General features: G+C 38.5%; 1 protein-coding gene across 1 annotated transcript; it reads left to right on the top strand.

The window, feature by feature from the left end:
• The first annotated feature begins 8,728 nt into the window (after positions 1–8,728).
• On the top strand, positions 8,729–45,064 carry LOC139738739 (probable ATP-dependent RNA helicase DDX41). Its single transcript, XM_071649378.1, has 15 exons — positions 8,729–8,779; positions 11,538–11,621; positions 12,519–12,675; positions 14,088–14,223; positions 16,281–16,398; positions 18,147–18,238; positions 18,869–19,022; positions 20,438–20,574; positions 22,097–22,259; positions 22,950–23,153; positions 24,174–24,270; positions 26,158–26,307; positions 37,815–37,886; positions 41,447–41,557; positions 44,877–45,064. The coding sequence occupies exons 1-15, from the start codon at positions 8,735–8,737 to the stop codon at positions 45,011–45,013; spliced, it is 1,857 nt and encodes a 618-aa protein (XP_071505479.1). The 5' UTR covers positions 8,729–8,734; the 3' UTR covers positions 45,014–45,064.
• The last annotated feature ends 22,261 nt before the right edge of the window (positions 45,065–67,325 follow it).

Below are 67,325 nucleotides of genomic sequence, written 5' to 3'. Positions count from 1 at the left end.
TTTTTTTGATAGGAAAATGGGTAAATGTGTTCAAAAGTTTTGAATTTTGAAAGTCCTAATTAATCCATGTGAATCATCGTTGGACATACATAAGAAGGCTATGATGTAACGTGAGAAAAATTGTGGTCCTAATAGATGAAGACAATTCCTCAAAGATTTTTTAGTTTTTTGTTTGTTCTTTTCTTTTACTGAGAAGTAAATATTCCCTCAACTTACAGGGGCGGATACAGGAATTCCGTAAAGAGGGGGCGCGTTTACAAAATTAAAGGGGGGGGCGGCGCACGCACCCCTCCCCCATATTTTTTTATTTCTTTTGTTTCAACAAAAAATAAAAGGGGGGCGTGCGCCGGTTGCGGTCCTCCCTGGATCCGCCCCTGACTTATATACCTAACAAAATAATTTCGTTCCGGGAATACTACTCCTGCATTCTGAAGGAAGTAAATCTATATGACAGTGATCCGTCATTATCCTAGAGAAATGAAAATGATGTGGAAGTCTCTTTATGAATGTCTTTATATGGTATCGCTCCACCACAAGCTCGTCGCATACTATGTTCTACCTTCCGTCGGATTGTAGGTCTATAAACGGATTGTGCAAAGTCTTCCCACACTGAAAGACATGTAAGACCTTTGTGTCATTCTATATAAAGCATTCACTGAATCTACGGGGTAAATCCCCTTTTGATGGGATATTCAGATATTTCTTTTGAACAATGCATTTGTTATACTTTGTAAAATACTAATGTACACATCTAATTATTGTCACCCAAACATATTTAAAAAAAATAATCGCATACCCGAAATTGAACTGTCCGTACATCATGAGCTGAATTCATTTTAAGTCAAAATTTCACTGTAGTTTCAATTAATTCATAGGCTTCAATTCCACTCGGTTCAATTAAGATAATGTACCATAAGTTACCCTGTTTTTGACCGATACTATGACCTAAAATGATAGTCATGACTTATTTTTTTTTTAAATACAGTTGGGTTTCAGTTTGAAGTGAATAAAAAAACCCAAGACTGGGATTGTAGTGCCCTTCTGTTTCAATCAAATCTGCCGTATCAAGAAGAAAAACAAACAAATCCGAAACACAAACTAAGATTTTGTATTGGTAACCGGCCGCAACCAACAATCAACATCACATAGAATCATCTTAAGTTGTTTAAAAATGACATTCTCTACATGTGTGACTGTAAACACGGTAAAGCCTGCATTAGAGCCTACGCTTCCTCTGATTAATAATAAGGCTTTTCTTTGCCTGTATTACTCCTCTTCTCATTATTTTGATCTTGAAGGAATCTCCGAGAGTTCAGAAAATGAATGCTTTGTAACCCAATTATGTTTGGTCTTAACCTTTTCTTGTGAACACAAGGTGGAAATGAATCTAATTCAAATCAAATCAAATCAAATCAAATCAAATCAAATCAAATCAAATCAAATCAAATCAAATCAAATCAAATCTTTCTCCCGCTCTCGTAATACACCGGTTCACATGCTATATTGACTGAATATTGATACGATAATCATTTATTGTATAGCGATCATCCAAAAATATTAGTAGACCCTTTTTCTTCTGTTACATTCTGTGAATGATCATCACTATTCCTTGTCACCCATGTTCCTCTTTTTGTAGTATGTTTTAATGTCTAAGGATACTGTTCTAAAGCACAATAATGAAAAAAAAATCCCAGTGCGCGATTACATCGTATATAGAAAAACATGGCTTTGTAATATAGACCTAATCCATACAGCACTTCTGTCTCATATCATTTATACATGATAAATGGAAATATAATGAGCTGCCTAATAAGTCTTATAAGTATTGATAAAAGAGATAATCTGAATATGATTCAAAAAGAAGTTGAATCGGCCTACTTTTAAAAAGGGGGAAAGAAGGAGAATAAGCACTAGTAGAGATAGTATTCAATCCTACCTTTGTCAGTCTCGGGTAACGGCATAATCTGTGTGGATAAAGTCTTAGTTGATAGACCCTGCAGAACACTTTTACTTGCATTATGAATTTTCCTGAAGAGATGCCAAATAGGGCTTATGTAAGCCAGCTTATATGTACGTATGCTAGCTATATCAACAAAACGACATCTGCGTAGGCGTATAGTCTCAATATCACATGCATGTGATGAGCTTCACGTTGTGTATCATATTCATTTCCCCATGTTCCGTCTTAAAACTGCAATGATAATAAACATGATAGACTCCAGATATTATGTCAAAATAGCACTCCAAAGAAGGAGGGTGATATATATACGCCAATCAGTACAATCATTAGATTATAAACAAAGATCGTAATAAACCTGCCCCAGTACGATTTAAGAAGCAAAGGAAGGGAGGAAGGAAGCAAATGTCATGTGATATTTCTCCTTGATGAGATCCTTAAGTATGAGATCATGCTACACTATCAAAATAATTGCAAAACTAATGAAAATAAGATATAACGGATGAATAAAATGATTGTATATTTTCCATCTATATTGGTCTCTTAATTGCGGAACATTTTGTCTTGAATTTTATTTTATTCAGTTTAATTCAATTCAATTCAATTCATTTCAATCGTCCAATGGAAAAAAATACAGTAAATTCAGTGCGGGAGTTTTACTCATAATAATATAAAAGATGGTGCTTAAATTAAAAACCGTCGAAAACACGTAATAGAACATCATAAACAAATAACTGTACATACTTACAAAATCAAACTGGAAGAAACAATCGTATAAAAGCATGACATAAAACCGACTCAATCGGCATATTTAAAAAAAAAAAAAAAACTTCAGTAATCTTTCTCTATTGCCTATACCAGTCCCAGTCCCAGTCCCCCTCCCCCCCCCCCCCCCCCCCCAAAAAAAAAAAAAACCGCGATATAACTAAAATAAACTAGCCCTGAACAGGGAGGTGTCCACCTCCCTGCCCTGAAACAGGGACGTGCGCGCAAAGAAACTTTAGCATACACCTGCGTGAAAATAATAACAGTAAATAAATTGCATCATCGATAGTTTACGGTCAGACGGCGATCCCAAACCCCAAGTACAAGTCCGCAGCTATGGGGCGCCAACCGTCACATGGTCACCCCGCCACGAAATCAGTCACCCCGCTGCAAAACGACAATCATTCCGCGACGAAACTACTCCCCAGCTGAAGACCGACGACGTCAACTCCGTCAACGAAATGACAACTTCGTGACGAAACCGACGCTGCCACTTGTCAACGAAAAAAGCAACAACAACAACCCCGTCACGAAACTGCCACCCCGTGACGACAATGACCGACCCCGTGACGACAATGACCGACCCCGTGACGGAAGAGACCATGCGACACCCCCCTCCCCCCCCCCCCCACACACAGACACCCAACCACAAGCCCATCCCCGAAGCCAGCCCATGCCCGAAGCTAAGGGATCATTGCCTGAACTCAACTACAGATTTACTCCTGAATTGGGTTAGAAATTATCTTGGCTAAATGATAATGAATGTAATCATTATGTATGTCAGCTTGCCAGATTTAAAAAAAAAAAATGATTTGAAAACTCAGGGAAGATTGACAGAAGAGAAGAGGGAGGAAAAGATGAGAAGGAAGAGGAAGCATAATAACAGCTCATAAATAACATTATATTGAACATCAACAACTATTATACGTGTCATGAGTCATGAAACTGTAAGATCCCTTATAGATGAAGTGATGATGGTGGTGACCGTGATAATGACAGTGAAGATGACTATGATCATATTGGTGAAACCGTGAAAGTGATAATAATGATGTTGAAGTTGATGACAATGGTGCATGATATGAGGCATATAGGGATCTTCGAAGCAATTTTACTCCGGTCCTCTACATCAGTTCCAATTAACGGGTACTATATTGAAACTATGATTGCAAATGTATAATGCAGGAATTCAGATATTAGTCCATGGGCCAAGACCCGAAAAATGGGTTGTTGGTACCATCTGAGGTGGCACAACCTTTTTGGTGTCAGTTTGTTTGTCGGGCATAGATATGCTTATCAAGCTATGATAGCATTTCCAAATGAGTAGCTTAGTCATAATAAATGAATTTTTAACCAATTTGGTCTCGTTTTTATATCCCTATACTTCTGAATCGAAACTAAACCGCTATACAAAGAAGAGCACTGCCTTCTGTATGTCCACAGGTGTTCTGTTGTAAACGCGGTGCGCTTAGTCTTTACTCAAGGCAGCGAAGGGAATATCCAAAGGGTTATGATGTCCACAGCTGTCACGCGGTGCGCTTAGTCTTTATCTAGACCAATGTACCGTTATCATATCTAAAGTTCCTCTTAAAAGGGATTATCTATACTGTTTTTATACTACCCTATCAACAAATACATCAGTTTTAAACAAAAATCACTCTGTTCATTTACAATATCATTCATTATAATGTATCGTGTGTACCGGTACATTGTTTTTGCATTATCTTATATTGTTGGAGGAAAATAAAGCGACATTGGCGTGGTATCAGCGTTTTCACCGTAGCGTTTTCGCCGGAAAATGATAAATAATTGAAAGATATAGTAAAATTCACGAGGAATTGCTTTTGTTGTTGTTGTTGTTTTTAGATAAAAGGATATACACTGTATCATACGCTTTGGATATTCCCTTCGCCGTCTAGGATAAACACTAAGCGCTGTGGACATCATAACCTTTGGATATTCCCTTCGATGCCTTGAATAAAGACTAAGCGCACCGCGTTTACAACAGAACACCTGTGAACATACCACAGAGCTGCATTTTACAGCTCTATGGAACATACAGAAGACAGTGCTCTTCTTTGTATAGCGGTTAGTTTCGATTCAGAAGTATAGGGATATAACAACGAGACCAAATTGATTAAAAATTAATTTACTATGACTAAGCTACTCATTTGGAAATGCTATCATAGCTTGATAAGCATATCTATGCCCGGCAAACAAAATGACACCAAAAAGGTATTGCCACCTCAGATGGTACCAATATCTGGCCTGGCCCATGGACTATATCGGTTTGTCCTGCATTTTCCAGACTGCAGTCGTTCGCCTGAGCTTAACCAACAGAAGCATTGATGAAGGGGGTGTGGAGGGTTCCTTCATGATATTCTCAACTTTCTAAGATTGCGGACAGTGCATTGTCATAATCATCTATAGGTTCATTTTTTTTTCTCGAACTATTTTGCCTGCCTGATCTGGCAACCTTTGAATTTTCATTCGGCCATTCTTCCCTAGACTAAAACACCAAGAGAGTCAACCATGTAGAATGCAACAGCAATAGCTGTGTAGAAGAGTTTGAGAATGGGGTTTTCAACATGGAAGGGTTTTAGTTTCCTCAAGAAATGACGCCTCCCATGGCCGTTTGCCAGTACTTTTTACCTCTGTTCTTCCCAGTTTAACGACTGATCGATCATGGCACTGAGATATTCATATTTTGGCACAATGATTTCAATAACTGATTTGTGAATGACAAGTGGTCTTAAAACAACACTCTCTGATCAAACATGATTTTCTTTGTTTTCTTTTCATTGAGTTTGAGATACTTACAATCACACCACTGTATAAATGAGTCCAGTGTTCTTCGATATATTATTTCGTCATTCTTTGTAATCAGTCCAATTATGACTGTGTCGTCAGGGCATTTCAGAACGTTCGTGTTCTCGGAATCAGCTTGACAGTCATTAGTGTAAAGAGTAAAAAGGATGGGGGACTGGACACAGCCATGAGAAGAACCGTTGCTATCTCTAAATGACATCGGGCGCAAAAGAACATCGGGCGCAAAAGAACATCGGGCGCAAAAGAACATCGTAACTGATACTTGTCGCTTATTGGATTCTGTTAACGACAATCCAGAGGGTGGAGTCAACTCGCAGATTCCGAAGTTTTCCCATCCGCTTTCCTGCTACCATGGTAATGAATGCTGATGAGAAATCCACAAATGTTATAGCACGAGCGATGTGTCACGGTTGTCCGTATGAATGGAGTGAACAAGTGACAGTGGTGGATCCAGAAATAAAATAATATAAAATAAAAGGGGCGCTTGCGCCCCCTTTAATTTTTTTTTTTTAATTGTATAGTTGCACCATAAAATTCTTTTTTTTGCGCCCCTCCTTTACGGAATTCCTGGATCCGCCCCTGAGTGTTAACACCTGAGTGGTTAACACATCTTTACGGATTTATTCTTTTGATATTCAAACTGAAATTTATCCACCTGCTGCACAAACGGATCAGTAAGGCACTTGGACACAATTCACTAAAAACACTCCATGACTCTTATCATCTTATTGTAATGTTTGATTGAAAGGAGATGGGGAGAATAATTGTTGAGAGTAACAAAAACATTGCTTGCATTGAGTTTGTTTCGAATCCGCTTCATAAATCACAAGTGGATGTCTTCTTTATAAGAGCAGGGATAACTCTTTCTGAAAAAAATGTAGTTGCTATACCGGACTGTTATACCAGTTGCTCATCTTATTGTAGACTAAATGCATTCGCTTCACATCATATCGGGAGAATTAAAGTGGTGATACATAGTGTGACCTCATCTTAGTTTTAGTACGTAATCTAACAGTGTTTGAAATAACTCATTCATGAACGATTACTTGAATAAAGAACGGTAACTTCACTCTCCTATATAGTTCCTCGCATTCACTTCAAGCTGCCATCAGGAACTATTTCATAGTAGGACCCAACTAGATTTCGTCATCCATCCACTGCTCATACCCTTCGAGTTCCCCGCACCCATCATTCATGGGGCAACTGACAGAGCTTTCATCAAATCTGACTTTTCTCTCTTGAACTCACTGCCTTTGAAATTGAGAATGGAGACCTCATTCCCTCTGTTCAAGAAAGAACTCAAAACTTGTTTATTCCAGTAACAGTGTGCTTTCTCTCAATCGTTGCTCTTTTCCTGAATGAAGCAATGTGGGGAGGTCTTATACCTTTCTGCCACCGTGTGTGACAGACATGGCGCATTAAAAGACTCCATTATCATTGATAATTAAATCGGCAACCTGTCAGTGCATCATTAATACAAGCCATAATAATTATGATTAAATTACGGCATCCTTCCATCTGCCACCCCCCCCCCCGCACACACACGTGACGCACTTTAAATCATAATGTAATCACACAGCAAGATTCACACAGAGTAATTTGTTGGACTTTATGAATATAGTCCATAATATATAGTATATTTTAGATACAAATCCCTAAATGCTTGAAAAAACTACTAGTATAGGCCTACGACATTTTTTCTTGAAAGGCAGGAGGAAGACAACAACAACAACAATAATAACCATAACAACAATAAGAACAAGAACAACAACCAAAACATCATCAACAACAACAAACCAGCACATATGTTTTGTAGTCAAGAACAGGAAACTACTTTTCATTTATTTGTACAATGTTCTAAAACACTACATTTATGGCAAAAATTATCTGATTTTATAGCGGAAAAAAACAAAAAAGTATACACCTTTTCGCTATTTGAAATGATGTTTGGTGTAAGTAATGACATAGAATTTTGTACATGTATAAATCTTTTTATTTCGTTGTTTTAAGTTTTATATTCATATGTAGATTTCAAAGTTCAACTCTGAATTTTGACGCATTCATGGCTTAAGTAAAGTATACGATAAACAGAAAACTGAATATGTTATAGCACAAAAGAAAGGTAAATTGCAATGTCATTTGAGGAAGTGGTCCATGTTTTTGTAATGGTTGATCCTCTACTTTTATATATCTCAAAGACATCCATCTTCTTTTTGTTATTTCATTATGGCAGATAGTTTAAGGTGACTTGTTTTAACTGAACCCTTTTTATTGCTATAGGCTGGTCATTTTGTACATTGTTTATATTGTTTGTTTCGTTTGTTTTTTGGTTGCATTAAAAAATAAAAAGAAAAAAAAGAACTGCAGAAAACAAACAAACAAACAAACAAACAAACAAACAAACAAACCAGCACACACACGCATGAAGTAAACCACGCACCTTTATTTATTCTTTTTTCCCTCACTGGGATATTTATTATTCTCTTTCATCTGTACACGTATTACAACATATTTCAAATAACATCATACTTTTTTTCGAATTCAATACAATATACATCACGAAAAAAAGGTGTTTAAAGAGACACCATTTTTTCTGAAACACTTGCAACTTATGATTATTTCTTGCAATAAATTTCTCCTTATCATAATATTCCCTTATACTATATTTACATAAATCAAAACGAGGTATTATTTTTCTTATTTTACAAACATAAATTTCATATCTCACAAGCATGGTAATACAATTAAATGCCGAATTGTTGATACCCCAAAAACCAAATAATTCATTTTCCGTCGTAAATGTTATTTCTAACCCCGTGTTAACATAAATTAATCCATTCTCTTACTTCAACCCACAATCTATCAACATATTGACACTCACTCAAAAAATGTATTAAAGTCTCAACATACACATTACAAAATGAACATTCTTTTCTTTCAACAATCCAATTCTATTCAACATGTTATTTGTATATAAATACAAATACCTTTATAACTTTAACTTTAGTTATAAAGGTAAATAAAGTCATAAATACCTGCTTACTGGACTACGCATCCTCTTGAATTCATAGCATCGTTGTAAATACGTACAAGCTTGTGTATTTACGTACACTGACGATCACGGCATTCTCTGGAAAGCCTATAGCCCATAAACAGCGCACATACATTGGCACACTTGGTGCAATCATGGCCTCTACCAGTGGTGATTCCTCGTCGTCGGCGGTACATAAGGTTTGTTATTTCGTGTTGACTAAGTCATTCCATGCGTCTTAATTTGTGATATTCGCTCAACAATAGATTGGCTATACAGCGGTGGATTTTCTCCAGATATTTAGTTATTCGTGAATGATTAATTACAAACAAACCATCGAGTTTCGTACATGTTGGTCCCATGTATTGCATTTCCTGTGAATGTGAACCGATCTGAATCTGGAACGCGAACGTACACTGTCACTGTATGGTTGGACCTACTACGAGTACGGGTACTCATCGACCGCCTAATCTTTATTTGCTTGATAAGAATATTTAACACTGAAATTTACGTAAAAACTTGACCTACGTGATTGAGAAAACCAGCACTATCAAATGCTGTTGTTCCCTTTTCAATTTGAAGTTTCAGTGCAAAAATATCGCCGTCGAACTTGAGTGGCCTCTCTTCAGCTCCCCGCGGTCGCGGTAGGGGTGCCGCTCCTTTTTGAGATCGACCGCTGTTTTTGCATTGACAATGCACACAAATCGAGTTGTATTGAACACCGTGTTGTACGAAGCTTTTTAGAAAATGCATTGACATTACATTACGATTCTGTTAAAATATTCATTCGAAATTTTGTCCTTGATTAAAACCATTATTAATGAACAGTGAATTTCGCGTTTTCCCACCCATCCTCACCAAACAACGGCAACGGTCAGAGCCAATACTCACATTGACATAGGCAATACATTTATTTTCTATGTGCTCTGTGCTCCAAAACTACGCGGTTGGTTTAAAAAAGGGTGGTCGATGTGTAGTAAAGCTACCATACGCACCACTGTCAATTCTGTAGATTTCTAAAGGGTGTTGTTACTCAGGCTCAGATCAGTCATGAATGTACACCAACAGCCAACACATTGACAAAAATTCAAGGAATATTGTTATGACCAGTGGTGACAGAGCATCGTAAGGTGTTGCAGAATCACAGAAAATATAGAATCTAGCACAATTAGAATGCAATGCAATGCCCATGGGCGCGAGCGGCTTGCTTTAAAATTTACATTATGCACAGGTCTAGCTAAGTCATGAAGTCTACTCACTGCGACCAGCCCGAATGTGAAGTGTTTGGGCTGCGCATTGTAGGATTTGGGATCTGGGAAGGCATAGTATCACGGCTAAATTTCAACTTAAATAACTAAAAAATGCGTCAATTTGAATAAATTTACATAGGGGGTCTACCGATGGCGATGTAGTCCAATTATTGACAACAGGATACGGGGAACGTTTGGTTCCGCTAAATAGTCCATTTCTGTCCAAATCGATAACTTTAAATGATTCAGTCATGGGCCGGTCAGGAGGAATCTGCGAGAATGACAACTGCTCTGTAGGACAGATTTGAAACCTCTGCACTTGCGCTAGTCGGTAGCAGTGTAGCCTTTGTTTGACCAGGAACTCTTGCTGCGCGACATCGTGTGGCGCCCGATGGCTCTCTGCTGGTTTGGGTGCGTTCACTCGAACCCTTTTGCTCGCCACTACACAGCACGCAGCAAAAGGGCCTTGTTCAAAGGCTAAAATCATTGTGACTCTTACAGTATTCATATCGCCAATGCGCAAAGTGCCACGTAAAGGTTGCATCGAAAGCCAAAGAATGAACGGGAGGTACAACGTATGGAGATGAACTCGTAGAAAAACATCTTTTCAAGACCACATGGGATCAGTGTGGAAATGAACAAGTGAACGTATTGTATGAATTAGGTAAGAAACGTATACATGTACATTATAAAAGTAAGGCTTTTGCTGGTTAAAATACGAAACTTATAGAGGCGCAAAAATTTGTGTTTCTTTTTCACCGTACGGAGATAGCACTCTTTTGACTCTGGGCGCTCCCACAGTCTATAACTGTGTGAAGGAGTGCCCCAGGGTTAGAAGTCTACTAGGTTCTAAAAGGTACTATAGCAGGCCTTTTAACCTGGCTGTAATGTAAGTGAACTGTGACTCGTGTGAGTGTGACCAGCCCAAGCCAAACACGAAGCGTCCCACAGTACACCTGTTCAATGGAGTGCCCTGGGGTTGTAAGCTACATTACACAGCCCTGTCACTGTACTGCAAGTCGCGACATGGCTGTACCACTCACGGTCAAAACACTTGCCTACACAATACAATAGCACAGATTTTTAATTGATTATATTTTGTTTGGAACCTCAGACCTACAATATGCAATGTACATATAAATCTAATCTTGATCATTCTAGCAACCCATTGGTACATATTAGCGATATGGACATACACAATTTACAAATTACTGAAAACAAAAATTTGTATTACTTTGTCTGCAGACTGTAGATCACTTTTCAAATTTCCTCTATGTGGTAACCACTGAGTAAAGGCTGATGACGAAGTGACACGGTTATCACTACACTATAAACGCAATCGACCATGCAGCGGTACAAGGTTTGTGTGACACTTGCAACACACTTGCTGCGATTGTTATGGATCACCTCCATTCACGGCAGAGCTGATATATTTTGAATTAGTGCAGCGATGGTCAAGCTTTGCAAGCGGTTAGAAATTTAAATGTTGCTCCATGGACATAGTGCGAGAGCTCATTATCAGATTATTGTAGGTATGTTTCAGATAAATTGACTGTACGTATGTGAGGTAAAGAGTGGGATGTTCATGTTTGTGTTGAGATAGTTGTCTTTGTTTTTTTCAGGTTATGTTTGTAAATTACATTATTTTATTATAGTATTGCTCCAGACAGTAAATTTCGTTTGCACCCCTTTTTTTAACCCCATTCAGAAAAGAAAGTTTCAAGCCCAAGAAGACTCTGATGATGAAAGCTATGTGCCATATATTCCTTTGAAAGAAAGGAGGAAACAGAAGGTATGTTGTATGTTGGCTTTACACATTACAGTTGTCAGTTTTTGCATATCTTGGTGGTGATGGATATTTTCAAAAGGTGTTGTGTTTTCCCTTCACAGCAAGATTATTTCAGTGACATGGTGCAGACACTCAGAGATTATATTAAACTCTCAGGTGAAGGCACTGTAACCAAACGATTTCTGCCACACTATGAGTCACATCTGTTAGTACACTCAAGGTTACACTCAGGACTCAACATTGGTGGTAGCTTGGTGGCCTGGGGCCACCAGAAATGGATGTCGGGCCACCACTTTTTTAAGAAAAGATATGTTTTGTTGTCCCAATCAGGCCAACAAATTTCATTGCTACACCACCAAAAGAAAAAAGTTACTGTCAAGCCTTGCTTTGTATGTCGCGTCGTCGATTCTGTACAGAACATCACTTTGTTAAGTTATGGCATGAAGCAGAGAATTTGGCAGAATGTTGTATGTTATTATCGATGTACTGCTTATTTCATGCTATGCTCTGCAGGTTTTGCTATATGGGCAGCATAGCACCTTCCATCAGAAGATTATGTTTGTGTTTCAATGCCATTTGAGTCCATTTCTACTGTGGAAGACATCTTTTTTCTTAGATGTGATAGTGATCATAAAGCAAAATCCACGCTAGAGTAAAACTTTTTGTAATTTTGATATTTATGTCATGTTGTGTGTCAAAGTGTGTTTATAAAAAGCACTATCATGTTGTATTACAATGTAAGTGATGAGGTCTGCTGTAGCTCAAATATACAAACTTGTATGGCCAAATTAGTGTTAAGAACTGAGTTACTAGAAGATTAATCCATTCATGTGTGGCCTACAATGTGTAATTTCGTAAAAACTTGTTTTATGCCATGATTTCTTGCAAAACATTCTCTAGGTGGAGAGAATCCAAAAGTTAGCCAATCGACGAGTCATTGACCCAAATGAGGAGGATGGACTGTACGACAGACAAGAGGAGGAGGAACCTGACATTGGACCCCTGGCAAATGTCAGTCTCTTGGACCAGCACTCCGAACTCAAGAAGAAGGCTGAAAGTGAGTAGACTTCAAATAATCCTTGTTAAAACAAATGTGCTACAATATATGCCTTCTACAGACTCACAAATGTATGCATACAACAGCAGCGGTGACACGTCTGAAAACTGTACAGCACTGGAACTAGAAAGATTGTTTCAGGGACTCATGTTTTGTTCCATGATTGATCTTCATAACCCTCGCTATTACCAATTTGGAAGACGTTGCATACTGTAAAACACAATATATTCACAGCATGAATTTGTCACTGATTGGAGGATTATTACATTGGTGGCATCATATCTCCTTTCAATCAATGCTTTTTCTGCTTATCTTTTCTGCTTATGTCTGGCCTTATAAGGTACTTAAATATTACCAGTATGCCTAGTAATGCATGTACAAGCTTGTATGTGTAACTTGTAAACCTAGAGTAAAGAGAACATAAGTGAACAATCCTAGTACTCATACAACATGGTTCAGTAGAAATGGAATTCAAGAAGAGATATTTCTGATAATTTTGAGTGGTGATACCGAAACTGAGGCATCATACACATTTGTCATACATACATCCTGCATTTTGCCATCTCAGTATTAAAAGTGATATACATATTACCTTCTCATTCAAGTGATGAAAAATCATTGTAGGCTAGATATAGATATAATTGCAATTTTATCGATACTGTAAATTTAGTGAAAGGTTTTTCCTGTGGGTGTACTTTTAATGTTCTTGTTTGCAAATATACCCCATTAAAGGACAAGTTCACCTTCATATACATACGTGGATCGAGTGAGGGCAATAACATTAGTAGAACACATCACTGAAAGTTTGGGGAAAATCCGACAATCCGTTCAAAAGTTATGAATTTTTAAAGTATCTGTGCAATCACTGCTGGAGGAGAAGACTACTACAGTGCATGATGTCACATGCGTACAACAATATAAGGAAAATAAAAAGAGAATTTCACAAAACTTAACTTTTTGAATAAAGTGCACATTTCTTCGACATGTTACTCACTTTTGTTAGGGGTAATATTATTTCCCCTGACTTCTGAAAGAGAGAAGTCGAGTGTTCTTTTATTATGTGAGAAAAGTGAGAATATCTTGAATTTTCATTATACTTTCTTTATATAGTTGTACTCATATGACATCACAAGCTATAGTAGTCTTCTCATCCAGCCATGACTGAGCAGAAACTTCAAAAATTCATCACTTTTGAACGGATTGTCCGATTTTCCTCAAATTCTCATTGATGTGTTCTACTAATATTGCTGCATTCACTCAACCTACATGTCTATGAAGGTGAACTTGTCCTTTAAATCTGATTTCAAGTGCAGAAATTTTAAAGAGTGTGTGATGCTAATTAAAATGAAAACTTGGACTTATGCTTGCATAGACCTGTAAACAGCAGCCCATTTCTTGCTTCTTGTTGCTAGGCACCAAGTCCACAGCCCTTGACAAACAACTGGAGGAAGAGCAGAAGATCTTGAACAGCATCCAGGAGCAGAAGGCCCTGATGAATGTCAAGGAGTTGGCAGAAGGCATCACTTACACTGAAGCCCTCATCACAGGGTGAGATTACAGTAGCATGACAAATGGAATGTTGTGTGATTTCCAATGTAAAACATACTGGCCAGAATTCACAGAGGTACAACTGTAGTTTAAACTTAGTCCATGGTTTACATGAATTCTGTTTCGTAAATGTGCATGGACTTGTCGCACTTGCTAGCAGACATCCCATTATAAATGCCCTCTGATGCACGCATATGAAAGGTAGGCCTATTTCACACCCTTTTTTTTAGTCTGTGGACTGATCTAAGCCATGGATTTGATTTAAACTGCATTTGTGATTTTCGACCTCTGTTTCAAGGTATTTAGCTTTACATATCGTCGGTTGAGAATGATAAGGGCGTTAAGTTCTCACAAAACCCATAGTGTTCGAGACAACTTAACGCCCTTCTCATTCTCAACAGACGATATGTACCTTTGTCCAACTTCATTTTTGGTTTGGGTTTTTGCCAGAAGGTCAGCATGTGCCAGCTTCTTTAGATGATTATTACCTTTTAATTCTTTGACTGGAGAGTGCATTGAATGGTTGCAGGAAGTGAGATTTTTGTTTTTGGTTGTCACTTTGTTCAGTCATCATCGTCATGCTGTTATGTCTGCTTTTAGCAGTGTGTTAATGGAACTAGTCTAAAATAGGGTTTAACGTTTGACATACAGGATAGAGGAGACTAGAGAAAAAACATCACACACTAGGAAAGAGACAGATAGCTAGAAGATTTCGACGGTTGTGTTGTTTCAGTGGGGTTGGTTTGTTAGGTATAGCATGCTGTGCGTCAGTGGAAACCGTGCCGTGTATGTACTCCTATGCTCAAGGATTCTGCTCAGGGATTCTGCTTGTTGCTATGTTCCCTAAATTTGTAGTGCCAAAGAAGTCAAACTTGTAGTCATGGTGATGAGATTAGGGACCACATATATCATTGGGCCAAGAGATGCACTCCTATCACTCTATTCATTTTCAAAATGTTGTTTTGACATACATACCTGTCATAACTATGATGTGAATCCTTTTTATGCCTCCACCCAGAAAGGTGCTGGAGGCATTATCATGTTTTTGAGTTGTCTCTGCCTGTTTGTCCATCTGTCCATCCTTCCATCTGCCCTTTGCACATCTCATTATCAAGATTATATATATCATACTATAAACCACTCATTAAAATGAGTTTGCCTCGTACCTGTCCCAGAAGTGCTACATGAGGCATAGATATGTTGATTAAATATAGAACAAAATCTCTCAAGATCGTAAGTCACTTAAATTTTGCTTTCAAATGATGTTTGTTTTATAAGAAGTAACTTAATCCATGAATTCCAGTGGTAATATAATATGATATAAAGAGTAGAAATATATAGATAGTTATTTCTGTGCAAGGTATTGATGAAAGGTCTAAGTCAAATAGAAAAAAAAAAACTCACTGTATTTATGGAAAAAAAAAGTGTAGTTATGATGTAATTTGTTGGACAGAATGGAAATGAATATGATTATTTGCATGAGCATGATAGAGATGGTAGTCAAACATTAAGGTGAAAGGTCAGTGCACTTTGGATTAAAATGTAATTTTCTAGCTATAACTACAGATACGACAGTCCAGTTGAAAAATTATCAGGTGACAAGATTAGAAATGAACTGACAATTATTCACTTAAAAGGACTGGGTTAAAAGGGTACAATCAAGGTCAAAGGCCACCAAAATTTAGTTGAAATCGAATATTCTGGCCTTTAATTTTATTAAGTGAATCCAATCATAATACAATTTAGTGTAAGTTAACAAGAGAATCTAGTGTAAGTTTTAGATAAAAATAGATTTTAAAGTACTTTATTTTTACAGATAGGGTCAATTTTTTGGTCAGTGGTCAAGATCAATGAACTTCTTAATCTGTAAATAAAGCACCACATACAACCAGCATACATGTATGGTACAATTTAAAAAAAATGCTTGCATGATTGATAAGTGGAGACTCCCCAGTCAACTGCGCATTACTGATATGGCCGGAACACTTTTATTTGTGCCTTGTGATTATTGCTTGATTATCATCTTTGATACGTACTGCTCCATGTCTGCTGTTCAGGTGGAGACCACCACGCTGCATCCTTCAGCTTGGGGAGGCGCGGCATGAGAGGGTGCGAAAGAAGCTCCACATTCTAGTGGAAGGCCAGAATATTCCCCCTCCCATCAAGCACTTCAAGGTAGGCTCGCTTCTCATGTCACCCTTGATACATTTTTTGCAAGATGATATTTCCTTCTTCTTCAAGAATTCAGTTTTACACGATTCATAAATGTCCGGCATTGTGAATGAAGCAAAGATAACAATATGAGAATTTCATTGTGAAAAGTAAACTTGTATCTAAGTTTATGGAATGAGGAGAACAACTGTCAGTTGCTATAATCCCACACCCCCCCCCCCCAAAAAAAAAAAAAAGAGAAAGAGACAGACAGACAGACATGTAAAGATAGAGAGAAGGGACAAGAAATCTGAAATTGTTGAGGTTGTTTTGAGTGATGACTTTTATCCAATGATTGAAATTATTCATTCATTTCATTTCAATCATTTATTGTACATATCATGGATATTTGTTTTGTTCACATGCTTTTCACAAAAACAAAGATATATATCGTCGCTGGGGTGACAAGACCTTGTATCTGCAATTTTGGTGAAAATGATTTTTTTATTATTAATGATCAGAAAATCAGTTAAGTGATGTCCTGTCCAAATCCTAGATGTCTTTCCCCCAAAAATGAAGCCACCATAGCATGTCAAAGGAATGTCTATCCCATTGGATACAGTGCTTTGGCTGCCATGTTTTTTCGCTCTCCTGAACATTTGACATTTTGTAGATACGAGGTCTTGTCGCCCCAGTGACGATATAATACCATCGCATAAGCAAGATTTAAATACGGTAACATATATATAAGACATACGAGAGGCATCATTTTGCCAACCTTATATAACATAGAAAAAATATATAACCTACATGTACATGTATTTTACATTAGCATCAATGTTCAAACATTCAACATATCTGTGGTCATAAATTCAAACTCAATAAATTATAATTTTGTACCACCATACTTTAACTGGCTTCAACCAGGCTCTAATCAGGTCTAACCTGGCACTGAGTCAAGGTTAGGGTGCATTTATAGTGTGAAAGGGTGCGAAGGTGAGCGGTGCCATTAATGTTGGGACACGAAAATACTGGTGGTCAACTCCGTGGCATAGATATCAAATGTATAAATTGGGTCATTTCCTGTGTGCTATTAACAAAGACAAACACAGAACAGATAAAAAGATCTGCAGAGGCCTTGCTCTTCACTAGAAGGAAACTCCCTTCTAAACATGCAGCCTAGTTAGCGGTGTGATTAAAGGCTAATATGGGGTTGAGCCCCAGGCTAGATCCAGATGAAGGCCCTGTATTCATATTGGTGGTATAGTGGTACCCAGGACAGGGCCACAGCGGGACCCCCCGACACACACATATTTGGAACTCTCCATTTAGGTCAGGTTTAGTTGCCAGAATGAATATTAAAAATCATCTCGTTTTCTTAATCAGGGCATGGTTTGATTGAGGTTTCCGATCAGGTACACCAGAAAAGTGTTTGTTTGTTTTTTGTTTTTTGTTTTTTTTCGTTGTATGGTTACCCTCTGGTCATGATTTCTATCATGCTTTATAGTAATACGTAGTGCTTTCACAATGTTAATGACTTTTTTCATTTTCCATTGATGGTGATTGACAGTTTGCTGTCTTTTATTTTTATCAACATTTTGCCTTATTTTGTTAAAGATACAAAGTGTCTATAAATGCCTTGAAATACATTATGTGAGAGGGTACTGCTGTAAACAGAGTGTAGTGAGTTTTATATCTGTCTTCTTTTGACATTTATCTTTCTGAAGCAAAGCCATATAACATTTTCTATCTTTGTTTTTCCCCATTGCCAGGAGATGAAGTTTCCAAAGAGCATTCTTGGTGCCCTGAAGAAGAAAGGAATTAGCAGACCGACCCCCATCCAGATCCAGGGACTGCCTGTAATGTGAGGAACTTGAGAATAGAGTTATAAATAGCATATATTTTGTCCTGGATGGAAAATAAAAGAGATGGTTCAGTAAATATGAAACCGGTACATTTGTATGGCTGCAAATATGTATGGGAGACCTTGGATTGATTTTTTTTTATGACACAGAAATGCCAGCAGAAAGAGGATTGTGCATTGTTTTGAGGTACAGGAGAGGATGTCAATAGCTCATGTATGTATGTATGTATGTCAGATACATAGTAATGTCATAATTTTGTGTTTGCCAGGCATTTACATCTTAATATTACCTTTCTCTATTTTTCAAGCTTATCTGCAAGCGCATTTTCCCAAGAATTAAATGTTGTGAAGTAAGATTATGAAGAATTTGGCATAAACTCAATGCAAGCACTTTGAAAAATTTGCAGTTTATATACTGAAAAAATATTATATACTTATGGAAGACTAAGATTCCACTGATAGTGCTCAAAATGGGTCAAGGCAAATGTGTCTATTGTTCCTGATTTTTTTTTTTAAAGTTTGAATTAACTCTGCGTTTACCAGTGATGTCTTGTTTGTGTTCAGTGCGATTCCAAAAGTGCTAGTTAGTGATAACGGCTGTGCTTCATATCTTTTGTGATTGGTTCGCAGACTTCAGGGCCGCGACATGATTGGCATCGCATTTACAGGTTCGGGGAAGACTCTCGTGTTCACACTTCCCATCGTTATGTTCGCCCTGGAGCAAGAGAAGCGAATGCCCTTCATCAGAAACGAGGGCCCCTACGGTCTCATCATCTGCCCGTCTGTAAGCTTGCCCATGAAAATACCGTATACGCCATATATTTAGCGAGTCTAAATTTTTGTGAATCGGGACTTCCCAACGATTTTGTGATTGCTTAAATTCAGGACTGTGGAGTGCAGTACTGAACGGAGAAATTTTTATGTGCACGTCACATTCATATCGGGATCAGAGTCAATGTTTTTGCATGTCTTAAAATTCACGAATAGCACCTGACTCATGAAATTCACGAAAATTAAAAAACTCGCAAAATATTCGGTGTATACAGCAGACTGTTTGCCACAAAGAAAAAGTGCATTGCAACAAGCATGTTGAAGTATATCCAAGATAACAATTAAACACATTGCAAGTATGATGTCTTGCAAATCAGTAGAAAAAACAAAAACAAAAACAGCTCCAGACAAATAGATTAGGCATTCTAAAGGCATTACATACCTGTCTGGTATATGGCATCTAGAAACTTTTCCTGTCTGAAAATGTCATTAACAGTGCCCTCTAGAAGTTTGAATGTAACAACAAACCAAAGCTCTTTTTTTTTGGGGGGGGGGGGGGGGGGAGAGGGAGGGGTGGTATATCTGTGGGGGAAAAAAATAGTCCGAGATTATATACTTTCACAGTAGAATAACAAGGTTGCAAGCGGAAAGGTACAAACAAAGTGACATTTACGTGAAGTATTATTAGACCAAGCTTAAAATATCCTCTGCACACTAGCGGAGCCAGTGTTGTAAGGGCTTCGCTACATGCTCATGCCAAGACGTTTTGTTTTGCAGGCAGTCTGTCAGTCCCATTCATGCAAATCCATGAAAGCAATGCCACCAAAGCAATTCTGAAGTTAAAGTTCAACATCTTATACAGGGTTTGTTATTGTTAGCCCCTTGCTTTACCACATTTGGACAAATGTGCACCCAGAGAGATGTACAGACCATTCAAAATTAGTAGATTTAAAGGTTGTGTGTACCTTTTGCGTATGTCACAAAATTTTGCATTGTTCAAGAGTAATGTCTCCCAACATCGTATAAGAAACCTTTGGTAATACAACTCAAGAGTGAAAAAGAAAAAAAAAAAGATGAAAAACTAACACCATATCACTCAAGAATATGCTCCCCTTTGTACCAAGAATAAAAGTTTTTTTTTTTTTTTTGTCCAAATAAATTCACTGAAAATCTATAGTATTGTTCCCATCTCTCCATCATAAAGAAGTTTCCGGTTTATCATTTTGAAGAAAGGTCTGAATTTAATACCTACCTCTACAGTATACCAGCTTATGAAAGGAATTTAATTTTCAGAGTTGTAAATGGGACACACAAGCTTTACAGATGTGGAGTAACAAGTAGAGAAGACACTGTGTTCAGAAAGTGCTAACAAATTTGACTCATTTTTCAAAAACTTTTTCCCTGCACCCTTGTTCTCTTGGCTGACAGCGTGAGTTGGCCCGCCAGACCCATGATGGCATCCTGCACTTCTTCAAGTGTCTGGAGGCCGATAACCAGCCGTCTCTACGTGGGATGCTCTGTATCGGAGGAGTCTCTGTCAAGGAACAGATGGATACAGTCAGAAAGTGAGTTTCCTGTTTTTGTTTTACACCCCTCTCATGTGTGTTTTCTGAAATGGATTTTGGGTGAAAATGTCCCAACCATTGCCTATCCTGTCAGGAATGACAAACGGACAGACAAATGACGACAGCAACAACAGCACATTTAGAATGAAAACATGTCAAGTGAGGACAATATTGTATATGCCATATGTTTATGGAGTCTAATATGTTTTTGCGATTCGGGACTTCTCAACAATTTTGCAAGTTGGTTTGATTATGTAATCATGGAGTTGGCAATGAACGGAGAAACGTACACGTGCATGCCACATTTATGTTGGGATATTTCGCATGTTACTAAATCTGTGATTAGCACGTAACTTGTGAAATTTGCGAAAATAAAAACCCTGTGAAATACGTGCCGTATACAGTATTTGGCTGCTAGCTGGATGCATTCTTGTGTCTACACCCATCTACATGCCATGCTAGCTTAGATTTGTTTCTCATACATGTGAGTACTATACTAACAGAGTGCTTTGAATCGTATTGTAGGAACACTCAGCCAAATAGCATAGTAGATCACAAACTGATGTGATTGTGTAATTCAACAGTATGTTTAAACAAAGTAGGGTACTTTTTGGCTTAAACTCATGTGTTTGCTGTGTCTGTAAGGTGTATCACTGCAGCAATATCAATTCTACTCCAATATTCCCCTGTCAGGTGGTTCAGGTGTTGTAAACCTGTGCACTTCAGAGTAGATATACTGTAGAAAATGTTCAAGCAGAATCAATTGGTCAGTTGATTCCTCATGAAAATTTGGTGGCAATATACAGTAGCTTTAATTCTTGTTGTTTGGTGTCACACAATAACGCATGTGATGTTTATTGCCACCATCTGTTCCTCAAGACCATAATAATGATAAGCTAATACAGTCCGACCTTCGTTATTCAGCCATCGATTAACCAGATCTCTCTGTTATTTGGATGTTGACTGGCTGACATTTTAAAAATGTTTTCATGTATTTTCAGTGGCAAATTTCATTCAAAACACACACACGTATGTTCAACCATTGCGGGACATGCTCCAGTCAATGCAGTGGACTGTATCTGAATCTCACTACAACGCTGTAGCTGAAAGATTAGTATAATGATTGTTTGTTTTTAGACCTACCAGGAAGTGAAATAGACCCATGGAAATGGACGTAAACCAAACAAGTCTTATTTTTCAAAGCAAAGATTATTAAAATTTATAGGTACTGCCAGTATTTGAGGCACCTTTATCAGCAGTATACCATATGGAGAGCTGCTAGGTATCAAGGGAGCGTTAAATTGGTAATGATATGTGTACATACTAAATGTATGTATACCCCTAGCATGATAGGCTAGAAAGTGCTGTATTTGAGCATGTTTCTCTTATCTGGCTAACTGAGGTCGAACTGTATATCTGTTCCATGCATTGTATCACATGACTTTGTTGACCTGATTTTTAGAATTGCACACCAATGTGTACAAATAATCCTTTCCCTTTTCTGTTATACTGTGCGGTCCAGAGGAGTCCACATTGTGGTGGCCACGCCCGGTCGTTTGATTGACATGCTGAACAAAAAGTGTTTCTCTCTCTCCACCTGCCGCTACCTCTGCCTTGATGAAGCCGACCGTATGATTGATCTTGGATTTGAGGAGGACATCAGAACTATCCTCACTTACTTTAAGGTTAGTCATGACTGGAGTCATTAGGGTCCACCTTTTATTATATGTTCTGCATATTGTTAGTGTTAGTCATCTCAGAATGCATAAGGTTTTTGATCAGCAAAGCTAGCTGATTTGTTAGGTTGTTAGGTTCTCTTGAGGAACAAAAAAAAAAAAAAAAAACCCAAACTACCTGGGGTGGGTTCTTGTCTTTTCAAGAGAATTAAAGATTACTCGGCGTATTCTGATGTTGAGATGCTGCAATAAATCTGTCAAAGATCATCTGTTTTTCAAAGTGGATAGGTTAAAATCATGACGTTCTTACAGTGATAGATATCAGATGTGAGGAGTAGTTTTAGGTCAGTGAATAAGATGACAGATTATCAGTCACGACTTTTTTTATTTGAGTCCCCTTTCTGCATTAGTTATGCCCCCAGGTAAAGCCTTTTATTAGTCCTTGGGAAAGGACTTAAAGCTGCCATTCCTGTGGTTGATAGCTTATAATTATTCAATGCTTCCTTAGCAGTCACATTAATTTTAGTCAAATTCTAAAATAAGCCAATCTTTGATAGTGCAAACTTATTAAAGACTGGCTTATTTGAAGGCTTCTTGTACATTGTGCCATTTACTGAACTATTGAGGACTTTGAGTTTAGTATGCATCTGATCCTCATCACAGTCAGTAACATTATCCTCCTGTGGTATTCATCTCTAGAACCAGAGACAAACTCTTCTCTTCAGTGCTACCATGCCCAAGAAGATCCAGAACTTTGCCAAGAGCGCTCTCGTCAGACCCGTCACCGTCAACGTCGGCCGTGCCGGCGCCGCAAGTCTCGACGTGATTCAGGAGGTGGAGTACGTCAAGCAGGAGGCCAAGATGGTCTACCTCCTGGAGTGTCTTCAGAAAGCCCCTCCTCCCGTAAGTCGCAGTCACTCTTGGTCTGAAACGGACATTTCGGACAATAATTCTGCAATAGGAGAAAGCCTTGTCACAAGGCTTCATGACTTTTTTCATTCGAGTCTCGCACAATTTTTGAGACCTAATTTGCAATGTCCGCACGTACCGTTACAAAACCACACCCATTTTTGTAAATGCATGTTGCTAAAAAATTGGCACAATTTTATGATTTTGTGTACATTTTTTTTTGGAAAATAGTGCTCATGAAACTCATAAGAACCTGTTTATTTTTACTGTTTGTCACTTTGATTTTTGATTTTATGCTAATTATGGTAGGGGGTGAAGTCTCCCCACCCCCTGGATTTAGCATTGCCAAAAAAGCCTGGATTGATTAGGGTTAATGCTGCATACTATCATGTGATTTAATGCAGGTTTCACCTTCTCACTTTCTAGGACCCCAAAAATTGAGAATGCAAATAACTACCTCACCCCCTCGGTGGTTTTCATAACCTTCCTTATATGATGACATAAATGGTATCCTGGGGTACCAAATAAAAATTAGCCATTTTGTTGAATTATTATTATTTTTTTTAAGGTTGTACCCTGGGTGCCAAAAAGTGGAAATTATTTTGGTGCTGGAGCTAGCGCGCACTAGCTACTGCACTGCGATACACTGCACTGCACTGAAGCACATGCTATTGCTAGCACAGCGTACCATGCATGCATAGTATAACATGCAGTGGCATGGGAATGACTATGTACACGCACACACAGTGCATGCATTTCCCTACGGCTGTCCTCGAGTGGACGTGAGGTGATGCTACACAACGTGGTACCCCGGGGTACAACGGTACCCCCGGGTAACACGTGATGCATCATATGATGGATCTGTTATACCACAGCATATATTTCAAAGGAAAGCCCAAGGTGCAGAAACTGTTATCAAATGAAGCTTTCACTATCATCTGTCATATCTGATTATATGTACATAAATGCAGGAATATGATTACATACCTGATTTCTTTGCTGAACTTTCGACAGGTGCTGATCTTTGCGGAGAAAAAGTCTGACGTGGATGACATTCACGAGTACCTGCTTCTGAAAGGAGTGGAAGCTGTCGCCATTCATGGTGGCAAAGGTATGTATGACGTCCAAGCATTTCACTCTTGCCAGCTTCACTGGGTAATAATAGTTACGTTCAGACGGTGATCTCCAACCTCAAGGATAGCTATCCTCGAAGATAGGCTTGTAGTTAGGCACCGTATAGATGCACTCGTTGATGGCTATACTGAAATTAACTCAAAGATAGATATCCATGAGATATCTCGGGTTTAGCGCTCTATCAACAAGCTGTGGGCGGTCCTCACTCGTAGTTAGGCATCATGTGGACGGAACTTGTGGATGGGAACTTGTAGATAAGCTTAGTTATGGGGGCAGTGAGCCTATTCTGGAGGATAAACTTCATTATGTGGACATGCGTCGTAGTTACGGGGCCAGAGCCTATCCTCATGGATAGCTGTCTTCGAGGTTAGGGATTGCCGTCTGAATGTAACTACAGTCGCTCATTCAGATCTTCATTCATGCATTATTTATGACTGATATTCTTTGAAGGCCATTACAGAAATGATATAAGTTATGTTCAAATGGTGATCCTTAATGTCAAAGTTAGCTTACTGTGAGGATATGCTCTTGCCCCTTAACTATGCCACGTGTCCACATGACAAAGGTTATCCTCAAAGGTAGCTTATCCTCAAGGATAATCTCTTGCCCCTGTTACTATTAGTGACTCTCACTCAATGATAAAACCTCCTAGAGCTTACTCACAGAGGAAGCCAATGCAAACATGTTATCATACACTTGTAGCAAAGGTTTGCGCACTGAGCAAATGTGACCCGCTACAACAAACGGATCTGAAAGTCGGGGAAGGTCAATTTTCTGAAACTGACATGACATTATTTCCTTACTCTTCCACTTTAGATTCATATATAACACGACTCATAAAAGTACTCAATTGCGGGGGTATCGATGATTTTGTTAGCACATGTCGAGTGGTTTAGGAAATCAGCGTTTTGAGAAAACCACTGTCAAAGTTTTCCTCCCGATGTAATCATGATCGAGGGAGGCAAGACAGTTTTCACCTCTTGACAATAGAAGGTATGCTCTTAGCAACCTCTGCGATGTTCATTCAAGCTTAATGCCAATGGTTTACTCAAGACCAGTCAGTAACCAGGATGCCACGCACTGACCAATAAGATCACTCCCTCATTGCTAGGGGAGGAGTCTCTCTGCGGCGCTAAATACAAATCTTCGGACATGTTTCTGTTCCATTGAAAGTCCGAAAATCTTGGCCCAGAAAAACATTAATTTCTTGCCTTTCCTGTAATCATTTAGCTTCGAAATTTCGGCAGATGATAGACGATACATTAGACTACAAAATCATGCCAAAAACAGAAATCCGATCGTTTTGACCGATTTTGATGATCTGACTTCAAACTCGATATTCTCAGCTCAGCGGTCAGCGACTTTCAGATCCTTTTGTTTTGGCGGGTCACAAATGTTTGTGCAGTCAGTGAGAGACACCAAGCTCTTGGCTAGAAAACTATGCATCCAATACTTATGCCGTGCATCCAGTAATTACTGGACGCATGGCCTTGAAGTACTGGATGCATGGTTTTCCTGTTTTTTTTTCTTTGGCAAGCCAAAAGGAAATGCATCCAGTAAATTTGCCATCAGGTAACATCATCAAAAAATGTATTTTGGCAAAAATATTGTCCTCCATTCTGTAACACAGATGATGCGCAAGTCTTTTCGTGCATCAGTCGGAATAGTGAGCATGCTGTAACTGTGGAATTTAGCCTAAAGTCACTGGGCTTTGCCTGGTGGGTTAAGCATTCTATATTTGCCTTATGCACACAATTCTGACTGATGCACTGAGCCCTGTGCACCATTTGTTTACTGTCACTTCTGATATGTGCCGTGTGTCTGTTTTGTCTGATCACTTTTAATTTTCCCCCTCCCCTCCCAGACCAAGAGGAAAGAACGCGATCCATCGATCAGTTCCGTGTGGGAGAGAAAGATGTGTTGGTAGCCACAGACGTTGCCTCCAAGGGGCTGGACTTTCCCGACATTCAGCACGTCATCAATTACGACATGCCGGAAGACATCGAAAACTATGGTGAGTCCACCAACCATGTGATTAAAGGGATGGTACAGTATTGGTGGAGATGAGAATTGGGTTTTTAACTTTGTGCGAGATACCAAGAAAACGCTTATGAAATAGTACAGAGCATACCATTTTAAGAGGAATTCAAAGGTAATTTGATGAAAATCAGGTTTGGAATGACTGAAACATCCAAAAACAAAGTAAAACAAAGCGATCATGATAAAATGTGGGTCCCACACTTTATTAGAATCGCTATGTTTTCGATATCTCAGCCATTTCATAACCAATTTTCATCAAATAAATGTTGAATTCCTCATGGAATTACATGCTCTTTCATATTTCATAAGAGGTTTCTCATAATCTCACCAAAAAATGTTAGAAACCTGAAATTAGGTCTCGACCAAAACTGTACGATCCCTTTAAGAATTTATGTAACATAATTATAAAAGAACATGGTGAACAATCTAGATACTGCTACTCATTTATTCCTGAGATATCAAGTTCAGCCTTTAAATTAAAGGAAAACAACAGAGAGAGAGATATATATACATTACTCTCCTCTTAATTGGGTAATATTAGGCAAAGCCTTATTTACCCAATTAAGTGGAGTACATGATTAGCCGGAGATTGTGTTTCACTCATGTCACAACTACCACACACTAATTATGCACTTATCTGCACCACAATATAGCATGCACGGTATGTTACTTCAGGCAGAGCTCATTCAAAGTTTCACAAAAGCCTTCAGAAAATCCTCAGTTTCTCTTGGAATGGTTTCAAGGAAAACGACATACAAACCTTACGGACTTATAATGTTTTACTGTGCCTTGTTGATGACGAAATGGAAAGATTAGCGATAATTTGCCATTCCTGAAAGTATATGTATGTCCTGAAGACAAGTCATATCAACATGACATTGTAAATGCCACTGCAAATCCTACATCTTACATGCAGCCATAAATTTTTTGTCCCCATTAATGGTGATCGTAAGTTCACTTTTGCATGAACAAGTCTAAAAAGCTACAATAATAATATACTCTTCAGCGCATTACAAAATAATCATCACAACATTCATAATTCAAACATAGAATGCATTGTTCAAAAGATGACTTTTTAACCTGAACTTAAACTCATTAACTCATGTATTTGGCATGTACTTGCAATGGCATGTATTGGCAGTGCACATATACAGGGCTGGCAGTGGTGTTAAAGTGAAAACAAAGTTCTGGTAAGGGCTTGAGAACCCGTCTGGCACCATTTCATATTTGCTTGCAATATATCGAAAGAGTCTACAAAGAAACTTACCTGGCTGATGCGGTTTGCCGGAATGATGAGTCGTTTTGGAGTATTTTGAGAAAAATAATAAAAGTAGGTAGACCGACTTATTCCAGAAGGCTCCAGACTAACTTGGTCTCAGGGAAAACTTGACCCTATTTCAGACAATGTACACACAGTTCGTGATCGCCATGTTCATCAGTACTCTATGATACTACGGGTACCAAACGAGGCCTTACTGAGCAGACAGGAAAGTGCGAGCTAATCCTGTGCAAAACAAATGGACAGCGCGCGGTCCTCAAGCCTACTAGTATACGCACATCACCTCAGTTGTTGAGACGCGCGGTCTTTGAAGTTTTTGTTGTTGTTTATCAAGCGTCTTTGATTGTTTTTAGAGGTGCTTGAGAGGCGCACACTAATTTTGCATGCGCGCCAAAGAGGTTTTTGATGTGCGCGTTGTAACAACTCGGACCATTACTGCGAGTAGCCAGAACGCTACAATGTAGTTTATACAGGCCGCTCCCATATGCATAGTATAACACTGTACAATCCAGAGGGACAACCAATACAACTCATCCCGCCGTCTGCAAGCAAAGGGAGGCCGAGTTATCCCCGAGTCCGAGTCTAGCCTGACCCCATTCGGGTAAGTTCTGAGACTGAACGTTTTTGGTTAATATTTCCCATTTTCGTCGTTACCCATCGAATATCTTGTTATTACAGCGTTGTTGCGCACGTTTCCTAGGCATACGTTCACATTTTGGAGCAAACTTTGACAACTTTTGCAGGCGTACCAGAACATTGTTTGGGCTTTAATGTCTGTTCTCATTTGCAACTGTGCATCACAAAACCAACAAGAAGTCGCATGCCTTGATTTTACATGCGGATTCAAAATTTGTTTTTTTTTTTCTATCTATATGCCTTATTGAAATAGATGAAACTGGTCAATCTATTCAATCTTGAGTTTTTCATATTTGACTATCAGATAGGGCAATTCTTCTACTTCTTTATTCTTTTTTTCCCCATTCATTGCACAGCTATCATGGCTCAGTAAGATTAAGTGCTTGAATAGGTCCTACACTTTGGAGCCTCTTTTATTTTCTAATTTCAAACTTTTCCAGAGTGTTTGCTTCCTTTCCAATATTTAGATGGGTTAGGAGAGTCCATTGGAATTGAGTTATACATTGTTTTTTAAAGCTTAAAGTCTGCTCTTTCAGAATCTGTCCATTATTAAACATCCATTTCTAGTGAATTTTGTTTGTTATGTGATGCAGAGTCATGTATAAACTCATGCATTGTATAATATCATTATAGGGAGGGTCTGGGTTGATGAAGTGTGCAGTTCTTTTCTATTTTTCTCTCTCTTTTTTTCTTCTTTTTTTTGGAGGGGGGGGGGGGAGGGGAGGGGAGGGGCTCTCAGATGAGAATTCATCCTGCAAAAGTGAAAGTTAGCAAGAATAATAACAACCATCCTATAAATACTTTATGCAGATGATATGCTGTGTATCATTTCCCCGGTACGTCTTGCCAACTTAACTTTAATATTTGTGTGCCGGCACTGTTGCCAAGAATAGATTTGAAGTGGACCCATTAAAACCATTTGCTATGAATGTCTCTCAATTATGGCCGTTCACAAAAATAGAGTGAGGTTATGAGTTGGCACAAACACCGTCATATTTAGTATGAGGGTGAGGATATTGAGAGCAGAGAATGACTTTTTATGGTATCTCTCTTATGTTGCATTAAAGGTTTGTTTACCACTGGGAGCAGTGGTTTACAAAATGTTCAATTTATCACATTTGATGCATATAAATGTAGGACAGTTGTATCACAAAATCCTAACATATAAGCAATTGCAATAAAGCCTAGAATATAAGGAGATATCACCATTCTTCTCAATAAACCATAACTGTAGACCGTTTGATAGTTCCAAACAATTTTGTAATGAATATTGTTCACATTTTGTATATTTAACAATGCTTAACATTGATCATACTGTTTAACTTTTACATTGATTGTTTCAATTCCTAACCCACATTTTAGAACTATTTTGAAGCACTAAAGCTGGGTTTTTTGTTTCATTTGTAAGGGGTAAATAATGCCTTGAGATACTAAATGATTTTCATATTGCGGGGGAGCATGAGGAATATCAAACACAAGGTTTTGGTTTACAGTAATGGCAACAATAATGTTCAGCAGCATTTCTTTTATTCTGCCTTGAGTATTTTGCCTGGTGAAAAAAACACAAACAAACAAACAACAACAACAACAACACACACACACACACACACACACACACAAAGAAAGGATATTTTGAAGGGATATAAACCCAAAGATTGAGCCATGTGCGAGCACTTCTCTTCCTTCAAGGGATGTTGTAGTTTTGGTAGAGATGGAGATTCAGATCTTACCTGTCTGTGGGATAATTAGAAATCACTAGAATATGAAATGCCCTGGAGCATACAATTCTAAATGGAAATGAAATTTGGCCGAGATATCCCAAGACAATTCTGTTCATAATTTATTCAATAACATCTGATTAAGATATGTAATTTGCACACAGTTGAGTAAACTGATGTGCATGGTCCCACACTATGCCAGTGCCTTTAATATTGTGTTTAAGAAAAAAAAAAAGAGAGCACAAATCTTTGAAAAGAGCGTGGCTGGAAATGAAAGCCTAATGCTTCATGAAAGTGAAACTACAAGTAGATACTGTAAAAGTAGAAATTTTTGCAGTGTTGAAATTTTCGCACATTTCGCGCAATCAGAAACTAGCGCGAAAATAAAAGCTTGCGAATATTTTCGCGTGCCATATGTTCCTTTGCGTGATGTCTTGATTCCGCGGAATTAAAGACACGAGAAACTCTTCTTGCCTGGCCAAGCGCGAAAAATTAGTCGCGCGAAAATATCCACGTTTACAGTAATTGGTTGAAGTTTCCATACTCTGCTGTCCCCATAATCCGTAGCGTGAAAATAAACAGTTTCTGAGCGATTCAACATGGTTATAGCTGTTTGTTGATATGTAGATAGTGACTGCATAACTACAGTAAAATGTGTACAATATACTTCAATATTTGTCATCAATGTTAATTTCATCATTTCACATCTCAGATGTCAAAGTTCAATAATTGTTTGAATTTGAGTCTCCTTTAATGTTTGATAGTCTTTTGATCTGACAGAGTAATCGAAAATCTTATTTTTTCCCCTCTTTAACCTGTTGAGGACAGACTGATTTTGCTACAACACACATTTCCCTTAGACACTTGCCCGAGTATACTTGGGACTCGTCCTCAGTGGGTTAAGCAGGATGCAGTTTAAGCAGTTCCTCATATGAATAGACCGGTGTAACCTGCCAATATCAATTGCCACTTGCTTAACAAATGAATTGAGTGAAATTGAGTCAAATGAAAATGGAGATAATCATGGGATCTTAATTGGCTTGCCATATGACAGTTGGTGCATTTTACAGGGTCGCATCGATCATTTGCATCCTATTAGCCTGAGGGGGGTTTGATGTCAAAACAAGATAAGATGCAGATCAGAGGTCAAAGGTCAAAGTGAGATTCTAAAATTTCGGGGTCAAGGCAGAGGGTAGTGGTACAGGTTATCACAATGTCATAAACTTGAACTGCATTGATAAGAGTATCACTCAACAAGGAGCTGGGAAGAGTATTGGCTGAATAAGGGAAGGGTTGTACAATGTATGTATGATACAGATGTCTGATGTGTCTTGGTTGTCATGGCAATGTGTACATTTTTACAGAGCCCAATCTGCTCATGGTAGTGAAATATCTCTTTGTTGCAAATTCACCCCAAATATTTGTTGTTTTAATATTACTCTTTTATGGACATGCTAATGGAATACTTTTCTGCATTTTACATAGATATCCAATTTTGCCAAATTTAGCCAAAGTTCTTTGGCCCAACACATCAAATATACAGTAAGTTCTGCAGTTATATTTTTGTTCCCGCACTCTGTCTATAGTACGTCTGAATCCATCGGGTTGGACAGTCATTCTCACCATGTTGCATGGTGAGAGAGAGAAGAAGAAGAGATACCTGGCTGAAATGGTACTTGTTTTAGGCCTGAAAGTGAAAGTAAACTTTGAAAATCAAGTGCATGCATGGAAATAAGTTTGTCAGAAATATTCAGAATCATTGAAACCAGTTGTTAAAGAACCACTCTGGTTCCACAGACATCCACTCAGTGTGCATACCACCATATTTGGTGAAATTGTTGGTGTGCCGTATGCGCACCACCATAATTGGTAAAATTATGGTGGTGGCCGTGATGGCCATGATTGCGTGTGTCAGCATGTATTATACAATGTACGTGTATGTAGGTTTCATTTGTTTTAGTTGAGAATCCTAATGTAGCTTTTCCATGACACAGGCAATTATAAAACCATCTAAGTATTAAAAAGCATACAATTCTGTGTAAAGAGGAATTCAAAGTTTATCTGATGAAAGTTGGTTTTGAAATAATTGAGATATCCAAAAACAAAGTAAAACAAAGTGATCTTAGTAAAAGGTGGGTCATACCTTTTATTAGGATTGCTTTCTTTTGGATATCTCAGCCATTTCAAAACCAGTTTTCATCAATTAAACGTTGAATTCTTTGGGTTATTTTATTCCTCTTAGTATTGCATGCTCTTTCATATGTCATAACAGGTTTCTCGTTATCTTACAAAAACAGTTGGAAACCTATTGAAAAGCTCCATCTCAACCAGAACTATATTATCCCTTTAACCACCTTCCCCCTACCACTACCCTTGCTCATTTACTCATACCTTAAGGATAGTTGGTCCCACACGAAGCGATCATAGAGATACCATAAACTGTATATGCGCAGATCATGTCAGATGACTTCGATCTGGGTCATTACCTTCCGGACCCCCTAGATTTCTATTGTCATCTTTTATCCTTTCATCCATAATTGTGTTTTTAATTTTTAACTTTTATCCATCTATATATCTATTTATATATAAGCTTCTATTTTGAAGGTGGAAATGACAATGGGAAAGATGATACTGTAATAATAGGATGCTAAATCCATTGCTTGCCTGTTGGGGGTTTCAGCTAATTGTACAAGGGCTAAAGCGATGATGAACATGACTTTTCAGGCTTGATGATGATTGCAGTGATCTGTATAGGATGTCAATGAGAAATGACTCCCTTTGATAACTTGGATGAGTTTTACCTAGAGCTATGACATTAGTACGAATATGCTGTTTGTTCGCCATTCTTTTGAAATTGGCAACCCCTTTCATGGAATTTTTCATTCTGTCAATTTGAAACATGTAGCATATTTGTAACAAATTATTTGTGAACATGATGCCAGGTCTGTACATTGCTACCTTCCAGCGGATGTATTGAAAAGCACCCCCGTAATGTTGACTCAATTACAGCGTGTAAGAAAATGCAATGATCTCCTTTGCCCTTCCCTCTATCAGAAATGAGAAGGCTTGCATTGAGATGAAACATGCTATTTGCATTTCCCAGAGTTGGGATCTAAATTTATGTCACAATTGCCATTGAATGGCTCATGGCTGACCCTGAAATCACTCAAATTTGAGAACATTCTTCAACTGACTTCTCCCTACTCCCCTCCCCCCCCCCCAAAAAAAAACAACAACAACAACAACAACAACAACCCAACAGCAGCAAATAAGCAAATCAATAAACAAAACAAAAACAGGAAAGAAAGACAGTGTGATATAGCATAGTGCTCCAAAGACAATTCATTGTGTATTTTCTTCTTTTTTTTTAGCTAAGAGTTGGAGATAAATTCTGGGGTACTACAACAATAATCTAATGTGGCTGTTATTAATATTACGTACATATTCAGAGGAAGATTCAGAGACATTGCGAGTGAGAAAATATAAAAATTGATGCATGAGCATGTCCTTTATCATAAATGATATATCTATTGAGTGTTTAAGGCAATGATTATATGAGATGAAAGAGAGACAGGATGCCTGAAATAGTTGAATTGTACATATCCACAACACTAGAGGGCTCTCTTCCCCTGTTGCAGGTGAGCACACCTTGTACTGAGTACTGCATGATTGAACATGTTGAGATCACTCTTCAACAAAGTTGTAGATGTAGATTGACTCTGAGATTTATCATTTACACAAAGAATGCATTGAGTACAGTGCATTATGATAGCCTGTAATACATTTGTAAAGAAGCATCATTCTTACAAGGGTGATGAGTTGGCTCAGTCGGTAGCGCGTCTGCCTCATGATCACACGGCCCGGGTTCGAACCCGAGTCTGGACTGAGCAACGTTGTGTGTAAGCATACCGCCCCCTCTAGCAAGAGGCAAAACACTCTGTCCCTTGGATAGGACATAAAATGGAGGTCCCGTGTATGTGAGAGTAACAATTCATGCACGTAAAAGATCCCGCTTCATTCATTCATCGCAAAGAGCAGGGTGTTTAACCCGGTGAAATGGTCCCACCTCACATCCAACTGGACCCCATGGAAGACCAGCTTAGAGTACGTAGCTGATGAATATGGGCTATCCAGCCATCTTCTCAGATGGAAATGAACAAACAAACAAACAAGCAAAACAAACAATAGATATTGATTAATTTTAGATGATATTGCTGAAGATATGATGTACACTGTAAAAAGCAATTTAGGGTGGGAGCTAGGATTATACTCAACATCACTGGACTTTGTGTGAAATTTTTTCAAGCAGAATTACTTTTGAAGGAAGCATGTCCTTTAAGGAGGAAGGGGCTCCATGGCAATAATGTGCAGACTTGCAAGATGACATTCTTGCAAGCCAGTAATTTGAGTTAGCGGGGAGAGCAGGCATTGTAGCATGAAGCTGTCATTTTGCATGAATTGTGTAATGTTAGACGAGAACATGGCGTGGCCGCAGGGGTTCCCCCTTATTTGTGAGAGGTGCGAAGCGCTGACTGGGTTCATTAATGCCAAACTGCTTACATGTGTGAACACATTTTCAGTGCATTTCCAAACCTAGCGGCATGCAGTCCGTGCCAGAAAGTGCTGATTAACAATCAGAGCTGATCTTGTAACTGAGTGAGAGATCATCCACAGATCGCAATTCATTTATTGAAAGGTGATACGGATATTGAGGAGCAATTTCTCAATCACGAGATTTATTGGCGGCTAATGTATCAAAATATTTGTCAGGGGGTCAAGTGTAGACACACCAGCTTGACCTGTGTGATATTTCACACTTTTGTCAAGTATGTTGAGATATATTTCAACTCTTCTTCTTCTTCGTCTTCCGTGTAGTACAGTCCACAAAATGTGTATCAGCGTACTAGTGTGTGGGCAGGCGTGGTGAAGGCTTACATATACAGTGTCATTAAAATGTCTACAAAGTCACTATGTGCAGCTAAAAACACCACTGGTTGTTGCAGTTGTATGTTGTGCACCCTCTTTTTTGGTGTGAAAAAGTGTGTTTATTGTGAAAAACTGTATGAAGATACCATCCTTGTCATGCAGAGACTGGACCACACACTCATGCAATACTTTGATGTACATTGTAGGAATACTTGGCTCTTATTTTAGTGAAATTTAAACTGTTGGGCATTCGTGGACCGACAAAGTACTGCATCAGCAAGTAGCGTGTGTGAAGATTTCATGTGGACTTTGTAACTGCTTGATTCTCCTTCATTTGACTTCTCAAAATCATAATTGGCAATTTGAGTGCAAGAAGCACTCTGCAGTTTGAAGGGCATAATTGATTTATTTTTAGCCATTAAATGGCCTTGGCCTGGTTTAGAATGTTCATGCTGCTTTCAATTCATTAATATCATCATCATCACCTGAAATTTAGTTTATTTCTTACCCATCATTGATTCTCATCTCCTCTCATTTTTTACCCCATTTATTCTTTTCCTTTTCTTAACTTTGCTTTCATTTTCCTATCCTCATTTTTCTTATCTCTTAATTCCTCTCACCTTATTTTTTTCTATTATAGATAAGAAGTTTCTTCTCTTCTTTTTCTTATCTTTTAATGTTTACCACAGAGGGAATATATAGTGCAAGTAGTGAACTAATTTTTGACAGGGAAAACTAGCTGTAACCCAAAGTACAGTAGTATAATATGTTCTATCAAATAGAGACACATCTACATTAATAATGATTGAGGCCACTGAAAACAAGAATACTCTAAGAAGACTACCAGGGGGCCGACATTGTTGTGGTTTGCAAAATGTACCAAGCTGCTTTAGGAAAGAACAGGGTAATTTCAAAAGCAGATGAATTCTGAAATATTTGGGTTTTTTTCCCATTGTGCCCAGCACTGGATTAGATTGGAGCTGCATACATGTACATGTATGCACAATACACACATACAAACACATATTTAGCAAGAAAATGTTGTTCGTGTATTTACATAGTTTTGTCTTAATTGAAGTTTCATACACATCAACGACATCGTGCCAGCTAACATTACTTGTACTGCCTTTGTTTTCTGACTTAGAATAATGATTAGCTGTACAAAAACAAGGTCTAAGGACAGCATCTGCATCTACACATTTCATTTTTTTTAATAGATTTACTGAGGTTCTCTTCAGGTAATTTTTGAAGCCCACCCCCTATAATTTAGATATTGCAAAGTTTTGTGCAGTTCTTGGCTTTAGTATAATCATTTGATGGATTGTTTTGGCTTACTGAGGATGTCACATAATCACGCCCATTTCTTTTTTCTGCTTCTTTTCTTCGAATTGAAGTATTCTCTTTCTCCCTCCTCTCCAAGTGCAAATTATTCATGATTTGTGAAATGAGAGTTGCATGAGGAGAATTTGGAAAGACCGGCAGATGTTTCAGTCCGTTCATTGCTGCTGTATCTTTATTTGTATCAGAGACGTATAATTGTAATTGTCTCTACAAGAAAGGAAAAGACTATATGAGAGTCATGGTAATAAAACTGTCTTTTGGCTGTTGTTGGGTTTTTTTCTGTGTGGAGCTGCGTGAGTTTGTCAATATAGCCTGCATTTGATAAGTCACCTAGATGTTAGATTCTTTTCAAGGGAAGTTTCTTCTTTTTGTTAAAACGCAGTTTCTGTGCACATTCTTTTCAAGGTCATTTTTAAATTATCATATAAAGAAGGGAAGGACAGATACTTAAAATGAATGTAAATATGCATAGATTTTATGCTGCAAGTGGTCACAAAATATCCTAAAATGTTATTGAGTGTTCATGGTTGCCTGCTATGTTGATGATATGCAGACATTCAATACTCAAACAGTAAAATACTTTTTTTTTTGTCTGGTTATACATACAAGTGGTAAATGCCTGTATTTCATTCTTGTTTTCAACAAGTCACTGTGTAAGGAACTCTTGTTGCATAACAATCCCAACAGAGATAGAGGTAATAAGAAGAGTGCGACTTTGCAGGATATTATTATTTTCTTAACTACAGCACCTTTAGTATGCTCAGATTATGCACCAGGACAAATTATTTGCACTTTGTCACTTTGGTCGGATTCTTAGCGAAAGAAATGTAAAAAATAAGTAAATTGCATTTTGAATCAAACAGAAAGAAATGCAAAAATAGTTCACCAATTTCTTGGACTATTGAGTGCTCTCTGAGTTGGTTTGTGGTTTTTCTAATCATTTTGAAAAGGTAGTGTTTCCAATACTGATGATTTCCCTCAAGACAAATAGTGGATGATTCTTGAAAACTTGAAAGAAAAGGCTTGTGACCACTTCGTCAGCCAACTGCCTGCTTAACCCTTTGTGAGTCATTGCACTTTAATAGCTTATTTTACCAAAGTTGTTTTCATCACCATTCCATTCCATCAGCCATCCAAACTTGTCCTAGTTTGTAGATTAGCAAGCCCGCTTGGGTGTAGTAATGTGCCTCAGTCCAACAGGAAGGCCATGGTGATACAACAGAGATTAGGCTATATATTCAATATCATCTTATATTCCTAAGTGAGATATATATTCACTATGCAACACATCTTCTAGATTGGGTTTGTTGTGCTCTCCTCAAGTTTGTTTGTTTGTTTTTAATCTTTTTTATGTTTGGTATCAGGGATATGCTGGCACTGCAGTTCATGTTCTGCCTCCTAGTGTCATGTTATACTTGAGTACCATGTGGTGTCTGCAATCAAGACTAAAGTTGATAAAGTGCATTTTCGTTCATACTTTTTGATCAGACATTACAGGATGGAAGACTTTTCTTTACAATTTTGAAGAGCAGATTAAAACAGGCATCTTTTTCTCTCTCTTTTTTTTTTGTGTGTGTACAGTTCATCGTATAGGTCGTACTGGGCGCTGTGGAAAGACGGGGATAGCTACAACATTCATCAACAAGGCATGTGGTGAGTAGAAACATTTCAGCCAGAATACTTTTGAAACATAACAAAATTTGGGGATTATGGTAGTTCGTTTAAAAGCGAAGGTATCAGTCATTTTTGGCAGTGACCGTGAAAGAGTCAATAACAAAAAAAAAAAAGTTTTACGATATCCTCCAGGACAGACATCTCCATTACATTCATTACAACTGGCTCAATCATTTCATAAGAGTCTTATTTTTATTCCCATCGATGTGTCGCGACATGTTTGTTGTGTAGTATATGAGGTAATGAGACATATGTTAGGTGTGAACATGAACATGAATTTGGACCGATGTATAACAAAAAAAAAAAAAAACAAGTTGGAGAAATGAAAACAAGCAGCAAAGAATCTGTGTGCAGCCAACAACAGTGCCTTTACCCCCCTCGTTTTAACATCCCGTGAACTTGGAAGACGTGAGTTCAATGAACACGGAGACGAGACGCCGGCCTGTGATTGGTGGGTTTTGTAGGGTAACTCTCTGGGTAGGTAGCCCCTCCTCATCGCCTGCCTCCCTGGGACACAGTGGGAGGGCGATATTTAGAGTGGCAAAATGTGTCCCACTCAATTGCACTCAATGAACAGCTGTTGGGTTTTGTCCGTTCAGGCGCTGTCCCACCTGTAAAGTTGTCCCCAGGCCAAGCGTCAGCTACCATTTATGTAATGCACTTCACTGTATCGTAGTAAAGTCAAAGGTCATATCGATGATATCTGGGGAAAAGAGCTCTTGATGAATTGTTATGCCCAGGAAATATGTGGGAAGGTTTATGAATATTTTGATAGACATTGCAGAGAAAATATAGGCATACCATATGCTCAATTGCAAATACATGTTATGTAATATGTTTCAGACTTTAAATGTGAAAAGTCAGAAAGATACTATGATTTAAAGAATTTCTCATCCACATATTTAGGAAGGACATAGATATCTATAAGCAGCAATATGTTGTAAATTTCTGTCTATCCTAATAAGATATTCAATCATCCTTTGGCTTCACAAAACAAGTGAGTACTTCAAAAGTCGCTCTTCCTTAATGATAATCCATCGTACAAAGTGCATATCTGGCAGTAGAAGTTAGATTTTCACTTTGCTATCACTGAAGCTTGGCTGGATCACAGACAAAGTTCTTAGATTGCTCTTAATGAATCTGTGCACAGGATTCCCAATTTGCCTAACATGAGTGAACAAAATTAAACTTAACAACTTGAAGGCAATTCAATGAAAAGACCACCAATGCATTTATATCATTGATTCCAGATTATGTGCCTTGCATCCCAAGGGACACATTATAATGTCACTGTACTAATTTCCTTTTTTTTTTGTTTGAAGGTATATATTGAATACAAATTTATAATTAGTCAATAGAAATTGTTGTTTTCTCTCACACACTCACACACACACACACACACACACAAACACATACACACACGCACACTTTTTCTGTGGTTATTTGTTTTGTTTCCATTTCAGTCATTGATATACATTCCACTTGATGAAATGTACAGAACAAATCTACAAAACAGAGCAGCTCTTGTCAAAGAATACAAAAATCAAAATGAGAGTTAGATATTCAATAATGCTATTAAAGAGTCCCCTCCCTCTACCCAGATTTACATGTACATGTAGTACCAATCAATGATTTTAATTGATATTATGAAGACACACATAGACACACACACACACACACACGCACACACATGGACAGGCACACACACACTGATATCCAGAGGGCAAGCAATATGCAAGGATGTACAGTAGTCTGTACATTTATGTGTGTCTACATGCATGTCTAGGTGTCTGGAATCCTAAATGAACCCCTGTTATGTTTTCCAATAGGATGTGCCCCATGCAGTCTCCGAGGAGAATGACACAAAAAGTATCAAAATAGCTCAGTAGATTACGTGCTGCGGCTGATAAAAGCTATGTGCCGGCAACATATTCTTTATTTATCATACAGCCATCCATCCTCTCCTGCAGGCATGATATATGATATCGAATATCATTTTCTTTGAAAGAGGGACCCAGTGGACACTTTCTGACATTTTTGCAAGATCTCGTGTGACGCAGACAGTGGGCCCGGCAACCCGTGAAGCGATTTTTGAGCGGGAGCTAAGGGTGTCAGCTCAGTTTGCTGTCCCGTCCGAGGAATCTGAGATATTAGGGGTAATAGGTGTCAGTTTATCACGTTATGAATGTGTTGTGTATGTTCAGCTCCTCGAAGTCACCCTGGTAATGACATCAAGGTTTTCTCTTACAAATTGCTTCGTCTGAGAAAAACCCGCCCTCAAGCCTTAAAGGTTTATTCCAATTTTGGCCGTAGGTCGAGGTGACGGCAAGAGAGAGAGAGTGATGTTTTGTGATGGAGACATTGTACATTCTCTGTACCTTCGACAGTTTTCAAGGAATAATTCCAAAAATTACAAAAGAGTGCACAAAGTTCAATATCAAAGGGTTTGCCCTATTTGCCTCCGCCCCCCTCCATTTCCCGCATTTAAGTATGGCTGTGACTGCCCCGTAGAGTCTATGAGTGGACCAAATTTTATGCTACACTTTTGAATGGTACTTCATCATACACTTCTAGGTAGTCAATTCTTTTCAGCTTTGTGAAATTGAACTGCTGTTGCAATCAAATAAAGTGCAAGTGTAGGAAGTTGGCTCACTGGAGAGGAGGTGTGATTGTGATGTGCAAGGTCCTTGGTTCAATATCCAGAGCAGGACAGGGAAAACGCCAAAGACGATTGACGCACCTTTGCCACTGCAGAGACACAAAACATTGTGTCCTCTGTATAGGGCAGTAGCTGCGGGCTTTGGTTTTGGAATTGTTTAAATGTTTTGTGTCTTTGCAATGGCCACAGCCCACATTTGTGGATGATCCCTCTTCATTCATTTCTTGGAGGTTGATGCAATATCAATGAAGCGGTGAACAACGATAACATTCTCTTGCAGAGAATCTGGGATACATGTAGATGCATATTAAGTTCAGCCTCGGCACCACATGACGTTTGCTGCTTGGTGGCTACCAGTAACTGCCTTGTACTACTAGTATGAAAGAATTCACGTGCCATACTGCACCTATCATGGATAGGTCTAAATCCAACTTTCCTCCTTTTCCCAAAAGTGCTACCTCATGCAATCAATACAATTAAATTTTCAAGTCATTGATACCATTACATGGCAAGACTTATCAACAAGTGCATTTCTTTAAGGAGTGTCTTCAAGAAAAAGAAGAGGCAGCGACATTATTTTCATCAGTTCTTGTAACTTTGGCAATCCCAGCCGAGCTCGTAGCAATCTGATCTGTATCCTCGAGGATATCACATGTTACAAATACGAGAAAGCTACAGTTTAAGATTTCTTTTCTCATGGGCTGCAGATCCACTTTCATCACTTGGCAGTTAAAGTTCTGATAAGGCATTTTCTCAGAGAGTCAAATTCTTAAAGAGTCTACTTCATGTGTCAAGCATGATTTGAGATTGTGCTGCACGTTTTGATTTCGCTGACAGGAATAATTTGCGCTCGTTTTTCGTCTCGTCTCCAATTTGTCAGATGAGTCAGTCTTGCGTGACCTGAAGCATCTCCTGATCGAGGCCAAGCAGAGACTACCACCCGTCCTGGAAGCCATCGAGGATGAGAACGAGGAGTACATCAACATCGGAGGTAAATATCTTCCTGCAGCCACTTTAACCACTCCATCCTACATTGTACTTTTCCCTGGCCACAGGAGCCCTCCTGTGTGCTTTTTCCAATGTCCACAAAATTTCTGCAAAAGATTAAAATTTTGAAATAAAAATACATTCTTGAAAAAAAAGAAAGAAAATAAATGCATAATTGATGTTGATCCCATTGATAAATGAATGATATGTGAAAGAGATCTTGAAATGATATTTCTTGCAAGATAAACTCCCAGCTCTGCTCAGGTTTTCTAGATACAATGTAATTGCACACAAAGAAAGGAAATTTAGAGGGCTTATTGTTCTGACATACCACTGGAATCTGATGACTTGTGAGGGTTGTAATCTAGTGGCAGTTAAAAAGACAGTCCAATATCTCAATATCTCCCAAGCCATCATGCCCTTGAGTTTTGTGGCTCATTTATTCCTGCCCTCTTAAAAAAAAAAAAAAAGAGAGAGAGAGAGAGATTTTTTCTTACAGCACTTACAATGTTTTGCAGGAAAGAGTCATGGTTGCCCGGACAAAAAGTCGTGGAGACTCTTAATGTTCCTCTTAACTTTTGCATCCATCCTCACTCATGAAGATCATCTAAACTTCCATGAAATGATTTCCTGTAAATTGTTCCTGCAAAACTATTCTAATAGAGCATTTTTATGCTTGAGAGTCACATGTTCTCTATCTCCAAGCAATGGTGACTGTCTCAAACCAGTCGGTGCATATCCTGATTTCAATGTCACAAATCATTTTATTTGTCAGAATTGTATGTTCTGAACCATTGTTTCATTGACGGTTATTGCATTATCAATTGATTTTTAGCATTCTTTTTGTCTTTTTGTCCTTACTTTTTGCTTCTTCAGTTTGTTTTTATAATGTCTTCATTTGTTGATACATCTCTTTTATTTTCATGTTCGCAGCTTGTCTCTTTTTGTTTACATTTGTGCTAGTTGTTATCATTTCTGTCTTTGTCTTCATTCCTTTGATTCTTGTCTATTTATCTTTCTTTCTGTCTTTTTCTTTATGTATTTATTTACCTATAATCTGTCTATCAATCCATCCTTCCATCTGTCTATCTTTCAATCCATTTATCTGTAAATCCATTTATCAAACTCTCTATATATATCTATCTATTTAACCCTCTATTTATCTATCTATCTATTTCTCTCTCTCTCTCTCTCTCTCTCTCTCTCTCTCTCTCTCTATCTATCTATCTATCTATCTATCTATCTTTCTTTCTTTCTTTCCATCTTGTAAATCTGTCTTGCATTCTTCTCTTTTATCTCTTTTCTTCTCATTGTCTCCTTGTCATAGTGCATGTTTGTCATGTACTGCATACTTTATCTCTTTCATTCCCTGCCACAATAATGCGCTCGAGCAGAGGATTATGCTATCAGTGCATTAAGTGCCAGTGCCATCCCAAGCTCCATTCGAGTCTTTGTTGGACAACTTCTTTGTTCACATGCCCGTCAGCTAAAAACTCATTTATTGATAGATGTGAAAACTACATGGTGACATTACAGTACCTACCTGGTGTAGACACCTACAAGAAGAAAATATACACTACAGTGGACTCCTGTTATAGTGAAGTCCTTGGGACCAGCAGTTTCCTTTCATTACATCAAAATATTGTCACAACAACAAATAAACAAAAAAAAAAGTGGATAATGATGCGACCAGAATTTTTACTTTGTTGTAACCTGAATTTCATTATAACCGTCTTCGTTATAATGGGAGTGCACTGTAGATGATTGCAGGGAATGACTCTTAAAGTCATTAGGGATTTTATGAACTGAACAGATTCATTGGATAGATCTTGCAGCTTGAAGCAAGTTATTTGACAATGTATCTCTGAAAAAAAAAAAAAAAAGATTATCTGCCCTTGGAAGTGCATTTCAGATTTAATGACATGAGTATTTACAGATCATTCATAATAATTTCTATGACGTGAAGAATAGTTTAGCCCAATCTTCTCTTCTATTTCATCCTCATCACAGGAAGCAACCATCAGAACAACTCTCTGTTTTTATTTTTATTATTTCATTTCTTTTTTATTGGTGCTCCAGGTATCTCTGACTCTTAATTTGCAATATCTTCAATTTTGGGTGTAAAAGCATTGAAAGGAGGATCAGGGAGGTGGGTCACCTCCCTGGGACGATCAAAGAAGAACATGCTCTGTTTATTTCATTGTTTACATGTGAAGGGAAATACCACTCCCTTTCAGCATGATAATTCAAAAAAGCCCCCCTGTAGACTCTTTCCCCCATCTCCAGTGGCATACTAACTCTGAGTAAAAACTACAACAACAACAAAAAAGCAAAGCAGAACAAAGGAGAACCAAATACAAATGTGAATGATGATGTGACTCGCCGAATATTTCGCACCATTGTCCAAAATATGCTGCATGGAGAAACGGCCCCTGGAGGCACACAATCCATGCTGCTAAGAATAGAATCAAAACAAAGTATAAAGGGATGAGCAGCCTGCTCTCAGGGCTGCCGGGGGAGGGCTAATCTTCTGGGAAGCTTTTATTCCAAGCAGTCATTGCCAGTATGTCCCCCAGGAGTTTTTCGGCGTGATGATCCATTGTATCTTCCTCTCCTTTTCATTTCTTTTTTTTTTTTAATATCATCATTACAACTTTAATTTGTTCCCAATGCAAAACGCAGGAGTGCAGTGCCCTTATACCTTTTGTCGTCCTCTTGGTCTTGGCATAGATCGGCATAAAAAATGGTCCGCATTGAGCTACAGGTGCTATTTTTTTGAAAGGGTGTAATGTTCCGTATAGCAACAAGGTGGTCCTTGCAAATGGGCATCCGTGGAACATCTGAAGCAGCGTTAACCCCATTTAAGGATTGATGATAGCACCTCATGAGGGAACACTGACATTTCCTTTATTTTTCCCTTATTTTATTATTATTTTTTTTTTCAAATCTGCCCTACCCTTTGGAACGTGATTCCTTCAAACCCTACAAACCAGTATCTGCACCAGTAACGACTGTCTGGTTTGGTAGCTATCCTATAGGTGGGGCTGTCTTTTGATGAGAAAAATGGATATCCTAAATTGATTGCCATCATTGATGAACAACCTCCCTTTCAGAAAGACATGTTGGAAAATTTCCCTTCAGGCAAAAATCACTTCTTACATATCTAACTTAGGTTCGTGGAGTCACATCAAAGTAAAATCATTTTCAAGAAAGAAAAGAGGAAAAGATATAAATATATATTTTCTCTTATAACGTGTTTAAAAGAAAAATCTAACTTAGTTTTGGGAATATTTGTTTGTTTGTTTTTTCTCTTGCTCCTGCAGATGAGCGTGGTTGTTCGTACTGCGGAGGTCTCGGTCACCGAATCACCGAATGTCCCAAGCTGGAGGCTATGCAGACCAAGGTTGCCAGCAGCATCGGCCGCCGGGACTACCTGGCACACAGCGCAGCCGACTGGTGATCCTACCACGCTGGCCGTAGTTCGTCCCCGCTTCTCAACATACAAGGAACAGTTTTCTGCGTGGGACGACATCATTGGATGGACACTGGAGTTTACCATCAATGGTGTCGGGTCATCATGCTTCTGGACAAAAACTGAGCACGTGATTGAGGATGTATGCAGGCATGTGATTTAGGGGCCTGCATTTTCGTCAAGAACAGCTGTCTGTGATGCGAAGCTGTGCGTTTTTCACTTCTAATTTTCATCACATATTTATTGCATAGACACAATAATGCTCTAAATGTATGATATTCAGCGATATAACATCATAATGAAGTAAGTGCAGCACACATTACACTAGGAAAGATGATGCACTGTTTTGTGCATGGCTTGTTGATGAAGATATCTCAAGGTTTGAGTACTCCAGTAGATGGGAATTACTTAGCTGGCCATAGTTATTCCTATGTGAAGACATTCCAAGACTAAGGTTAAGTGCTCATGTGTTTCAAATGGCTTAATGCATCGTAGCATCCATGCTGGCATTGCACAAACCAGAGTCATCCCCACTCTGAAAATGGGTATAGGTAATCTGTCTGTAGCACCACATGAGGAAAATGGTGTTGATATCTCAATAAAGAGTATATTTCTTCACAATAATCTTGTCTGTGAGACTGTGAGGGATGCAACATGCTTTCCCTCTCGATGTCATCCACCACTACCTAAAACTAGGTCCAGAAATGTCAGAAAGTGCCTCCTCACTGACTCGAGTCTTCGCCAGCTTCACTGGGTCAGGTTGCTGACTCCATGGATGGAGGTTAAGACAGGCACAAGTTGTAAATGTACTGTTCGTCTTGAGTGAGGGTAGGCAGATATATGTAGCATGTGATCTGCACTGTCACCTTGTACAATCACCACTGCTTTATAACCGTTAAATTTTTGACCTGATTAAAGTGACTGTCAAGATTGGAAGATATTAGAGATTGAGTCATCTTTATCATGAAAAAAAAAAATGTTTAATACATGGGCATTCGCTTCACGTTGCATGCACTCAAATATCACTGAAAGACCCTGACTTGGTGTACACCAGAATGTTTGCGTCAAAAGTGCATTTTTTTTTACATCACATTGAATGGGGAAGTTTCTTTTAACAGACTTGCAAAGCACTGATTGACACCCACAAAATAGCTAGGGATGAGGTTTTGCATATCATGTTGATGAATGCAACAGGCATATGTCATTGTTTTACCTCATGTTTTTGTTATGTAAGGGACCAGGCAATGCATTACCTCATCACTGCTGTGACTTAGACCTTTAACTTTGTTGTGTGAGGTAGAATGAAGGGCGACTCCTCATCTCTTAGTTTCAGCTGCACAGTTTGCAAATTCTTTCAACTATCACTTCCAAGCTGTACACTAATCTCCGTGGGATGAAATTTTGTAATGAACCCCTTTTTGTGTCATTCTAATAACTGTTGGGAACACCATGAGAATGGTGTATTGCTTGTGTCTAAAAAAAAGCAACAGCAACACAACAACAACAAACAAATGCGTGAAATGATTCCTCAGAAGTATTTGGATATTCGAACAAAGGAATCAGTCAAGTTTGTAATTTTGAATAAAAATTTTACATGAACTATTTATGATTTTTATTTTCCTGCCACTCAGTTGGCAAGCCATGTTCATGCCTTTACAATGTATGTGCAGCTGGAAATGATTTGTGTTTGATACTTCCAAATATTACTGACCTAAACATTCTTAGGATGAACATCAATTGTTAATTTCACATAGTGAATTCTTATCACAAATCAGGAAATGGTCACTGTGAAATAATGTCGATACTAATTGCACTTCAAAATTTTGAAATATCAATGATGATTACAGCATTTATTAGGCATCAAGCCATGTACTAGTACATGTATGATTTAAAATGCACACATACTTGTATGAGACCTGCTTTTGTCTTGTTATTTTTTCTTTGGTTGGTTTGCTGGGGCAGGGTGATTTGTATGGTATGGCATTTTTCATGATAAATATTATGTAGGACTTTTTCCCCTCAAAAAATACATTAAGTATTTCCTTTTTTCTCCCTGTGTTTTTAGTTATCAAAGGAAAGCTCTCTGTGTTTGCACTGTCAAAACAAGACCATAAACCGGGAAGGATGTGATTGATAACATTTGGCAAGTACTACACACAGACACACACAAAAAGAAGTGTGTTAAAAAAATTTGCATATTATATGACATTTCTACACATTTTCCTTTGTGTGTGTGTTTGTGTGTGCTTTGCCAACCATGGATTTGTTGGGATGAACCGTGTTGATACTCCATAAATCAGGAAACATGGAATGTGACAGAATATCATTGTTATTCCAGAAATACATGTAGGCATGCATATTTTGTGAATCAGGAAGGCCATGCTGCATATTGTAAGTCCTTGTACACCTTGTATTTCCCTGTGCTGAGGTTAGACTTCTAAAAATGTTGGAAGTGATTCAATCAAATGCGATCGAGGTTGACTGACCTTGAAGTACGAGCGTTACTTCCTCCTTTTGCAAATGTTTCGAACATTTATTTTAACTTTTTATTTCGTTTCAAATGATATGAATTTCTTGAGCTGTTTTCCTCCATGATCTATCCTTTTGTTCTATCCTTTTGTTCTATCGGTAATCATCAGTCATGTTAAGTTTTGTTTGTTTGTTTGCTTGTTTGTTTGTCTTTTTGGATAAACCCAGATTTCAAAACTTGATTAATTTTCAAAGTCTCCCTTGGCACCATAACACACCTGAACTCATTTTTTTTTTTTGCACTCCTATCATTCCCTTTAAAGTGAAAGAAATAGATATGAAAACATTAATGAAAATTTCTTCTGATTTGGGAGATATTGACAGTAAAGGGGATCACCAAATTAGAATAAAAAATCATGGTTGTACATTGTAGTCTATATGATTTCTATTTCAAATGGAATTCATTGGAGTGTTTCACCCTTATTTGCAAGAGTGCACTGTGCTACGATTTCCCTACTCGACACTTAGATATGAGTATGTATAAGGGTCAGCCGTTTCGTTGGAACTGAACATTTTGTGATCATGACATACCCATGTAAATGTTATGATGATACTCTGTAAAAGCTTCACCTTACTTAAGCCTGTGTATGCCTAATGTCGATTCTGAGTATTTGTATAGTATAAATTATGTTCGGCATGTAAATAAAGTGTCTAAATGAACTGGCTCGTTTACTGTCTTTATCTTTTATATTGAGAAGAGATACATACATGTACTTCAGATAAAGATAGAGTAATATATATATATATATATACCGGGTGTCCCAAAAAAAGCGGAACGGTGGACTTTCAGTATCTTGCGGTCTAAAAGTTATATATCTTTTGACATCATTAGAAAGAGCATCTTCCGCAGAAGACTATGATACCAAAATCATCAAATTTGGTTCAGTACTTTTTATTCTACGCCAATTTCTGAAAATGCAGTCATTGCCAAATTTCGCCGGATTTTTGCGACTTATGAGATAATAATTAAAGTGCACTACGCGATCCATACGGTGAATATTGTGTAAGCTCGGTGATCCGTGTCAACAAAGATACAGCTTTCACATTGGGAAACCCGTGTGTGTGTGTCTGTGTGTGTGTGTGTGTGTGCGCGTGCTCACAATATGAAAGCGTTATCTTTTGTTGACATGGATCAACGAGCTTACACAATTCACCGTATGGAACGCGTGTCGCACCCAAATTATTATCTCATAAGTCGCAAAAAAGTGAAAATGACTGCATTTACAAAAATTGGTGTAGAATAAAAAGTGCTGAACCAAATTTAATGATTTTGGTATCATGGTCTTCTGCGGAAGATGCTCTTTCTAATAATGTCAAAAAATGTATCACTTTTAGAACGCAAGGTACTGAAAATCCACCGTTCCGCTTTTTTTGGGACACCCGGTATATATATATATATATATATATATATATATATATATATATATATATATATATGTATGTATGTATATAAATATAATCCGTTCTCTCTGGCACTAACATATGTATATATATATATATACAGTTATAATCCGTTCTGTCTGGCACTAACACAGGTGTATGCATTTACAATGTAGCACATGATATCTTGCTCGAGTTCCATGATGTATTGTAATTATTGAGGTGCTTGATTCTGTAAGTATTTTTGTATATATATATATATATATTTTTTTTTTGATCGTAACACCTTATTTGGCCAATATCTTGCATGTCTCAGTCATGTTATATGCGCATGAAAGCGTTATAAAACATTCATAAAAACAATAAAAGATATGATCATCCAGGGCAAAACCCTACAGAACTATGCGTTACGCGGCTTATGCTAACAATATGCAAGATATGAATAAACTGTGTGAGCCTTTAGTAGTACCATGTAAGTATCCCCCCCCCCTTGCTCCCTAATGGGATGTATTAACAGTGATAAATCTAATGGATAAAGTAGCAGTGGGATGGGATGAGAGCAAGATGAAAGGCGGCAAATGTGAGACAGAGGGTTATTCAATTTTACCGTATTACAGTATTCAATATTGTTTTTCAGCATGAATGCATTATTGAGGGTAATGTATGTTTAGCTCTACATTTTAGCGATTCTCATGACATTATGGTAACAGCTAGAGAAGAATTGCACGTAATTTGAAATTTCACCCTGTCCTTACATCACGTGACGAGACAGAAAAGTGATTAGCTAAAATATCTTTCATCCCGAGTTGTCTCATATCTAAAATAAAAATGAAAAAGCGACTGTAAATACTGGATTCTTGACGGTCTGTTAAAAAAAAAATGGTTGTGGATAAACGTAAGAGAGCGAAAGGAAAAAAAAAAAGGGAAATTGAGTTTGTAGACCTTGTGGCCCCTTGGTGTGTTCACACCTGAGCAGATGAAAATGATGACAAGGTTCGAGACAGCTTGGCAACGACGATGCCACCCAGAGAGCAGGTATAGAGATGTGAACTTGTATGTCGTGTGAGAGTGTGGAATGATGCATCAGAACAACAACAACAACAACAACAACAAACAAACAAAACAAAACAAAACGGGATGGTGAGAAGTCGATAGCGAAATGTGTTAACGCCCCCCTCGGAGAGCAGTGCCGTATTTTATCCGCAATACTTAAATTAGATTTATTCCATGGTACGTGATGAATTCCCGTTCTCCCGATTTACACACGAATTTCGAAATCGTAGGTGATATTTAATCTAGTCACGGATTCCTCGAGTTTGACACCCCACGGTGTCGAATAACGCACACACTATGACTTTCTTAAGCGGATATTATGTACATACGTCTGAATTTATCCAGTCTGATTAACTTGAATAGAGTTACGGGCAGTCGTGACGGAAAAGAAATTTGTGTAACTATTTTCATTCGTGTAATGTAAGGAAGACGCAAATCGCTATTGCCTTTAATTGGGTATGGAAGAGGGAGGGGTCGGGGATATAGTGACGTTTCATTATTGTTTTTCCCCCTTTATCTCGGGGACATGTATACATGTACTGCGATTATTTCACGTAGCATTCATAGTCAAGCAAATTTGTTGAGCGTGTACAATCATTGTGCGGGGAAGTGGGTTGTATTACATGATGAACGTGCATTCGTAAACACATGGATAACTGTTGCACGATAGGCCTGACGTCAGAATCCACACAAACAGCAAATAAGGAAGTCCACAGCTTCCTTGAAAAGAAAAAAAAAAGACTAATGGACTACAATTCACACAGATTAGCACTTAGAATCATGTTTTATTCATTTGACTCACAAAATGAATTGTATGTTTTATCTTTTGTTTTTTGTTTTTTCATGTATGCTGAACATCAGACGAACACGACGTAATATTGGCGTGACAGACCCGAAGAGACTATTCCTGTTGCACTGAATTCGGTGAAATTCACATGAGAAAAACCAATCCCACAAATGTTAATGTTCCTGAATAGTCACTATTGAAGCATATTGAGAACAGCCTTTTTTTTAGCGGTTTTTTTTTCACACACTAGAATTTTGAAAAGTGAAATTAAAGTTTAATCATGTTTATGAATATGTACGAAAATATAGATATATGCACGTACATATTGTAAATTTATATATCATGTATTCATATATTCATACATTTACCGGTATGTGATAATAATGTAGGCCTTTATACGTACAATCTGTATTATGATGTCATCGAAAATTCCATAAGTCTTATATTTCAGACCCTGATATGAAACGAGAGAGAATACTCTGATGTCTGTAGACAACAGACAGAGAAAAATTAATCTAAAGAATTTAGGATCTCTGTGGGAAAAAAAGAAGCCTACTTAAGCCATTTTCTGTCTATATGAAATGGTGTGAGTGATTTTAACGAGACCCTATCAATGATTTTGCCGGGAATTAGATACACTTGAGTTAATTAACTGTAAAGAAAACTTGAATGAAAAACTTGAAAAATGATTAGCATGATATTTCATCTTGATTTGATGACTATCTCCTTCTGATAATGGAATTTAAGTTAAAGCGTGTTTTAATATTACTTTTTTTTTCAAGCAGCATGACGTATAGATGTTGCTCCTCGGCAATTCATTAGAACAAGAACAATGAGTATTGTTGTTTTAAAAAGAAAAAGAAAAGAGAGAAAAATGGGACCCTATATCAAAAAATAATTAGCCCCAGACAATACTGACATTAAATCAGATCATAATAAATCTTGAATAAATCAAACATTATTATTAGGTATATACGGATCTGTGTATTTATATATATGTATCAATTAGCTATGAATGTTTTGTTGTGTATATTCCGGCAATCGCAATTCACATGAATACATTATTATGATACATTTATTATAGATATTTTGTATTCAATATTATTTTAAATCTAAATACTCCATTTTTGTATACATAATATACTCACTATCAATACCTTTATATTTTTCTTTCTAGACACTTCTTGTCTGTTTTCTTCGTGTGCTGACTTTGTCTCTTTTTGGTACACACTTTACAAGTTGTGCTGTCCCGTCGTTATTCTAAAAAAAAAAATACCCACCTAAATTGACCACTAACACTAGATGTAAGAATGTGTGTAATTTATAAAGAGGTAAATCTATGGCGGAGACCAATAGATCACCACTGCACCAGCCGCACTCCTTTGGATGGGTATAATGATCATATACACCAAGTCTTGGCTGGTGTGCAAATGAAATCGCTTGATCAAAATTGCGAAGCCCTCGCGATTTTTCCCGCGCGTACCACATCGTCGGTGCTTTTCGTTATTGATCATTATCAAAGAGAACCTTGCGGTGTCGCTCCACTGGAGAATTGATGTGGCTGGCATCGAGACAACGAGAGAGCGAGAAAAAATAACAGAAAGAAAGAAGGGAGAAAAGAGAACGCTATTTTATAGCCAAGTGTTTTTAACTTTCTCGCCTTTATACATAATCTATCACAGAATCGTCTAGCATACTGCTTGCACGTAGCCATAGCAACCCATTAAGAAAAGAGTACAAGGTAAAGGAGGAAGGTTAGATAGATAGGTTTACTTCAGGAGAGATCCCAAAGTAGAAACATTTTCCATCTTCATTTTAGACAGCCACGCTTTTTGGGTTTCCTTTCTTTTTTGTATCTGACAAACGCCGTCCTCTATTAAGACCTCAATGAAGTGGTCATTGAGAATGTAAGACATCGACATTGGCCACGACTCTGTACCATGTGCGCTATCAATTTTACAGCCTTTATTTACCCTGTGGACAATGTGGAATTATGACAGAAATCCTGTTTATCTCAGCTACATAATTTCAAGCGCTGAGTGGATAGACATAGTAGGTAAATCTGATTTTTGCATGCATACTAAAATGATGGACATAAGTTTATCTTTAAACAGCCAATCACAATAAAGTTATCATCTAATGGGGGGGGGGGGGGGTCAGTGATCTAGAAAGATGGCTATGTAGACGTGTATTTATCAGGAATAGTAACATAGAACAGACATAGAACAATTATGTTTAATATCAAACACAATTAAAACTTTCTTTGGTAAATAAAAAAAAATGCTGGTTCACAAACACAAAACTAAAACAAAAACAAAAGGAGAACAGATATAACAGTCTAACAGTATGTTTAAAGAAAAAAAGAGACAAGAAAGAGATAGAGAGAGAGATAGGGAAGGAGAGCGTACTTGGTATACGCACTCATAAAATAACATCGCAAGGTTTATAGTGACCTCGTCTACAGCCACTATGTCTATTTTCCAATTGGTCTACTGGCATATCGTCTATTACCGATTCGTCTAATACCCATTTGCTCTACAACTCGTTTTGTCCAGTACCCATATTGTCTAATAGTCACTTTGTCCACTACCCGTACTGTCTAATACCCAACTCGTCTAAGGAGCATTTCGTCTACAAAACAATTGATCTAATAGCCAAATCGTCTACACTCACAATGTCTATTTGCCATGTCGTCTAATATCTATTTTGTCTACTACTAGTTAGTCTACTCTCACCTCGTCTACAAGTCATTTAGTCTACATTCACTTTGTCTAGTTATAATATCGTCCAACCCTTAGTTCGTCCATACCCAATATGGTCTATACCCATCTGGTCTACTCCCAACTCGTCTACTCCTAATTGGTCTACTCCCAACTGGTCTACTCCCAATTGGTCTACTCCTAATTGGTCTACTCCCAATTGGTCAACTCCTAATTGGTCTACTCCCAATTGGTCTACTCCCAATTGGTCTACTCCCAATTGGTCTACTCCCAATTGATCTACTCCCAATTGGTCTACTCCCAATTGGTCTATACTCGTCTATACCCAATTGGTGTACTCCCAACTGATATAGTTTTACTCTCAACAATTTACCCAAACTGATCATTTCCATCTGGTCATGCTAATACTTAATCTACTACTTTGTCTAGTGTCCAGTCCGTCTCACTGTCATGAACTATTCATAATAAACCCTGCCCTTGATTAGCACAAAAATCAATATTAGACTATTCTAGTTGTTAACTATTCCGCACATGCATGCTGAATATAAAGACATACTAATCAATGGTGAGACATGACTATCCAGTCTACATTCTGGCAGTAAAATAACTAAATAATGATAAACTAGCTCAGTTACAATCCTCCATCACAAACGAATTGTCAGTCATACGAAACAGAATTACATTTCGACCGACCACCCCAATCCACCCGTACCTCCGTGCGCATGCATGCAGCGATCTTCGCGGGATCCCGAATGAGGAATTATCGAGTACGAGTATAATTTGATTTTCATTGCGTTTGGTACACTAGTTAAATTACACATCCACCACAAAAATAACACAGCAAGTTTTTCACACTGTGACATTATCTTTTTTTCCTAAAAAATTGTCATAATTAGAACATAAAAATTTAAACCAAATGGGGCACCAAGAGTGTTCAACCTATTTCACTGGGAAAAAAGAAACTGGATGAAGTAGACTTAAATAACAAAAAAAAAATTTATAACTAGTAGTAGACCAGTTGGAAGTAGACTAGTTGGCAGTAGACGAGTTGGCAGTAGACGAGTTGGCAGTAGATGAGTTGGCAGTAGACGAGTTGGGTGTAGACCAGTTGGGTGTAGACTAGTTGGGAGTAGACGAGTTGGGAGTAGACCACTTGGGTGTAGACGAGTTGGGAGTAGACCAATTGGGAGTAGACGAGTTGGGAGTAGACCAATTGGGTGTAGACCAGTTGGGATTAGACCAATTGGGAGTAGACCAGTTGGGAGTAGACTGACTGGTTATTAGACTAATTGACTATTAGACAATGAGTTGTAGACCAATTTATTGGCTATTAGACAAAATGAGCTGTAGACTATTTTATTCATAGACCTTATGATTAATAGACGAAATGGTCAATAGACATAATGGGTGTTAGACGAAATGTGACTTAGACAAATTGGACATTAGATAAAATGGCTAGTAGACGAAATGACAATTAGACTAATTGGCATATAGACAAAATGGTTGGTAAACGAGTTGGTAGTAGACGAAGTGAGTTTAGACGAGATGGCATTAGACTAGGTGGACAGTGGACAGGGTGGTTGTAGACGAGGTGCCAATTTACCCATCGCAATCATTGCTAACTGATATCGTTCTGTTGACTATTAAATCAGCCAATCAAATAAATCTAAATCTATCAAACAAACGAATATCTAGAAAGCTGTTCAATGAAACACATTATTATTATTATTATTATTATTATTATTATTATTATTATCATTATTATTATTATTATTATTATTATTATCATTATTATTATCATTATTATCATCATTATTATTATTATTATTATCATTATCTATTCGGCAATTCAAAATACAATACAAGCGGACATAGAATACAAACAGAAAATCGTATTACATGATATAAAAATGAAAGAACATGAATAATTTCAAGCCTCGTTTTAACAGAGCCTTTCAACCAGAGTTACCGCAACAAATTCCAGGTATAGTGTCCGGGTAATCTTTTTAGGTTCTAGGGCAATTACCCCCTGGACAATTACCCCGGACCCTTCTCCTGACCCTAACCCTAAACCTAATCCTGAACCCAATCCGAACCCAAATTCTAACCCTTAAAGGGGATGGCTAGTAACTGATCAGTAGGAATCAGTGAGAATGCTGGAGGATGATTGTTCCAATCCTTGTGGGATTCATTTAAGAGTACATTATATATCTATTTTTGTTTGAAAATTATTTGCTTGAGAATGGTCTCATATTCAAGTAATGTGCAGTTTGATGTTCCAGGTTAGCGTGCCTGGTCAGTGACGGGGCATTAATCTGCACATTACTTGAATATGAGACCGTTCTGAAGCAAACAATTTTCACACAACAGTAGATATATAATGTACTCTTAAATGAATCCCACAAGCATTGGAACAATCATCCCTCAGCATTCCCACTGATTCCCACTGATCAGTTACTACCCATCCCCTTTAACCTAACCGTAACCCTGGTCTTTACTCTAACTATCACTAACGAGTATTTAGCCCGGGGTATTGTCCTCGGGGGTAATTGCCCTGATAACCTTCGTTTGTTTGTTGTTGTTTTTTAATCATGCCTGTTAAAACGCTCCCTGCAAAATGTTGCTCGGAAAGTGCCGCGGTGACTATCGCCAAATTCTATCCTAGCCAGTTAGGGTAACTACCGCGACATTACCCTGACATTTCCGCGACATTACCCCGACAACCCTTCTATCATAACGCAACGACGGTAACATTCCTTTGATGTCCACTCAACACGCATGCGCAACATTGCAGACAGAGAATAATGATTGACACGCCGCTCGCCGATCACGAGCAAGGATTGAAACCATTGTTGCAGTTGAGATCAGTGATTGTAACCACGTTTTGTTTACTAACACGATTGCTTACGTACAGGGAGTGAATGTGCACAATCAAGAACAATAGGCGGCGCTGGCCTGTTGGGTATAGTCGCATCAGTGGACACACCTCCTTCGTGGAAATCTTCCTGAAGGTCTTCTCTGTGTGTCTGTTTAAACGGCACCCCTCGCTCTCTCCTGCGTTTTGTTCTTTCTGTTTTTGCTGAGACGAAGAATTTTGTTCTGCGGACCTTGTCGCGACATTAGTGTCGCGGTGAGGTCTATCAAAACAGGGCTTCTATAACAGTAAAACAACGTTAATATACGAGTGAACAAACATATTATTGTACGCAACAGGCAAACCGATGCAAATCACTCTCAGACATATCAATATCTACTACAAGTGCCAACAAGTCATTAATGATCGGGGTAACTGAGCTTTAGTACGAACATAGAGAGGGGAAAACCCGTGTGGGATGAAAGCATTAGAAAGAGGAGGAAAACGGAGAAAGTGGCAGGGAAGAAGAGATTAACCATCAAGATATTGTCGTATGCACCTTGATTACAGATTGAATTTTTGGCGAGGATAATCAAATATGGCCAAACATTGCATCTTTGTCATGATACGTATAGGTCTATAGCAAATCACACAGGATAATGATAATCGACCTCGACTGCACGCTTTATCAAAGCCCGTCTTCATGAAGCGTTTTGTTGGATATTCATTTTTTCTGACATATTTGCTGTCAGTCAATTAGAAGCAAGGATTTCAGTAGCTTGTTAATGTTTGTCAGAAAAAAACCCAAACAAATCTTACAAAACACTTCATGAAATGCCCCCTGGATGACCAAACCCCCCTTTTTTCTCTTAAATTCGATGTGTGTGTGTGTGTGTGTGTGTGTGTGTGTGCCAAAATGACTGTGTCCATCTTTCTGGGTCATTCACTTTGACATTTATGAACCAGAGTAACGAATTATTTATATTGTAGGTTGATGCTGTCCAGTGTCAGCATGACGTCACAGATGGGCTGTGGTGCACGTGCTGAGAATGAAGACTGTTAAAGCGCGTTTTATGTGGCACAGGATGCGCACGAAGGAAAGGATTGCTGACATCGACGTATACTATGTAATATTAGGTGTGTGTGTGTGTGTGTGTCTGTGTGTGTATGTGTTATAAGGAGGGACAATAAATCTAAATTTTGTCTTTTATGTGTGTGTGTGTGTGTGTGTGTGTGTGTGTGCATGTGCGTGAGAGAGAGAGAGAGAGAGGGAGATCTCGTGCAAATTCATTCTGAATAATGCAAGTACAGTATTAGCAAGTTACCAAGTGCAACATACAGTAATTTGGCCAGACATGCTTGAGCCAATTACAGCAAAATGTAATACACCTTGTGAGATTATTCACTTAAAGGAGACCTCCGGATGATTTTCAGACTTTTACATAAAGAACAACTATAAATTTGTTACACTGGGTGCAGAGTTTCAGAATTTTGAAGTGATTGGGATGAGGAATAGGAGTGTTTTCAAAATTTATAACAAATCACAATGAACAAGGATGATGACATGGCAGCCTCACAACAAGAATGCATGAGAAGGGGCTCAAGGAAGCAGAACAAAAGAAGAAGGCATGCATAAATTCTACACAGGTAAACTTGTTAAGCATGTGGCATTGTAATGGAATTACATTGCTACATTTCTGAAATATGTGAGGCTGCTATGTCATCATCTTTGTTCAGTGTAATTTGTTTTGGGTTTTCAGAGTATTGATTTCTCTGCTCAAGGACCACAATAAATTCCACAAAATGTATACATGGAACTGTTGATTTATGTGCTATAGAATACAGAATGTGAAAATAAATCGTCCGGAATGCCCCTTTAAAAGCATTTTTCTCGTATAATGACCCCGGATAGTGACCGAAATAAAGAGGGAACGTCAGCAGACAATGACATGAGCAACAAGTCCAAAATTCTTTGTTTTGAACACCTGTTACATTGTGGTAACACCTGTGCCCCCCCCCCCCCAAAAAAAAAAGAAGAGAGGGAGTGTTGATGGAAAGTATACAGTGCTCGAGGTGTATCCAATGCAAGAAGCATGAAACACACACACACACCAACACACACACACGCACACACACACACACACACACACACCCTTAATATGTGTGTGACCTTTTCTCAGAGTTAAAGGGGAAGGCTAGTAACCGATCAGCGGGAATCAGTGGGAATGCTGAGGGATGATTAATGTTTCCAGGTTAGCGTGCCTGGTCAGTGACGGGGCATTAATCTGCACATTACTTGAATATGAGACCGTTCTGAAGCAAATAATTTCACACAACAGTAGATATATGATATACTATTAAATGAATCCCACAAGGATTGGAACTATCATCCTCCAGCATTCCCACTGATTCCCACTGATCAGTTACTAGCCATCCTCTAAAGTGCGTGATGGTGAAGGGAAACATTTCGCCAGGACCAAGCAAGTTATGTTTCTAATCAATATTGATTTTACCTGCAGTGATGTACATCACACCGTCGCGTCGTCGGGTCCGTCACTCCAAGGATCCTGTCACCTCTTTGGACCTTCCACAACTTACAAAAAAAAAACAACAACAAACGAACAAAATTGTGAATGACCAATCTACAACAGGTAAGTCAGTCGCTTCTGGGAATTCGAAATCACATTGTAAGGTCATTCCGAAACATTTTGCTCTCCCTAATGTGTTTAGCAGTGCATAGAATTTTAATGTAAGGACTTGCTGGCGCCTGGATTGTTTAAACATGAACAGGTGGTGGTGTGGGAAAGATTGTAAAAAAAAATGATCATGATGAGAGTAGGGAGGTGTTACAGAGATGGAGTGGCAACTCTTCGTAATTTATGCCAACACATGTTTGGGTTCAAGGCGTTACAATAGGATGTCTAGCATTCCACTACGCTTTGAAGTCATGCTCGGCATCGCTCTAGTTGCAAGACGAAGTTGGGGACGAAGAGCGCATTTCACCTTTCGTTGAATTACAAGTTTCATTTCACCGTAAAATTTTAAATGAAATACACGAATTGATTTAGAATAGTTTAGGAAAGAATTCAATATTATAAAGATGTATTTCTAGTTTCTTCGTAATGCGCAAATCGAAATGAAATGAAAATTAAGCCTTCTTAAAAACCTAATATTTTTTCTATAATGCGCACATTTCCGCATGTTGGTAATTCTATCTTTTAATCTGAGATATTTTGATCTTTCAAATAGAGTACATATACTCCGCTAAAGCATGTTCCAGCGTGCTTTTAAACTATTTGCTGTTAAAATTGTCAGTTTTACACTGCATTTTGGTTCGCTCTAGTAGCAAGACGAAGTTCGGGGAAGTTCAGGGAAGTTCGGGGACGAAGAGCGCATTTCACCTTTCGTTGAATTACAAGTTTCATTTCACCGTAAAATTTTAAATGAAATACATGAATTGATTTAGAATAGTTTAGGAAAGAATTCAATATTATAAAGATGTATTTCTAGTTTCTTCGTAATGTGCAAATCGAAATGAAATGAAAATTAAGCCCTCTTAAAAACCTAATATTTTTTCTATAATGCGCACATTTCCGCATGTTGGTAATTCTATCTTTTAATCTGAGATATTTTGATCTTTCAAATAGAGTACATATACTCCGCTAAAGCGTGTTCCAGCGTGCTTTTAAACTATTTGCTGTTAAAATTGTTAGTTTTACACTGCATTTTGGTTCGCTGCTCCAATTCAAGGTACACAAACTCATTGTTGCCATCACATTGAAAGAGAGAGCGAATTGCAGTAGGGAGAAGTATTTGTAGATGTTTGAGCGCTAGTCCCGATTATTGATGATCTCTTTTGTCAAAGCACATGGGCAACATCTGTAGCTGAACGCATAACTTCTCGGCGGTGCCACGCATGACTTCAAAGGAGAGCAGTAGTTGTCTCTCCTTCTCTAGCACCTCCCTGATGAGAGGTTATCAGTGATTCAGGACTAGAAATAGGAATAGACTAGGATTATAGAGTTGCGTGCTGAGACCTATAATCCGTACAGAACTCGAAGCAAACAAAGTAAAGCAAGATGTCCCAGTTTAAAAGCCACAATGCCCTTTAAATAATTTTTTTACTGCCTTGTTTGCTGCAAAGAACTTAGAGGGTATCGATTCGATGTGTAGTACATCGTTGGAAGTGAAGAGTCTGGTTCCTCGATGTTCATGTTAGTGCACCCTATCCATTTATTGTGCAGGTGGCTCGGGGCTCTTTACTTTTGAGCAAATGTGAAATGCGAAATGGTGTTTGTTCGCTGCACGCATGAATACATAGAGCATGACGTACGACTTGTACCCACGACCCAGATAGACTCACGTAGATACACGGCGCAAAAACATGTGGACATCACGTTGCGCGAAAAGAGATTGAAGTGCCGAGTTGAAAAAAAAAAATAATGATCAAAAGACAATAATAAGAGAGAGAATGAGATCCTGACGTCATAGACAAGTGCCATTATTGCATTTTGTCTCATTTTAAAGCTCGACAGTGCTTCTGTAAATGCCGCAAAATGGCTAAATGTATAGCCTATGACTGCAGATCACGTTTTTTTTTTCTTGAGGACTGGACAGGCGTATAAAGTCCAAGACATGTCGAGTATGGCATGCACTGGCTATAAACTGCAATCAACGAGCAAGAAATGGGCAATGAGTGCAAATCTATCTTCGCCCATCATTCTCCCGCCTCTCCGTGAGCTAATCAACATGTCGTTACTTGTATGTGATTAGTGGAAATTTATGGGAAGACTGGCCACCAGGAAACTTCATTAATGTCCCTTGACAAACCAGTGCCGCATAATTCTCTCTCTCTCTCTCTCTCTCTCTCTCTCTCTCTCTCTAACTAGTCATCACTGTGTTATAATTCTGTATGCTTTTTTATTTTTACTTGTCCGGTTTCCATGTGCTTTTAGTTTTAAAAATATAGCGAAGGGGAAAAAAGACAAACTTCCTGATGTTCATATCACGTGGAGCCAGGAATCCAACCATTACCGAGTTGATTATAATGACGTCACAACCGATCGGCACCCTCTGATTCACTCTGTCTGGTTTCTGTCTGACAGTCCCATTAGGTTCCTATAAGGCCAAGTAAAAAAAGAAACCAGTTTCTCGTCCTCGCGCGCATCGATTTTTGTACTATTTACTATTTTCAAAATGGCGCTGAAAATACCAAGAAATTCATAATTCTCGTCCCAGCCCGCTTCCCGCCCGCATCGATTTTCAGTTGCCGCATCGACTTTTTTGATATTTACTATTTTTTCGGCCGCCAAAAAAGAAAAAAAAATTGACAATTCACCTACCAATCGTGATGTCTCATTTCTAATTACGCCTTGCGTCCTCTACTTTATAGCTGTAGTACAGCTGTAGCTTCTGTAGTGCGTATGTAATAATAACGCATGCATTTCACACTGCGAGCTCGCGGCAAGAAGGAATGACCCACAAATGCAAAGCAGTCGAACTGCAGTTGGTTGGGGCGCGGGCGCCGGGCACGCGGGCCTGGGGTGGGCTAGCTGTAATGTACAGCGCACTCGGTACGTCGTGAACGCGATAGCGGCAACATTTTTGCGATCAATCGCTGATATTCCACGCATATTTCGCGCATTGTTCGTATTTTTCCCCGTTTCTCATATTTCAAGCGGATGAATTAATACAAATGCTTATGAGGATTGTATCGAGTTTGTATACATTTTCATGTCATTGTGACTATGTGCATGTGTGTGCAGTGTCGGAAGGTACGGTGCCGGTGCAGTGGCCGTGCAGCACCGTATTGGCAAAGTGTGCGTGTCTACGTACGTCTGTAGCTGTAACATTGCATCTGACGGCGATGTATTGTTCTATTTTGAAGAGAAAATGAATGCGCTTTTCCAGCAAATGTAGAATTATCAAATGGGTGTATCTACAAAATAAATAACTTTTCCACGGATTCTGGTTTGTCTCGTATTTCTGCGGGATACTTTTCTTTACGATGTATATTCACGGACACGGCCGTGAGTCGTATCATCTGGTAGTGTGGTATACAATCATTCATCATCCAAATGATGAGTGATTATCAAATGTCTTTTTAGAACATGAAGAAACACCTTTAAATGTTTAATGCTATAATGCCATTATCAGTATAATTTTGACATCCATCTGCAATTGTACTAGCCAGTTTCCAGTTGAATAATATACTACAATTTATTGTAGGGCCTACTGTGAAGAAATGCAGATACATACCAGCTGTATGGACACAAAAAGTCACAAACACCAATGATGAATAAAGCAGTGTTTTGAATATCATGGAATTTATTTCAGTTGTACAATTCTTTGTTGAAAGATATGTTTTATACCTGTTTCATTTAATAGCACAGTACATCAGAATTGCAAGTACACTGGTATCAGAAATGCCATTACAACACTAAATACCAGTATATTAAGATGGTCATTTTCCCTTGACATCTGTAGCGGAAAGAAAAAGCAAATGTATTTCTGCATGCATGAAGTTTCATTTCAAGTATGGTACATGATCTATTTGTTTGAAAATGCACAGAGTGCAGTCAAGACATACACTTGGGACCTGGTCTCTCATAACACAGCTACCAGAGTGATATTTCATTTCATAAATTGGATATAGAAAATAGTAAAGCCCTCTCTCGTTACCTTTCTCAGAATTACCGGACGAGAAACACATATTACTTTCATTTTGACAATCCTCGAAAAAATAGTAAGATATCAAATAGTAAGGACCTCCCTCATCGCCTTGCTCAAAAAACCCGGACGAGAAACTACTATCTTTTTTTACTTGGCCTAATCATAGCAGAGTAAACATTTCCCTTTTCAGAGAGGGAGACATTTCTCGGGAAGTCTTAATGAGAGTTTCACGAGGCGAGGTTTTAACTGATAATGAATTTCCTAGAATGAAGGGAATAAACAGGGATGTGATGACACAAGCTATGAAGTTGTGCCATTTTGTCTGGTTGATGACTGTTACATGCATTGTATATTCCCATCTACCATAGATGTCCCGATAGTGTAAGGAATGCGTGACAGCTGTGTAAGTGTCTTCCTATGCATACCGACTACTAGTATACCGCACTTGAAAGTAACACAAATGGACCGTGTTATAGCAACAGTCTAAAGCTGCAGGCACAAATAAAAGGAGGAGGGGAAGTGTTTAGTCTTCCATTATGCTCCGAAGAGTTAAGAACATAAGTACCATAAGTACATAACATAAGTACCAGGTACCATATTCGAGAACTGAATCACATCGTCATTCGTTCTTCCCAAGAACTGTAAGGAACTGGAGTTCCCTGTCGTCAGAAATTGTTTCAGCGCCATCTGTGGGATCATTTCGAAACCGTCTAACGGTTGATCAGTGGCTAGTTATTTTCGTCAAATTTTCTATGTGCTTGTAAATATCTGTAAATAAATTGTATTATAATGTAAATAGCACCAGTCTGCAAGATATCTTCAGTCTATTGAAGGAGGCAGACTTAATCAGAAGAAGAAGAAGAAGAAGAAGAAGAAGAAGAAGAAGAAGTATGTCACATAAGCTTACATAAGCGTGTTTTTTCCCGGAGGACAACACACAAGTATATTTGCAACAACCGGGAAAAGATTAGTGTGTAGGTCTCATCAAATTTTGATTCAGTGGACTCATCATATCACACGGGACTAGATAGGCACGCGTTTTGTTAAGGCCGTGTCACACCTTTCCGGGCAAGCCTTGCGTGCGACTTGCAAAGAACAATTTTTACTACCCGGAGGTCCCCGTAGATGATCCGCACATGACAGTACCTAGCACGTATCTCAACCGTAGTCGCCCGGAGGTGCGCACGCATATCTTTTTACCCGCAACCGTGTTAAGGCCCTGTCACACCTTTCCGGGCAAGCTACTCGGGCTTGTTACGTGTAGGGATTTTCTAACATACCGGACATTCCCGAGGGCGGAAAAGGATTTGAGCGAGTCGGCGCATGTGTCTTACTTGCTGGACGCGTTCTACTTGAATTATACTTGCGAGTATATTGTGTGACCTTTGTACCAGTCGCGTAGGGGCTGACAACTCGGTGAAGGAATTCCTCTAATGGAATGGCTGAAATCCCACAGAATTTCATTATCTTGGCTGCGTATGGGGACTGCGAAGTACCTGCGTGGGAGTTGCCGGGGAAGTGCTGCCGCTAAGGGCCTCCTACTGGCGTTCTGCGTGGACCTCTCCGGGCATTCCCGCGACTCGCCCGGAAAAAGTTTTGGTCATGCTCAAAACTTGGCTGCGGTTAAATCGGACTTGCGTGAGCACCTCCGGGCAACTACAGGCGAGATACGCGCTAAGTGCGGACCAACTGCGGAGAGCTCCGGGGAATACATTTGTTTCCCCGCAAGTCAAGCCGCAAAACTTTCCCAGATACGGTATGACAGGGCATGAATGAAAATTGCAAACATTCTTGTTCGCCCGCTGAAAATCTTCTACGTGCTGGAAACCACCTCCTCGCCACAAGCCCGCGTAGCTTGCCCGGAAAGGTGTGACACGGCCTTTAACTGTTTATTAATACGCAGCGCCCTCACAACACATACTAGTAATCGTCGCGCCCATCACCTTTTCAACAGGTCTCCGTTGCCATGAATCAGCCATGTTTGTGAGTATTTCATTAAAACATCTTATCTGAAGTGATTGTAACTTGTGCAAAGGACGTCCTCTATCTTTCTCTCAACTCTACAACTTGAGGGAGAATACTGTTTTATATTTCTATTCCTCTTGTTGTTACTTGCCATGAGCAACATGAGTAATTCTATGAAAGATTTAGTCTCTTGTACTATCGGATCAAATAAGGTAATAGGTGACATTATATGAAGTAAATACAGTACTCTATGGCAACCATGGAATACTGTTACCAATGTGTGATTGAGAAATGATTTTATCCGATTCTGCTAGATACACACAGTTCAACAGATTACACCAAAATCCAGCGAAGCAAGCAGGGAAATTAAGGGCTGTCATGGTTGGCATAGTTCATCAGGTGCATCGATGAAAACACGTTCTCCGAAGGTTCATTCGCGGTGATATCACATCTCTCTTGTGCTAATCATTAATCACCATTTAACATTCTCGTTCTTATCGGCATGTTTGTCCCGTGGAAGGCGAATGACTAACACGCTTCACATGCAGCACGTAGCATGGCCGAGAATCCAGGGTTACCCGCTTAATCGTGCAAACAAGGCAATTGCTGCCTAAAAATCTCCTTTCCTTATTTCCTCAATGTTTGTTTGTTCCATTCAGAATTAAAGCACGTCATTTCGATAACTAGGCATAAATTATAGTAGTACATAATGTCCCAAGGTTTATTGATGAAGCATTGTTCATACGATGTGGCATGTCGGTAGTTATCAAAAGCTGCATGCAAGACATTGCGTATAGGATCGGCCATTATTCTTCTGCCGTTTCTTCTTGGTGCACGTGACGTACGAGTGAGAAGCAAACATTCAATGATTATCGTATTGGGTCGGTAATGAGCGGGGCGGCAGCTGCGTAAGAGGAGCTAGATTCCCAGGCCGCTAATAAATCCAAATCTCCTACGTCTGTTGAAAGGTAAACCGAGTTTTGTTTTCATTAATCTAAAAAAAAAAAAGCTCTCCAAAATCTCCCCTCGCATTCTCTCTCTCTCTCCCTCTCTCTCCCTCTCTCTCTCTCTCTCTCTCTCTCTCTCTCTCTTTGTTGGTGAAGTATGGATTATGCTCATCATTCTTCGAGGATCCTTAGAGTGGTCTTAGGCATGATTACTTCCATCGTATTGTGAATCACAACATCGAAGGATTCGGATAATTCAAATCCAATTTATGATAGATCAGAGAACTCATTCACAATGATACAATTTATTGGAAGAGGATTTAACCACTGGGAATGTGACTCCGTACTTTATTTCGAATAAGATGTTCGCATAATTTATCACAAAAATATATCATGACACGTGTACCAACCGAACATTTCTATGAATATGTCTGGCGATGAGAAATGAATGGAATACTGTTTCAAACAAGAGGAAATATTATCATATATCAAGGATACCAGGTGTAAAGTAGTTTTATGATTTAATGACGCAATTAGAACTTTTTGGAAGGTGAGCGGGAACAATAAAAACAAACAAACAACCAAACAAACAAAGCTAATATTGACACAGATTAAAGACAGTGGTATATCCTCGATTTAACATAACAAGCACTATAGTGCAACTTTGAATTCTATAAAGATACTCAAAAAACACAATCAGTATTGGAGGCATCAGGTATGACTAGATTCCCCCGCCCCCCCCCCCCCCCCCCCCCCCCCGCATAATGAAATAAGCAACAAGAGACAAGGAGCTACAAAATACATGTTAAATAAAAAAACTATTTCAAAACAACAACAACAACAACAACAACAACAACAAAAACCTACGTTCTACTACATTGTTAATATTGGAGACATATCTTTGGATGTGATTTAAAGGCTTTTAATGTTCTAATGGAAGATTGTGAATTGGTATAAATGATATTACACCTGATGAGAGGGCTCGATCTTCCTCATTATAACCCTGTTCTCTGAGCCACAAGTAGGTTCTTACCTGAAGTAGTGGTATGAGCGGGCAAAACCTCGTAACGACCTCCGAGTGAAGATTATAATCCTGTATACATTGTACATTCTTTGACTGGTAACTATAGTGAAATTTCTTCAAATGGGTGTCATATTGCACACTTTGTCCAAGATAGGATCTTGACAGTGCAGTTTGGCGTTTTTGTAGTTTAGCTACTTAAAAAAAAATCATACCATAGAAAAGACAATGAAAATAGCCATGAGTTTGATGAGTCATAATGATGTCTATCAAAAATTCACTTATTCCAAATTGGGTTTTGTCGCGGTGTAAGCTTCTGTTTGTCAAAACCGACTGCGTCATTTAGTGTTCATTTCCGTTCATTTTCCACAG

Source organism: Diadema antillarum, unplaced genomic scaffold (genome assembly GCF_040938485.1).
Source record: "Diadema antillarum isolate AM-2024a unplaced genomic scaffold, OU_Dant_1.0 seq00000766_RagTag, whole genome shotgun sequence".
In the NCBI taxonomy this organism is placed as follows: domain Eukaryota; kingdom Metazoa; phylum Echinodermata; class Echinoidea; order Diadematoida; family Diadematidae; genus Diadema; species Diadema antillarum.
This window is presented reverse-complemented; position numbering and strand designations above follow the sequence as displayed.

Excerpts from the sequence above, each read along its gene's own strand:
- LOC139738739 (XM_071649378.1), top strand. The coding sequence starts at position 8,735 with ATGGCCTCTACCAGTGGTGATTCCTCGTCGTCGGCGGTACATAAG. Across the intron at positions 11,622-12,518 it reads AAGAAAGGAGGAAACAGAAG|GTGGAGAGAATCCAAAAGTT; the intron begins GTATGTTGTATG and ends AACATTCTCTAG. Across the intron at positions 37,887-41,446 it reads ATTCATCAACAAGGCATGTG|ATGAGTCAGTCTTGCGTGAC; the intron begins GTGAGTAGAAAC and ends CCAATTTGTCAG.